General features: G+C 42.3%; 3 protein-coding genes across 4 annotated transcripts in view; 2 read left to right on the plus strand and 1 right to left on the minus strand.

Annotated features, from left to right (window-relative positions):
• Nucleotides 1-3,752: 3,752 nt before the first annotated feature.
• LOC142996924 (protein ELFN1-like) lies at nucleotides 3,753-7,302 on the plus strand. The gene is made up of 4 exons (XM_076148050.1): nucleotides 3,753-3,988; nucleotides 4,071-4,224; nucleotides 4,498-4,664; nucleotides 5,169-7,302. The coding sequence occupies exons 1-4, from the start codon at nucleotides 3,753-3,755 to the stop codon at nucleotides 7,300-7,302; spliced, it is 2,691 nt and encodes an 896-aa protein (XP_076004165.1).
• An 11,737-nt stretch (nucleotides 7,303-19,039) lies between these two features.
• Nucleotides 19,040-58,540, minus strand: mad1l1 (mitotic arrest deficient 1 like 1). Of its 2 annotated transcripts, none has more exons than XM_076147991.1 (18): nucleotides 58,368-58,540; nucleotides 57,696-57,847; nucleotides 57,477-57,617; nucleotides 57,164-57,343; nucleotides 56,958-57,082; nucleotides 56,607-56,688; nucleotides 56,090-56,220; nucleotides 55,415-55,529; nucleotides 54,153-54,214; nucleotides 50,142-50,228; nucleotides 49,281-49,425; nucleotides 47,109-47,249; nucleotides 46,694-46,750; nucleotides 45,443-45,534; nucleotides 44,762-44,852; nucleotides 34,981-35,212; nucleotides 30,727-30,920; nucleotides 19,040-19,569 (listed from the first exon to the last, which is right to left on the minus strand). In XM_076147991.1, exons 2-18 carry the CDS (start codon nucleotides 57,825-57,827, stop codon nucleotides 19,405-19,407), a joined length of 2,172 nt encoding a protein of 723 aa, XP_076004106.1. In that variant the 5' UTR covers nucleotides 57,828-57,847; nucleotides 58,368-58,540; the 3' UTR covers nucleotides 19,040-19,404. The 2 variants fall into 2 exon arrangements, with proteins under 2 accessions (XP_076004106.1, XP_076004108.1); XM_076147993.1 differs by having other exon boundaries at nucleotides 58,363-58,540.
• An 8,508-nt stretch (nucleotides 58,541-67,048) lies between these two features.
• The window catches only part of LOC142996662 (uncharacterized), a 6,221-nt gene continuing 1,180 nt past the window's right edge, over nucleotides 67,049-72,089 (plus strand). Inside the window, exons 1-3 of the mRNA XM_076147662.1 lie at nucleotides 67,049-67,482; nucleotides 67,905-69,277; nucleotides 70,384-72,089. The exon at nucleotides 70,384-72,089 is cut by the window's right edge and continues 1,180 nt beyond it. Of these exons, the coding sequence (XP_076003777.1) occupies nucleotides 68,409-69,277; nucleotides 70,384-71,359 (1,845 nt within the window). The 5' untranslated portion in view covers nucleotides 67,049-67,482; nucleotides 67,905-68,408 and the 3' untranslated portion in view covers nucleotides 71,360-72,089. The remainder of the gene's footprint in view (nucleotides 67,483-67,904; nucleotides 69,278-70,383) is intronic.

Raw genomic sequence — 72,089 nt, forward strand, 5'->3', positions numbered from 1 at the left:
GTGAGTGCGTCACTCTGCTGTGTGCCGCCATCACCTCGCGCTCTCTGTCGCCCCGCATGGCTGCTCGCTCCTCGAGATGACGTCATTTACCTCACTCCGGTGTGAAGAAGAGCTCGGGGCAGAGATCAGCCGTCAGTGTGTGTTAACCAAACCCCTCACTCCCCTCGCTCCCCTCGCTCCCCTCACTCGCTCTGCCTGCTGTCTGCATGTCACGCTTTCTAGTCTCAACAGTTTGTCTCCCCGTGTGTAACCCCGGGTCAGCAAAATGGACAATTAGCCTTCAGTAGTGTGTGTGTGTGTGTGTGTGTATTTGTGTGTCTAGCTGCCAGCCGTTCCTCCTCCTTTCTGCGGAGGCCTAACAGGGTAGTTTGTCTCATGCTATGTGGGAGGAAGTCTTACCATCAATTACAGATTGTGCTGACTGGGTGGAAATGGCTTGTGTTTGGATGCCCCACGATCACACACACACACACACACACACACAGACACACACACGCACACTCACACAAGCAGATTTAGTCACACAGACTCGCATTGTGACATATGTGTGAGAATACAAGATGAAACATGAATGAATATGACATATCGGACAATATGACTGAATATCTGTAGAAATGTGGCTAGTTGCTGCTTTTCTGGGATTCAGATTGGAGAATAAGATTCACATCATTCTTCACTGTGTATGATTTTTGTCTGGACGGAGACGTACACATAGATGGAGATCTGCCTCCACTGCTCCTCCCACCTGAGCACAGGAGACATGATTGACAGTTGAGGCAGAGATCCCCCTTGTGGTAAACAGTGGTATTTTTTCAGCGCTGAAATATTTCTCACAAATCAGATTTTCTTAATTGGAGGCGCTACAGAGATGTTAGATGGAGACGGGGAGCAAACTGATTTTATAAAGTTACGTGCTGCGGATTTGACGGGCTTACAGGAATAACAACACACAGGGAGGAAACACAAGTGAGGAAAGCTCAGGGCGAGTGTAAGACATTGACGTTATCCTGTTAGCCTCGATTTATGCAAGATTTACTGGATTCCAGTATCTGTAAATCTATGTTACTTACATGAAGTGATTGCACCGGAGCGTTCCTGGGCGGAGCAACGCGGAAATTGCTTTGCTAAGATTTCATGTTAAAATCCCTGGAGGAGACGCTCAGATCATGCTGCTCAGGATGAGACGCAAACATGAGGTTCTGATGGCTGAATCATGACATCATCCCCACTGAACCGTATCACACCAGCAGAGCGGCGCCGTCTTTGATGTATGCTTATCAACATTAAAGTTGACATCAAGAAGACGAGCAGCAGACAATATGATTGGTGGTTGTGTTTCCACTGCAACCGCACAGGGAATTATGCTGCATTCGGGTGGTATGGGAAATTGATAAATGAAAAATGTACAAGTTGAAGACCACAAACAAACACCGGAGTCATATTTACAGAGCAAGATGCAACAGGATTTAACCTAACCAGTTGTGACGTTTAAGTTGATTTGTTTTGTTTGAGCAAAGAGAAAAATACCATCTGTGCTGCTCAATGGTAAATAAATCCGGGGGAAAAAAAACAACCTGGAGCGTTTCTCTTCTTCTTCCTACAGAGCCGAAGAAAAAACAAAAGCAGTATTAGGATCTTATGAATGTCCATGTTTATATTCCGGTGTTTCAGTTAGTTTAGAGAAGCATCTGTAACACACTGATGACATAATGGTGCCACTTCATTTATTTACCACCTTCCAATGAGCACCTGAACGCAGCATAACAACTGAAAGTGTATCGTCCTGACGTGAGATATCATCCTGAAGAGGTTTTGGAGATGTAAATGTTTGTATTATCATTGTACTTTTCTATTTTCTTTCTTCTTCTTTTATTATTTTTGTACTAATTTTCAACTTATTTTCTCCTCAGAAATACACAAAAATTATTTGCAATGATCACTTTGAATATGAAAAGTTTAGGTCAGAGGGGAAAACCCAGTAACACAAAAGTCAATGTGGGAATTACGCAACAAAATAAAATGAACCATTGCAGTCGTTTGTGTGGAGGAACTCTGATGCATAACAAGCAGCTTCTTTGCATAATTGTTCCAGTTTCTTCTTCCCTTTCGAATAGTTGAATCTTTTGGTGAGCTCATTAAAACATATGACCATGTTTGTGTCAAACTAAAAAGTAAACAAAGGCAAAAGTGTTTCATCAAAGCAGGAAGCAAAACAATTTACGGGTACTTGAGAAGAAATTAAATCTGCTTAGAAAATAACACTTTTAAAGAATTTGCTTGCTTTTTGATGAAGATTCTCACTGTTTAATTGCTTAATTTCGCTGACGTCTCACAGTTTTGATTCTGGACAAAAACAGGAGGTGATTTCTCTCGTCGTTCTGCGGCGGTTGGAACGTGTACGAACACTTTCAAGCGACTGTTTCCTTCTACGTGCTGTCATTCAGCGGGGCTAAAGTAAACACTGAGATGCTGCTGTGCTGGAGATGACGGCTTTTCATCCTTTCATTTAATTACCAGTGAGAAGGCCTATAAGCACATTTCCCAAAGTGCTGAAGTATTCCTTTAAGTCTAAGAGAAGCTTTGCATCCTGTGATCCCATTCACTCCCCTTCACAGATCAGAGATGACACAGCAGCCTCCCTCTGCTCTGCCTTTCATACGCCGTAAATAAGGGCCTAATGGCAGCCCAAGGAGCTTTGTGAGGAAGGCTGAGCCTCGCTCTCATTCCCACTCCTCCTCACCTCCATGACGCCGGGCTGTTTTTGGAGCCCAGACGAGCTCTCAAAGAGAAAGGGAAGTGACTATTCCGGGGCAAAATCCCGTTCAGCCCCTTTTCTCACAGAAAGTCTCTCCTTCGTCTCATCCACTCATCTACCTCAGTCTCATGCTCTCTGCAGCTCTCTCCCCTCCCCCGACCACCATCATCCATGCACTCGATTATCTTTTTTTCCTCTCCGTGGCTCTTCCCGTCCTCCCCCGTCTCTCCTGCCCCTTCAGTTTTTCCCAGGAATTGCTTAATTTTTATGTGACTGACTAATTAGATTGAGGATTATGGTCACTCTTCGCCCAGGCCCTGAAGATATGCTATTAAGTGTGTGTGTGTGTGTGTGTGTGTGTGTGTGTGTGTGTGTTTTACAGGGTTATGTGCCACACTGTACAATAAGTAACACACATCTTCAAATTGAACAACTTTTTCATTAGCATTACCTCTGACGCCCCATCGCCCCAACCTCTCTCTCTCTCTCTCTCTCTCTCTCTGTCTCTCTTACCAGGGTCCAGTTCACACACCAAGAACAAGAAGTGAGCAATGAGGAAGAAGGAACAAGTGTGTTCGTCCAATCAGAGATGCAGATGGCCACAAACACGCGGACCAGCCAACCTGGCGTGAGGGAGACGTTCACCTGCCAATTCACACTAAACAAATCAAATGCAACTGATGCCGCGTACGGAGACACACACACGCTGCCAATGAAGGAATATATCACTTTCCTATACATGCCTCTGCTTTATTTCACCTTCTATTCCTAAAACAAATCGAGGTTGTAACTCACAGCGAGATTAGAGGTGAAACTATGTGTTGACACCACCTGACGCAGCGCCGCCAGAAGAGATAAGTGACAACGACCCACTGCACGTACTTTATATTAGCATCTGACTCCCTCGCCCCCTTGCTCAATGGCGCTGGCCTGGAAGAATAAATGTTAGATGGCGAGCATCACTCTCTCTCCAATGGATATTGTGACAACGTCCCAGATGGCTCAGGGGAGAGGACAGGGACGGCAGAGACATAAAGCAACTGCAAGTTCTTCATCAGTGGTCCTGTGCACAGCCAGGTCCTTCCTCTGCTGGCTCACTCTGTTTTCGGTAATGAGGTTGCCAATGGTAACAGCTGACTGCTGGCTCATTGAAGGAGAGAAAGGCTTTGTGTGGCTGGCGATCTGCAGCATGAACCAGCCGCCCTATGAGGCCATCCCCTCACACATTAACAGGTAAAGACCATTTTCGTCGCATCAAGGTTTCTCTGGAGATTTTCTTCCCGTGTCCCAAAATTCTGCTGCTTTCTCTCCACAGCACCATTGTGGACTTGAGGCTGAATGAGAACAAGATCCGCTCTGTCCATTACTCTTCACTCAGTCGCTTTGGCAACCTCACTTATCTGAACCTCACCAAGAACGACATCAGCTACGTGGAGGATGGAGCATTCTCCGCACAATTCAACCTGCAGGTTAGTACACGCTGGCTTCCACACGCACACACACACGCACACACACGCACACACACCACTGGCATTGTGCCGGGGTAAAAATCAGACAGTAACCACAAAGATCTGAGTGAATGCGAAGCGGCGTACAGGCTGAGATCGCCCTGTGAATCGCGGCTCATACTGAAGTGTCTGCTGTTTGTGCTGTTTGTTAGCAGTTTGTAGCGAGCGATGATGCCCGGCGCTGGCCAAGCCCCTCGGAGATTAGAATAATCCCACTTGTCTTCCTCTCACCAGGTTCTCCAGATGGGCTTTAACAAGCTGAGGAACCTGACAGAAGGGATGCTGCGAGGCCTGGGCAAGCTGCAGTATCTCTACCTGCAGGCCAACCTCATCGAGACTGTTACACCCAACACCTTCTGGGAATGTCCCAACATCGAGAATATAGACCTGTCCATGAATAGGTAGGTCAGGTGTGTGTGTGTGTGTGAGGGAGCGAGAGAGAGAGAGAGAGAGAGAGAGCAAAGATAGACTATTTTAAATCATTGCAAAATAGTGTAGAATCAAACAAGAAATCAATTGCAGAAGACACAGAGATACTAATTCCTCCACCAGTGGTATCCTCAATCAACCATGATGCAATGCAGCACAAAGACGTGTTCAGAATAAGAGACGTGAATCTCTGCTCTCTACTTTCCCTCTGTGGGAAGAAAAACGCTCCTCTTCTTACTTGCTGTTGTAATTGGTATTGATCTCTGACCTGAATATAAAACTTTCAGCTGGATGGAACAAATTAACTCTCTTCTGTGCTTGTCGAAAGGTATTTGGGGGGAATTATCAAGAGCACGAACTGTATGAGTAGACGAAGCAGACTGAAGAAGAGGGAATACAAAAACATACATTAAATAAGTCTGGTTCACAGCATGTAACGGTGTGGATGTGATGGTTATTCCCTGTCTTGTTTCCAGGATCCAGGCTTTGGATGGTAGTTTGTTTTCCGGACTCACAAAGCTGTCGACCTGCGAACTCTACACCAACCCCTTCAACTGCTCCTGTGAGCTGCTGAGTTTCCTCCGCTGGCTGGCCTTGTTCCCCAACAGGACCAGTGAGAGGATGGTGTGCGACTCACCCCCCGGATTCTCCGGGTACAACCTCCTGAGCCAGAACCCCCGCATGCCCGCCCAACGCAACGCCCTGCACATGCTCAGTATCGTGTGCACAGACGACGGCAGCAGCGCCACGCCGTACTTCGTCATGGGCTCGTCCGACTCCACCACCCCGCCCCCAGAGTTTGCGTCTCCCTGCGGGTTGGACGATTGTGCGTCCGGAGCCTCTCCAGACGAGCCCATCAGCTTGACTCCCATATTCTCTGACGCTAATCCCCTCATCATGCTGAAGCAGTTGTTGCCCTCCAGCGCCATCATTACAGTTCAAATCCCGCTTCCCTACAGGAAAATGTACATATTGGTGCTCTACAACAACAGCTTCTTCACAGATATCCAAAATCTGAAAAATCAAAGAGAAGATATCGAGTTAAAGAACCTAAAACCGAACACAGACTATACTTACTGTGTGGCGTCAATACGAAACTCCCTGCGCTTCAATCACACCTGCTTGACCGTCTCCACCGGACGCCAGGGTGAGGCGGAGCGGATAGCCAATCAGTCATCAGCCACCCACTACATTATGACCATATTGGGCTGCTTGTTTGGGATGTTGCTCTTCCTGGGACTTGTCGTCCATTGTCTGAGGAAGAAGAGGATCATGGAAGCAAAGGAAAGGAAGATGAGCAGGATCCAGAGGACTCTGATAGAACTTAAGTATGGTGGAGAGGGCGATATCGAGGGAGGGAGCGGCGGGTCGGTTTCCCAGAAACTTGCTGCAGCAGACAGTTTGTCAAGAATATCCTACCTGCCTCCAGGAGGTGAGATAGATCCGTACAAGCTGCAGGAAGTCATAGAAACACCAGCACACAAGCCTCCCAAACTCAACTACATGGAGGTCAGAGGGTCGGGTGTGGAAAGAGAGAGGGAAAGGGAGAGAGAGAGAGAGAGAGAGAGAGAGCGGGAGAGGGAGATGTCCCCGCAAGCCAACCCACAGGGCTCAGTAGCTGAGATCTCTACGATTGCTAAAGAAGTTGATAAAGTAAACCAGATCATCAACAACTGCATAGATGCTCTCAAATCTGAGTCTACCTCCTTTCAACAGGGAATGAAATCCCCCTCTGCAGGCGGAGGAGCTGTTTCAACTGCTGAGCCACAGCTGGTTCTTCTCTCTGAGCCGGGGGGAGAGAGAGGAGACAGAGGAGGAGAGTTCCTCTCCCCAGTCTATAAGGGAGGAAGAGGAGGGAGAGCTGAGAGGGGGCGAAGCTACCATCACTCACTGCAGCGCCACCACAGCATGGAGGCTCCTCCAACCTCCAAACGGCCCAGCACCTCCTCTTCCCCCGGCTCAGCCCGCAGCCCCCGCTCATTCCGCTCTGAGGGAGGCTATCACTCCTCTGAGACGCGTTACATCGAGAGGACCTCCCCTGGAGAGAGAGGAGGAGGAGAGAGGGGAGGAGAGAGGGGCGGAGGAGGGGACGCCACCCGCACAGTCACCCCAGCAGCAGCTATCCTACGAGCTGAAGCTCAGAGGATCCGCCAGTACAATGAGCACCGTCACTCCTACCCCGGCTCCCAGCAGCACCTCCAGGAGCTGCAGCACCACCCTCAAATCATGCAGGAGCTCCACCACCATCCAGGAGGCCGCACACCCTCTGTTTTAGACCCCATCACCCTAAGCAGGCAGGCCAAGCAGCGGGAGCTGGCCTACTCACAACTATCCCCACACTACCCCCTCTCACCCCAGTACCACAACCTTAGCTACTGCTCCAGCCCTGAGGAAGATGAAGAGGAGGAGGGTCTCCTCTGCACCCCAACTCTGGGGCTGTGGGAGAAGTTCAAACTGCACCGCAAGAGGCACCGGCAGGCATCCATGGAGGATGAAGGGTACGTGGCAGCTGGACACGCGCTGAGGCGGAAGGTTCAGTTTGCCAAGGATGAAGATCTCCATGACATACTGGACTACTGGAAAGGTGTGTCTGCCCAGCAGAAGGTCTGATTCCACACTGGAGAGCCACGTTTGAAGATGGAAAACAACAACAACACTGCATACATATCCAGACTGATACACAGACTTCTACAAATAAGAACTGTAAATACACACACACACACACAAATGATAGGATTTACCAATTGTACATGTATATCTACACACAACACACACATACACACACACACACACACACACACACACACACACACACACACACACACACATTGGCACACACAACACACAAACCAAGCCTTTGCTGTTGAGAACATGAAGGAGGACCAAACTAATATGGCATTAATTATATTGAACAACGGAAATCACTTATAACTTATAGAGACTGAGGTAATTTTTGTATGTAATGAAAATCATAGCTCAGACTTATGTAGCTATTTGTACTAAGTTTTGAATGAAGAAAAAAAAAAGCATTAAAGACAGAAAACATCAATGTTGCCGGGCAACCCATCCTGAACAGTCTTTCCGCCCTGCTACCCTTTTAATCTGCCTTGAGACTGACATTCATCAGAAATGACCACGGCAGATTAACCTCTGCAAACAGAGTGTTCTCATTACCGCAGGGAATTGATGGCGATGATTTGCCGAGAGCTCATTTTACATCACACGCTGCATTGTTGCCGTGAGAGCAGACAGTTTCAGAGACAACAGCTTCACAGCGATTGAGGGGGGTGAAACATTAAAACCACATATTCTGGATGGGTCGCCAGGCAACGGCCATGTAAAGCTGTTCTGGGACTGAGTAGGTAGTTCTCACCGGAGAGTGAGTATAATGTGCCAAATCAACCAACGGGGGCAGTAGAACCCCACTGTGTACCGACTTCTCCTTGCCACTCTTTTGATATACATAATTTAAAAAAAATATAGAATATGTTGTTATTACTATTAATTATTATTATCATTACTGATCTTCTTCTTATTACTATGATCCTGGTCATTAATCTTCTGTTCTTTGAGTATGGCATGGCCCTGTGGTGTGACCGTGTTTGGACTGTTTTGAGCCTCTCAGCTGAGGCACACACACATACAGAGACACACCATAGACGAGACTTTCTGTTCTCCTTTTCTACCAAGAGGAATTTGCTCTGTGCTGAGCCAAAACATGTCCGACTTTCTTGTGGAGAACCGCCGCTACAGTTGCTCCTCATCCTCCTGATGAGGCGACGCTGTACAGAAGACCGAGAGAAGTTCTATATTTGCAGCAGATGTGACTGTTTTGTTTGTACAACACGGTTTTGAAATCTTTCAGACTTTTCAAAAACCACGATCCCAACTTAGTTACCCACCTGCTCACTCACAATGGTGCGTTTTTGATTTTGAAATTGAACTTAAAATTCTAATCTTCAATGAATGTCTTCAATTCCCACAGGGAAAACATATCTGCACTGTTCAAAATCAAAAAACACTCCTTGGAAAAGACCTGAACCTCTCCGCTTCCCTCCTGATACACTGTAGCTCCACTGTGTTTCTATTGACAGTTCATCCTCTTGCTCCTCCCATCTCCCAGGTTTTTACTTTTTGGGATTCCTCTGGTTCCACTGTGGTGCCACTGTGCCAGACTAACTTGATAAATCACGAAGAAGTATTTGAAATATTTTTAAATACTATTTTCAGACCTCTCCCTTCTTCACATGATACATCGGTTTGCCAAACAAAACAATTTGCACAAAATAATCCACCGCCATTTGTTCACTGCTCCCCATCCAATCATTTCTAAGACCAAAGTACTGTGGTAGTAGATTTACCCTCGTAGCCCCTGACCCAGGCCCAATATCTACACAATCATCGTCTGTACTGATACTGCTCTAGCACATACACACACACACACACATACACATACACATGCAGATGAATGTATTCTTTGCATAAAAATGATCCAGTTTAGCAGCTGAATTTTCTGTTTCGGATATGGAAGCTTCATCTGTTTGACAGAAACCTCAATACTGGCTTATCCCTGCAGATGGCCCCTTGTCCCTCGCAGACTGGGAGACAATTATGGAAAGATTGGCTCTCTAAAAGACTGACTCAATTCTCAGACTGCTTTTCCACACACCAGATTGTGTCACAATTTCAACCAAATGTTTACTGGCAGAGATATAAAATGGCCACTGCAGACATTCTGTATTGACATAATAGCAATGGATTGAAAGGGTAAAGTTGGAACAGAGAGGAAGTGTGTTCAGTACGCCGAGTGCTGTCACAAATGGGACGACGTGTCTATCTGCGGGATCTGGAACCCGGAGGCTGACAAGAGGAGAAAACTGTGACGCTACAAAAACACTGCTGTTCATTCTTTACTGAACTGTGCTAAACATGACTTCTTATAGAAAACAGAAACACAGGAATGGGGTCAAGGCCTTTTCAATTCAATTGATTTTGAATTTAAAAAGCTTCTAGTGTTTATAGTATGGACAAATACTTTCTTATTACAAGTGCTTATACTGACTGAATTGCAGCCACTCTGTGAATTTGTGAATCAAGGCAGGAGTGAAGCCAACCTTGATTTATAATGGGGGGGAAAAAACAAACAAACTGTAAAGCTGGAACACAGTAAAAGGTTTATTGGTGAATGAACACTGTATAAAACATAAGTTCTCTGCTAATGAGTTTAGAATGCTCAAGTCATTAAAGCCAGTTGAAGCCATAATCATGGGTTGGTGAAATCGCCACAGCTGTTTGCAGCGCTGCAAAGGCACATTTATTTGAGTGTTAAACAGGCAGTTTGTCTCCCTCGTACTGCTGCTCCACTCCTGCTACTGCAGCAAACGCTGCAAACTGATGAGCTGTTGTTGTTTCAGATTACATCACCCAGATTGTGGCTTTAACTAAACAACAGCCTTAAAACATTAGATTTTCTTTCATCTTTTTAATGTCGGCATTTCTTTGAATTCAGAAATCTGGTTTCTTAACTTGTTCTTTCTGTCTGCAATTTTATAATTGCTGGATTTTTAAGCCTCAACTTGAGCATTCTTTAATAGTAACATTAATGTAGCGTCGTATTGAAGTACTGTTTTTGTTTTATTGTTTTCCATTCTGTTGATGAATAATGGCCTGTATTTATCATGTGTCTGAGAGTAGCAGAGCTTGTCTAGAATCAAGCGATGACGATGAGATGGCAGTCAGGGGGACCGATCGACAGTGGGCCTAATCAGCACTGCTATTCTCTGAGTCGTGATCAAGAGAAACTGTGTTTTTGAAACGACAATGTCTAGAAAAGTGGAAATAAATAGGTCCTAGTGACAACTGACAATAATGACAATGGAGCAGGCGGCAAGGGAATCCAAAGCCGGAGCTTGTGGCATATTGTGCAGAATGAGTGAGGCGGGGAGAGACAGGGAGAGAGAGAGGGAGAGAGGAGAGAGAGGGAGAGAGGGAGGGAGAGGGGAGAGAGAGAGAGAGAGAGAGAGAGAGAGAGAGAGAGAGAGAGAGAGAGAGAGAGAGAGAGCGGGGGGGAGAGAGAGGAGAGAGAGAGGAGAGAGGAGAGAGAGGGGGAGAGAGAGAGAGAGAGAGAGAGAAAGAGAGAGAGAGGTAGGATCTCTCAGAGGCTTTCTTTATTTATATTATGGTCAAAGAAATTAAAAATGAGCACAATAAACTGGCCTTTCATCACTGTCTCCTTTCCTGGAGAAACAGCCCGAAGAGTTAATCAGCACTTTCAGCACTTTCATTCCAAGCTGCTGCAGCTAACAAACAAATGAGCAGCATCACACACTGACACACACACAATCTGAAACCTGATATGGAGTTGTTGCATGCAGCCTCATGCTTGCGACCATACAGCAAAAACATCATGGATCTTTAATATTCAGAAGTCAGGAAAACAATCATTCAAAAATAATTACTTAATCCGTCATTGCTTAATTCCTGTGAACGTCTTTAGGTTATAATTATGTGAATAAATCGCACATGTAGATAGATTTGGCTAAACTACTCTTGATGTATATCCGCTCAAATCCAAATGTGTAAGGGTGAAGGTAATTATGGACCACACGTCAAACTCCGACTGAGGAAAACTCCAACTTGACAAATTCAAAACATTCCGAGCTGAAATGCAGCTTCAAAATGGAAAAGTGAATAGATGTCATGTTGGATTGGCACTGTGGATGAAAGGCCCTATTGGCAGCGTCTCCACTGTGAAATGCATTGGGACGCTTACTTTGCTGAATTTTAATTTGACGGCGGAAAGTGAACCGACCACGGGAACCACCTAATGAGTCTTTTGAGACAGTATTGCTGCACCAAGCAAGTCAAAACATATTTTTAATATAAACCAAGAAATGCAGCATTTACAGCGGACAGATTTAGGGAAATTGGAGACAATCGTGTTTTGTAAGTAAAGCGTATGTGTTGAGGCTTTGTGACCGCTCAGTTATTTCTTCAGCGCTTTTTTTCGGATGCTTTCTGCTCTTAACGTGGGTGGAGATTGACCTGTCACTCTCTCAAAGCCGGGGCACCTTCACTTTACAAAAAGACTCTTTACTGAGCCCCCTGCTTTGTCCCACACTGCCCTTTCCTGGATGGATGTAAAAGCTGTCCAGGCTCTTAATGAGAAGCTGCAGTGCAGGATGAAGGTAAGTGCAGAGCTCTCAAGAGCCCAAAGTGCCTCTCACACGCTGAAGCTGAAATCCAAAACTGACATTGCTTTGGCATCACAAATTCATGTTAACAGTACAATGGAGAGCTGCTAAGACTTCCAGACGGACACATTTACATCAGTCAAAGAGTTGTTTCTCCTGGTTTATGTGTGTGCTGCATAAACCTTTATACCATCTTAAAAAAGAGGAAACATCAATCTGAGCTAGCAGAGATGCCAAAGGGAAGAGAAAACATGTCTCAAACCAAGACGGATGAGAATGTGGGAAGACTTCGCTTCTTCTGGACAGATATGCAGCAGCGAGTAACATCTGCTTATATATGAGAAAGTCGGTGTGTGCATGTGTGATGGGTGCCAGCAGGTAAGCAGAGCTGAGGGCCAGCGGCGGCTGTGCAGCAGAACAGGAGTGCTGGTGGTGAGGCTGCCAGCTGAGGCTTTCAGCTCAGCATTCAGCCCATCTGCCTCCAAAACCACCACCACATTGTGGGTTCCATGCCAAACTCAGAGCGACAGAGGTGATATGTGGAATGTTAGTGTTCACCTTCATCATCTCACCTTTTCTGGCAGAAAATAGTTACATCGAATGGCAAAACAGGCACTGCAGTCCTTTTTTACACCTTGCATTAAGATCAGTCCCCGCTGTGCAGATACTGACGGTCAGGCTCTGTCACAAGAATCCAGGTGTAAAGGCTGTCATTCATGCATCACACCCACCCAAAGCATTGAAAGTGTCACCTCACCTCACCTCCTCTTCCTCTGTCATTCATACAAAAAGAGTTGAAACTTACCCGTGAGTGGGGATCTGTGACTGAAAGGCGTCACACACAAAATGTGTTGGTTATTTAAAGCAGCTCTATGTCGTTGTTGGAGCCCCCCAGTGTGTGTTATTGATTATTGCGTTCACGTACGCAGGCCCTCATGAGACTGTCAAGCATCCTCTGTATCTGAGTACCTTTGGCCCCCCCTGGGAAGATTGTGGAAGACTTTTTGCAGATGCCATCCACGCTCCTATTCTCACCTCACACGCTGTCAAACACACACACACACGGGGGCAATGACATCGACACGTTGTACAATATGAGCGGATCCAGCGGCTTATCTCTTGGGGTGAAATGACCCTTTACATTAACAGCATGGGAGGAACTCTCGTGCAGGCGATCGCTGTCCTGAACCGACTAAAATTGCCACATCAGTACGACACGAGTGAGGTTCATTACCTCTTATCTTCAGCTGCTCAGGGGACAAGCAGCTCCTAGGCCCCGATGGTGGGAGCCGTCTATCAGGCAGCAGTGTGATATGAACACGTCCTAACAGGACGTCTTTTCTGTCTGTCAGGACGTCTCTTCTGTCTGTCTCTCCTGTGTTATTCTAACCCAGGTTGAGTGAATCTGGTCCTGCACTGCATTTCTCCACAGTAACATCAGCCGTCTCACATCTCTCCTCATCTGACACGTCGGATCTCTCCCCCTCTCCTTCTCTGTCTCTCCCGGGATTAGGAGTGGATGTTTTCCCTTCTGAAAATCCTACTGAAATATTAGAATAATACATTCATTTTTTTATAGAAAACATTAAATACGTGAAGTAGTATGTACAGAAATGCATATAATGGGGTCACAAGCCTGGGGAACATTATTAAAGAGCAATCCTGACCAGCAAAATGACAGATTTCAGTCTTGGACTCGATGGGGAAGCTGAAAAGGGCAACCAAACAACTTCTGGTATTAAGGCTGCTCACAGTGGAGCAGAACCTGCATTAAGTCGAGGTTTGAGGCGTTGCAGTTGAGAGTTGCCCTTTCTGGATGCGGTCTTATCAAAGCAGCCTGACGCACAGAGGAGAGGCAGCCTCCAGCTCGCTCCGGCTTCACAGTTTGGAACACAAGAGGTTGTCTTGACACGTCACAGAAGGAGCTGTACAGAAAGAGAAAGCGGCAACGACTCAAAGGGAAAGAACAAAATCTGCTTTTCTGCATGTATGCCGCCTGTCGTTGTGTCAGCCGTCCACACTGGAGCACAACAAAAGAGAAGCCTCAGACTGGAGCTGCAGCGATGCTTTTTTATCTACAGGGCATTTACAGTGTCGCCAAAGGCAGAAATGCACGGTGAGGAAGAAGCAGTCAGAGCAGGAAACCTATAGGAGATATAAGAAGACATAATTCATTGCTCATTTTGCTCCATTTCAAATGTGATTTCAATAACCTTGCTTTAAAAATGGCAATTAGTCTTGCTGCCTCCCTGAAAGATCACAGTCTAATGTGGGCAGAGGCCAGATAGAGTCACACAATTGGAAACATTCCCACCGCCGTAACAATATGTATTCAAATCAACCTTTTAAAGCGAGGGCTCTAACTTCACACAGCGCTGCACACACACACACACACACACACACACACACACACACTAACACACTCACACACACGCACAGAGGCCAGGCACCATTAATTATGCACAAGGTAAGAGAACAGCGTAAAGGTCGAGGCTGGCAGAGAGGCAAACAGTGCGTCCTGAGGGTTATTAGGTCAGCGCTTAAACTGGGTCTCTGTTAGTTTGACTGGGTGAGAGAATCTGAGCCCTTCCTTGTTGTATGGGCCGTCTTAATCTGGGGAGCAAACTGTTTATATAGTTTATGTCCCCTCTAATAACAAGATGAAATGATGATGATTTTAGAAAAAAAAAGTTTAAAAAAGAAGAAGATAGTGAATAGCTGCATGGGTGGTGTGTGTGTGTGTGTGTGTGTGTGTGTGTGTGTATGTGTGACACACAAGAGCTGAATCTGAGCCATGTGGAAAAGATGCAAAGAAAGATAGCGGACATAGTAAACAGATCTAGCGGCCATCAAAGATTTGAGGAAAGCTAAACAGAATATTTAGTCTATTTGCCTTCTTCTCTTTCTGTCGTGTAATGTGACACTGGACAGCTACAAAAAATACACAATAACAGGTTTCCCATGCACGCACGCACACAGGCACAGACACAGACACAGACACACACACACACACACACACACACACACACACACACACACACACACACACACACACATTCCCAGACTGAGGGGTGCTAACATGACTGATCAAGGCAGTGTAATCCAAAGTGCTCTAATTAGCCAAAGTGTCAGTCTTGCTCTATGGCAGCTCTGGAGTCTGCCTAGAGACATCAAGCACTGCTGTGTGTACTGCTGTATGCACTGCTGTATGCACTGCTGTATGCACTGCTGTGTGTACTGCTGTGTGTACTGCTGCATATACTGCTGTATGTACTGCTGTGTGTACTGCTGTATATACTGCTTTATGTACTGCTGTATGCACTGCTGTGTGTACTGCTGTGTGTTCAGCTGTATGTTCAGCTGTATGTACTGCTGTATGTACTGCTGCTGAGATTCCTAAAAATGTCCTGACAGCTGTAACCTCCTGTTCTGATGAATGGATCTATAAATGAAGATGATGTGTGGAGGTTTATCATCCCAGCCGTGCCTCCTCTCCACATCATCTCTCTCTGGCTGGCACCAGCTCCGGGTGTATTATTGCAGCATTAGCTGAAGCTAATTGTGTTGCCTGAGGAGGATCATGAGGTAGCCACTGATAATGACCAACAATGCCCAAACTTTCAAAGGAGGCAGTATTTTCCTAATCTCTCACTAAGTGCATAATTGAATCATGTCCTCAGTGGATGACTGCAGGAGTCTGTCCAAAGTACACTGTCACCTTCCAGGCAGCCATTACTGTCAGCTCAGAGCAGGACAGCAGGAGAATCAAAGCCAGGTGTTGGTGCTTATACAGTCAAAGTTACATCGTGGTCGGATATTAGCCCTGGCAGCATTCTTTATAATTGAAGAAATGGACAAAAAAGTCTTTTTAACGACTATGTTAGGCATTTGTCTTTTGTATTAGAGTTTCTGACAAATTATGCTCAACAGGGCAACATTTGCTGACTCTTAAAGGAGAAATATTTGGTACTTTTCCCTACTTTCAGAGTACAGTATCTTACCCTCGCTGTTATGGTGCAACTTGCTGTAACAGGGAGTGTGGCTGAATACGGTCAAAGTTATAAAGAACTACAGAACAACTTATGAAGACGACTCATATTACCCCTGATTACAAACCCTCAAAGGGCAAGTGCTTGGCCAGCATCTGTTTCAGAGTGTGTAGATGTTTCCAGAGCAGGCTGGATACAGGTGGCCCATCAGAACGGAGCAAAACATCATCAAATGTCATCAAATCCTTTCTCTTCCTTTGTAAAGGTCTTGACAATACCAGCAATATTTTGTGAATTGGTCCTCTCTTAACTTGTATTTAAATCAAAAATCTTTTGTTTGTCTTCAGCAAATGTACAACTACCAAGTACTGAATTCATTCTCATTCTGTCTCTGTCTCCTCCAGACAGTCAATATCTTTAATTGATCGGTTCATGAGAACATGCACACAGCACAGGAGGGCAGAAAACATCAAAGGAAATATGAGCAGAGCTGGAGCTTAACTGGTCTTCCACTTGTTCGTATTAGCGCATCAACACATGAAGGCTCGCACACAGATTTGGTCCCTTTGGCTCACACACACATTCACAGGGAGTACAGAATCGTGCTGCTCGCCACTGTTGTGAAGTAAAACCGGCCAGCTGCTCCGTCTCTCACGCGGCCTCTCTGCTGGGACGTTGGAGTGAGACAGACTGAGAGACGGAACGCTTCACATGACCGGGCAAATGGAAAGTTTAGCCACAGAGACGAGGACGGGTGAGAAGAAAGGGGGAAGTGACAGGTTTGTCCTCTCACTCTGTCTGTCCCGTAAGCCTTCATGGTCTCCACCTGACAAACTGCACATCTTTTCACAATTTCTCCTTAAAAAAAACACATTAATCATCCATGAGAAATTGCTTTCTAAACACGCCACATCCTTGAAAACACCTCATGGAATCCGATTGTTTACTGCTCCATGAAGATCAGTGCGTGTGTGTGTGTGTCGGGGAGTTTCAGAGCGCAGCCTTGGCATTTTCAACCCCACTCAACCACCTCATTTAAAGTTAATGAGATATCAGGGGGTGTGCTAATTGTTTTCGACTGAAGAATGATGGGCTGATGAAATAAAGATAAAGGAATGAATACAAGAGTGGGAAGAGGCGAGGCAAGTGGAGGGAAATTGGGGTTTTAGGTGGTGAGAGACAAAAAATGGCATTATGAAGGATGAGAGGAGAGGCTGTAAACCAAAGCAAAGCAAACAGACACACTCTGTTAGCTTCTTTGCTCTCTGCGTCCTACTAGCAGTTGAAACCCAGAGCAGGAGAGCACATGGTGAAGATCTACGTCATGTGGGTACAGATCACTGCAGCTGCTGAGCATTATTATCCACATCTGAAATAGGACTGACACCATTTTCTTTTTGCTCCGGGACAGTTCAGTCAGTATTTGAGAACACACCACTGTCTTCTAGAATGAGACACAGGACAGCTAACCCATTCACGGCGGCCCACATCTGAACCAAACCTCATGTGTAACTCAGAACTTTTGCTTCAATCCTGGCATGATGAAGAGGTTTAAATGTGCGTGACCAGGACAGAATATCATAATCATTTTCATATTATCATACAGACTAGATTAGATAAATTCAGTTTAATTTGAAAAGTAACAAATAATTGTGTTTCAGAAATCAACCCGTCTCCTCTGAGAAAGTGCTCCATTGTGCTGCTTTGACTCTTTGTGAATGCATTTATTCAATGACCTATTTCTCTACTTGGTGTTGAGTGAGGGCAAAGTCACTGGCAAATTCTGCTTGAACAAAGCAGAAACACACATTCCAACCGTCTGAAAAGCTAACAGGAGTCATCTCTGGTGAGCAAAACACAAGCACATCTGACCTCCACAGCAGCCAGGGGAGATCTCTGCCTCACACTGTCCACTGTGTTCCAGGAAGCTTGGAGCGCATCCGAAGCCGCAGCCCAAGTCTTCTTTGGGAAGACAGATACCACTGGGGATGTCTAAGACTATCGCAGACACAGGTTGTCCCACATTCGGCAATCAGCAAACTAGCAACCTCGCAAGTGGCTCCATGACACATAGTAACTACCACTTTGAGACCAGACATCCTCCTGGTGCCAGACAGCAAACCGCATCATCCATGGCTGACGTTGCCATGAGGGAGGAGGCCTCTGGAAGGGAAGTTGCAGGGATGCATTGCAGAGGCAGCAAGGAAATCCTCATGGCCCTCGAGTGAAAAGAGCAAGTCTGTGGGGATCTGCAGCACATGCAACCGGAATACAAGTGATGGATTGATCAACCATGCGTGGGTTTGCTTGGGGGAGGATATCTGATGTTCAAAGTCCCGGATCAACCGATGATCCAAGGGCACATCGCTGACGTGTACGTTAAAAGAAATATCAAAGACTCAACTCATCCCGTCATGGCGCACATCTGCCTTTGACTGAGATCTGGACCGTGCAACTGCAGCGGAGGAGAGAGGGCTTTGAAATATTAAGAAATTTAAATGTTTCCAGAACTGAGGAAAACGCCACAATTTGCTTCACACCGCATGCCTGTCAAGAGTCCAAAAGTGACAGGAAACACTAACACAATTTCTGATCCAGTTTTGATGAAAAAATGTGAAATGATTCAAGATATGAAAAGGTTCAATTACAGGGGAGCTGGACCTCTTATATTGTTGCTGTGATAAGTGGCTTTATTCTCACTTCTCCTCCTGTTGTTACTCTTGTTTTTGGATCGTTCCACAGCTTCCTTCCTTCACGCAATTTCTTTTCTTTCTTTTTTTGCAATGTGTGTAATAAAACACACCTCACCCCCTGGCATAGACTTTGGGAAAAACAGCGAGGAACAAACACGAAGATGAGACTCGTGTCCAACTTGGATCAGACCCTTAAAAGCAAACAAACTGGGAAAACTTTGAAATGCTGGAAAATGTAGTTTGCCACAGATGAGCAGCAAAAAAAAACCACTGAGCTACAACAACAAAAAAGATAGACAAGGTTCCTGATCCAAATCAGATAAGCCAGTCATTGCTGTGATTGACAGACGTTGATGACAACACATCCGCTCGGCTGCGTGCAGGAGTAGAACTTATTTATTTTTCAAATCCACAGATACACAAACCATCAGGCTCAGTAGAAACATGTCAACTACCGGCACAGACACACAGACACACAGACACACAGACACACAGTTGCAGAAGATAAACTGAATTTATTTCAAACATCCACAGTAAAAACATGTGCCACACACTGTATGTCAATAACTTTGGCTTTGTGTCTCTGCACGCACGTTGCTTTCAAAGCTGTTAGATGTGACACAAAATGTGAACTGTACCTTTAAAATAAGATGCTTATTCCGCACGATGCTCCAGTGCCCACAAATCACACCGTATGTCAGAGTGTCGGAGGAATGGTGGAATATTTTGATCAATTTGCGAATACAGCAAGTAACAAACAAGGGAATGGAGAGGGACAGAAAGATACAGGAAAAACAAGATAAAACATTTGACATGCGTGTGAGCGAGGGCGTCACATTAAGTCAAGATGGCGGTTTGTGAGGTCTGACGACTGAAGAGGTCGAGGGTCACTGCGGAGAGGAACACTGGGATGCTCTTCTGGTGATGCAGATGAAGGGACACCATCTCTCCCAGGGTCTTGGAGAATTCTGTTTCCATGAGATGCATACTGCCATTGGAGCCCTACACACACACACACACATAAACACATCACATCAAACATCCAGACTAAGGTATTCCACCACACATGTCTCTGGAGAGAACCTTTCCAAGTGAAGCAGGATCACTTAAAAAGTTGTTATTGTCTGCTGGGGATTGTCAGGAGTGTGTGTGTACACACAGCAGGGTGAAGGTGCGTAAATCTGGGTGGATTAATTAAAAGGAACGAGGAGCAGCTCGGGGCGCTGGAGTGAAGGAGCGAGGGATGAGGGAATGCAGGGATAAAGTAATTAAAGCTTTGCAGGGAGGAAAGGAGGCAGAGGGGAGGAGAGAGCCCCACAACAGGATGCACCGATACTGAGACACCGCCTGGAAAAGGTCCCGCCTCAGTGTGTGTGTGTGTGTGTGTGTGTGTGTGTGTGTGTGTGTGTGTGTGTGTGTGTGTGTGTGTGTGTGTGTGTGTGTGTGTGTGTGTGTGTGTGTGTGTGTGTGTGTGTGTGTGTGTGTGTGTCAACCATCATGGAGGGAGATTGTAAAATAGAGGATGGGAAATTAAATACTTAGAGCAAAATGACTGGAAGACAAAAAGACAGCCTTAGCAAAATAAAAGAGTTTGAAGTCCAGGATAAGTAATGCGGCACATTATTTCCCATATGGACGACATTAGGAGAATGTCCAACTAAGCATGATAATGAGATAAATAACTTTGATAACATATGTGACTTTATGAAGTAATTAGTGGTCTTCTTCATGCAGCCCCTAAGCCGCAACTCAGCTGTGTGTGTTTGTGCGAGCAGACAGCCACTAATAGCTGAGAGGAGACAACAACTCCATTAATGATTTGCTGGCAGACAGGAAGACACAGGGAGACAATAAGTTGAGCTCCACGTAGGACTGCAGGACATGAGTTTATAGGCGAAGCTGGTGAGCTGCTGGGCGACGTCGCAGGGTTATTCCAGCTTTATTTAAGCAGGAGCCGCTCACTGAGATGAAACATTTTACGAGGTTGTCCTGACTGAGAGCATGAAAAGTGGAATGTTGAACAACACATCATTATTGATCGACTCAGCTTTAGAAGTAGAAGAACTTTCACTGGCTTTGTCCCTGCAAACAAGTCAGATGCCTTACAGCTCTTGGGTTACATCTATGAATGGGTGGTGAGCTGGGAAACTGTGCCTGCATGAAAGAGTGGAAATCAAAGCTCTTTCTTCAAAGATTCCCAACATTCTAGCATGAATAGGTTTCTCCACCCGTCTCGCATGTCGTCAACCACTTCAATCATCCATAACAGCAGCGCCCATCTCATGCAGCCCTGTGTCATTGAATTCAATCTACCTTTACACACTGAGTTTGATCCACTGACTCCACTAATCACAGCAGCGTGCCTCCTGGTGTAGCCTTTCTATCTGTCCACCCAACTCGCTCGCTCTGCTCCGGCTCATCTTCCCCAGCGTCCCCGGTGTCCTCCGCTGTCTGACAAGCTAAGATCTTAACCTCCTGCACTCACATAGCAGCCACACACACACAAACACCTGTGTGTGTGGACACTGCTCTAGAAACCGCAGGGCCTCTGGGAACATGGAACACATAGTGCACATCAGAGGAAAACACTGCCATTAGTTACCATGGAGATCGCTGTGCCTACAACAACTTTTATGAAGTTCTTCTAAGCAGACTGTGTGTGTGTGTGTGTGTGTGTGTGAGAGGACAAATTGATGGAAGCTTATGGACGGCTGAGGACTCCCAGAACTGGTCAGGTAGAAAAAACTGAATATAGCTTTTTTTTTTCCTATGAAGAAAGATTTGTTCCCCCACATGGCATTTGGTTTTCATGTGGCGCCACACACACACACACACACACACACACACACACACACAGTAAAGGTTAGTCAGATTTACACACATTACAAAAGGTTAAAGACACCAGGAAGAGAGAAGAAGCATGGGAGCGACGTGGAGCCGTGGGAGGAGGAGGAAGAAGAAGAAGAAGGAGAACATTGATGCTAGCTCCTCACTCAGCCAATGATTCAGAAGCATGTAGAGATGCTTCATTATCTGTTGGATAGTCAAAAACAAATATCTAATATAGTGAGGCGCTGGCTCTTTCAAGTGTAGGGACAGGAAATTGGTCCCTAATCTTGTAAAATACAAACACTTTTAATTGGTCTGTGATTATAGAAATCCTTTGTTAAAGAGAAGCCATTGTCCCGGGGGCTCAGCGGACTCTGGTGTCTTTGACAGAATGGAAACACAAGATCAGGAGTGACATGTTTCAATGTCAACACATCCATCTCAGCTTTCACACTTCACCAGAGATTTTCTATACATGGCAATTTTCTTGCAAGTAAATTCCAGTCAAATGAGAAGAGAATGTAGAAACGCATTAATAGAATCTGAATGAAGTCCATCTCTTAAGTGTCATTACATGAGGCCATGGTGACCTTTACAATATTACTTGAGGGACAAAGAAAACCAGTGAAAGAAAATGGCTGTTATCTGTTAAGTTCACTGACAGCACAGGAAGCCTGTTCTGAGGTGGATTCTTACATTAAGTATATGCAAATTGAAGAGGAACTCTACCTTCAGATAATCTCTCAACGTGACTATAAGAGCATTCCAGAAGCGTCGGAGCCTTTAGTTGTGCTTTCCTCTTCTGCTTCAGTCAGTGATCGACACTGACATCTCTCACTGGTTGGTTAGTTAGTTAGTCACAGCAGTTAAGGCCTCTTCAGAGCACATTAACAGTTTGTGGTACAAGAAAGAAGTTATTCATTATCCAGTATGAGGTCTCTTCTCAAAAAATGTAATAATAAAGGAAAAGCTTTGTTCATAGTTTGAAGGAAAAAGGGCTACTGGTTATTCTTTCATTTCTCTTGCTTTGTGTGGGGAAAAATATGCAAGAACTTGAACTGAAAGGTCAGGGGAGGTTTCTGAAAATCAGCGCAATTCAAACCCTGACCTTATCAATGCTTATTTGCATAGTCGCACTTGCCCCCAAAAGTGTTTATGACAATATCTGACCTTTACGAATACAATGGCTTTCTGTTTACATCGAGTGTTTTCTCCCTCGCGCTCAGAGCTGCAGAAAAGGCGAACGCACAGGTGAGGTTCAGGAAACCGGCGCCACAGGTTCTTCTCCCCCTAGAGCGACACTGACACCGACGCAAACAAGAGGAGATGAAAGAGAGCGTCTGCTTGTTTAAGACAAAGAGTTAAGGAGCTAATACAGAAAGCAGGACACGGAATTTAAGAACTGACATCAGCAATATAGTGGATGAGTGCGATCCTATTCATCCCTGCTTTTCATTTGTCACTCCAATTAAAGGAAATCAATGGTTTTTGGCTTGAGATGCAGAGCGGGGCTTTATAGTGACCTCATCCCGCCGAGGAGCTGCGTGCCGCCTGAATGACAATGGTGCTTCTTTCTGAACGCAGCCACGGTCAGCGTGGAGGTGGGCACCTACACATTTAGTCATTTGCTTCTCCTTCCTTTTCTTTAGTGGAATTCTTTTTTTTTGCCCGTGTGTGACAGTGGGGAAGTGACAGATGGCTCTATATTGAGGTGGTGACATGCGGTTCACAGATCAGTTGACCTCCGCCTCTGCGCGCCACTGCTAATGAGGAGACTCTTCTTCTCTCCGTCTCTGTCTCATTCCCTCCGACCCCCGTGCTTTTGGCTAAGAAAGGCCAAAGCAGGGACGCATTGAAATTCAACAGGCTTAATTCACTTCTCAATTATACCTTCGCCCACCTACACACACGCACGCACGCGCGCGCGAAGCATCAACGATACACAACCCCACTGCATGGCATAGCTTGTGATTGGTGAGGGAGGGGGGACCAGAAGGCAAATTAATTGAATAATCAGAAATATGCAGATGAATGGCTTTCAATTTAAATGCAGATTTTGGCATTTTTCTGCAGGCAGCTGGGAGGAAGGGTGTGTGAGGAGAGCCACGTGTAGCAGAACTGCTACCAAAAATCATTTAATCAACGGATATTATGTTGATATTTTTATTCTAATCAGCTTTTTGTTTACCGTTCCGGGAGCTTTGTTTGTATGAAAAACCAATAAATAACTATAATTAGCACATAGATCTGACCCACTGTGATCAACTCCATTCAGAGTGACATTAATACAGAAAAGGAACCAATCAACACAAACAAACCAAAATAAGATGGCGTTATTAGAAACTATTAAGGTTTTATATGGAGAAGTATCACATTCACACACACTTTTTTGTTCCTTTGCATTCTCTTTACCTTTTAGCAGCTTTTATTGCAATTTCCAGTGCAGTTTGTGCTCTGTATCAAGCGCCGCTCTCTTAATGACTTCTGAAGCACTTGGATTTGAGCCATAAACCCCGCCTGTGCGTGGAAATGAGAGTTCGGGTTGGGACATAAAGGCTTTAATTACCAGTTGGGTAACAAAACACAAGATACTCTCAGTGGCCACTCAGATAGATACTCCTTCTTCTGTGGACACTGCGTCAGAGGTGTTGTTAGTGGGGCTGCATTGTATTGAAAAGTGTTCCGACCTCATTCTGTGTATAGTGCATATATGTGAATGGGGCTTGGACAAAATCTAACAGTGTGTATGTGACCTTTTACTGTCACACAGCGGCACTGAGAATGATTACAGCATTAAAGCCTGTGGTTAATGAAATCAAATTAAGTCAGAGTAGGAAGTTAAAATGATGGGGATGTTATGAACCATTAGGAAGAAACGCAGAATTTTAATGAATGATGAGAATAATGAGGTAATGAAGAACTGATAAAGCTCAGCTGATGTTCACCGTCGTTCAAAGGTTTAGAACCGAGAATTGTCCTGGATTTGGAAATAAAATAAAACATTTTCACCTTTACCTGATTGATCAGATATACAGTCTAGACATCTGTAATTGTTTAAATGATTATTATGGCTGGAAACGGCTGATTTTGAATGGAATATCTACGTAAGTGAACAAAGGCCCATTTTAAGCAGCCATCACCCCTGTCTTCTGATAGAACATTGTGTCAGCTAATATTAACGTACCGTGTTTAAAGGCTTATTCATCATTAGAAAACCCAATGTGCAATTATGATAGCACAGCTGAAACCGTTGTGCTGTTTAAGGAAGCAATGAAACTGGCTTTCTTTGGGCTACTTGAGTATCTGGAGCATCAGCATAAGTTGATTCCATTATGGTCTCAAAATGAAGAACTTTTGTCAGAGGCCTGTCAGTCAATGTTTTTTTTTTAAGAAATGAAGGCTATTCCCTGCGAGAAATTGCCAAGAAACTGAAAACGTACACATGTGTGGACTCCTCCCGTCACAGAACAGTGCAAACAGGTTCCAACCAGGAAAGAAAGAAGTGGGAGGCCCCCGGTGCACAACTGTGCAGGAGGATAAAAACATCAGAGTCTGGAGTTTGAGAAAGAGACGCCTCACAGGTCCTCAGCTGGCAGCTTGATTAAATAGTCCCAACAAAACACCAGTCTCATCTACAACAGTGAAGAGGCAACTCTGGGATGCTGGCATTCTCTACACAGCTTCAAACTAAAAGCCATAGAGAGTGGCCAATAAAGCAAAAACATTCCAATGGGCAGAAAAACACAGACAATGGGCGGAGGATGATTGGAAAAAAAGTGTTATGGAGAGATAAATCCAAGCTTGAGGTGTTTGAATCATAGAGAAGAACATTTGCGCGGAACAAATGAAGATGCTAAAGGAGAGCTTGACGCCATCTGTCAAGCCTGGTGGAGGACAAATGTTTGCAGGTAACAAGGAATCTAAAGCACGAAGGCCACCACTGCATTCTGCAAAGCCACGCCAGACCCTGTGGACGGGGCTTGATCAGAGTCGTTTGAATTCTACAACAGGACCCAAAGTAAGGAGGAAAAAGAAGAATTGAGGAGGAAAGAGGAATAATCCTGTAATGGGGTTGATGAAGGTATTTATGGTGACTAAATGAATGTGTAGTCCATCAGTCTGCGAGTCTGTGGCTGAGCCTGAGCACCATCAGGCTTATTCATGAACTCAGGTGAACATGTGTGTGGTTTGTGATTATGTAAGAGGTTACCACGGATACAGCAGACATTCTATAAACATCAACCAAATGAGCAGGTTACGCCAGCACACACACGTACGCGCACACACACACACACACCATGGGTGCATATAGGAGTCAACGGTGTCTCTCTCCTCCTTTTAAAGCAACAATTTCTCTCTTAAGTTAGTATAGTTAAGTATAGAAAGTTACATTCTCTGAAACTCCTCCCAAATGATTCTCTTGGTATTCCCACCAGCCTTTGGTGTTTACTGTTTATTAGGGCCCTGCTCATGTTTATCTTCATTGCCATCAGCGATTCATCGAGGCGTGTTTTGTTTCAGTCCATGAGCAAAGTGAAATTAAGTTCCACCACATTTTTTCTATTGGTAATTTTTTTCTTATCATAGACCCAATCTATCAAACTATATGATCTATTTCATAATTGATATTGTACCGGTGCACAGTATGAGTATTACACACAGAATTCCAGATGAACAGAGGAGTTTGCATGAATCGATTAATGCGGAACAATATCCATCTATAATTCCTGTCATAATTATAATTTTCACTTTAAGAAAGTGACTTCTTTTACTTAAGTTATTACAATGCATTGCAAAAACATATCTGTATTTATTCAATCCATTTTACAGACTAATGGAGCAAATCAGTGATACAAATTTGTTTGTGATTAAGTCTAACCATTTATTCTAATTGACTCTGGTGAGCGTCTCTCCTATTGCTGCAGTTTATGGTTTAACTACTATTGGTTTCTGAAGGTTATAATCACCCCATAAAACAAAACAAGGATTAAGTGTAAATAGCATAACAATTTACAATAGTTTGTTTGAGTGCTGCAGTATATAATGGCAATTACTTTTACAGATAAACGTTTGTTGGCATATTTGTTACTGATTTTACCTTGATGACACTTTTATATTTGTTGTGTTTGTTGATTTGGGATGCAAACACTGCACACACAGCACACTGTTATTAAGTCAATTATAGTGCATTTTGAGAGTTGCAGGGGGTGGAAGAAATTCTACACTCTCACTAAAATTGCAGGTTTGTTGTAATATAAAGCCTGAAATCAATATAATCACAGTGGCTCTTTTCCTACCTCCTTCTGTGTGACATTGTAACAAACAATTGAAGTGGAAAAACAGGAAAAAAAGGAATAACATGCTGCAGTTGTTTTCAGTGTTGAAATCTACGATATACACAGAATCACAGTCATCGGTAACTTTACTTGTATGTATTGGCAGATGTGTACATATAAAATGCACACATCTGCCATCAATGTAAGTTCTTGTGACTGAGGATGGAGTTTGGAAATCCCTGGATCAGGATTAATAAAGTCAACAAATGTATTAATTCTTTAAAAAACCTTGTGACCTCTGTTGGGAACTTTAGTATAAATGGTTTATTATTAGATTTTGATCTATTATTTGTAACTTATTTTAACAAAAAAAGCTGACTTTGTTGGGTGAAATTTCCGATTGAAGGTGAAAAACTAGTTTGTTTTGATTCCAGGCATGAAGCCTTCTAGTGTTTGTGAAACTCTTTAATTCAGTGCGGTTCCTCCGTGGCTCTTTCTCTGCATATGGATGCGTGTAGACAGCCTCCATACAAATAAGATGCATAGAACAACAATTCCCAGTCACTGCAAAGCTCTGCGTCTGTGTAAATCATACAATGAGATGAGGATGGAGTGTACTATCATATAGCTATCTGATACACTCCCGTCTCTTGCATATGTATGGTGCCCCCAGCCCTCCCACCCTGCTGTGACAGGATTAACATGAATGCTGCTTTAGGAGGAAGACAAGAAAAAAGAACTTGAAACTTATTGCTATATGTGCAATCGTACTGGATGCTGTCAGAAGCGCCGTCGTTGTTGTTGTTGTTGTTAGCGTCTTCAAGACAAGCCAGCTCAATACACTTTACCACAAGAAAAAAATCTATAATGTGTAAAAATAATAAATCAGCCCCTTAATGTTGTGTTCACTGTACAGCTGGCTGCATTAAGCAAACTGAGGTGACATCTGGACCTATCTTATTGGTCCCACAAAGCCCAACTGACTGAAGAGAGGCAAAGACAACAAGCTTTTCACCGGGTCGAACATGCAAAACGTATTTAGGCTCTGGCTCAAATCAGCCCGTTACATGGCAACGTCTTACTGGCCCTTCAGATACTCCTAACCTTTACTGTCAAGCTGGGCTTTAAAGTCATTTTAAAATTCATTCAGTTCAACAACTAAACTTTCCCAGCAATGATGGCTTACGACGCATCTTACACACACAGGCAAACACTCGTTCTTGCTGGCTACTGTATTTGTGTGGCATTAATCATTCCCAAGTGGCTGATAAAAGAGAGACAGGTCATTAAGACTTGACAATGTTCATAAACTGAACTTTATTAACTGTCCTCTTCCCTCCATCACTCTCACACAAGGAAACAATTGAGAATACTTTGATTTTTCATAAAGCACCACTTCAGTGCTACTTACAAAACACGGACATTATTAAACATCTGTCGCCAAATCATCCAACATCCACCGTCCCTGCCCACATCCCATCTCTTTCTGTGGCAAAAGGCCTGACAGTTAATTGAGAGTGTGATTAAATGAGCTGGCCTAAGTTTCCACCCTGCCTTCATTAGGGAGGGAAGAGAGGAAGAGGCAGTCAAAGATGTGACGGTAGCCAGAGAGAAATTACAGTAAGAGGGAGTAAAGGATGGATGGAAAGAAAGAAAGAAAGACATAGACAGAGCGAGAGACAGAATGAAAGTTGGTTTGTTCTGCCGAGAATACAGCCCTGTGCCAAGGTCTATGATTATTTGCTAATGAGCTAATCAATAACAGAGGTTCATACACCCAGCAGTGGGTCTGCTTTGGGAGATTTCTTACAGAGACTCAAGGCTGATAGCATTTGTTTGTCTACAACACATCTCTCCCTCTCCCTCTGTTTGTAGTTGGCTTTATTGTACCAAAATAAATGAATTAAACAGCATTAAGCCAATAGTGAAATAAAATAGCTCGGAAATTTCAGTGAAAGCTCAATTAGGTACAAATAACAAAAACCTACCAATCCAGTCATCCATCTTCCTAAACCTAAACCCACCCACACACCCACACACACACGACAAATCAATTCAGAGAAAAGTGAGACCAAACTATTCTGTAATATCAGGATGCTGTGTAGCGTGTCTGTTTGAAAAACAAACAAAAAAACATATTCAGACTTCATGCGGTGTAACTGTTGATGTTTAGAAATGTTAGCAGTGCTTTATTCTCCTTGAAACTTCTAGAAGGAAAATGTTCAAATCACTTAGACAGACACAGCTAAGGTGTTTATCTTGTTGATTAGCAGAGCCTCATAAATACCTAATCACAGATGTTAATCAGCCCTCTCACTGAGGGGTGAGCTAAAAATACAAGATACATGCATGCTGAGGTTAGGCGGAGACAAACATCACTTTCTGCACAATTTCTCTTTCAAAATAAAATTGCCATCACACTCCCGTTAACCCAACATTATGTTAAGCTTCTATTTGTAAAAGACACTGTATTTCTTCCTGTAGACATACTATGAGTATATTATGCATCAAAAAGGAAACTGCAACACAGAACAACCACACAGTCACAGACTTCTTTAAGTTCTACATCAACTGATGAATATAATGCAGTTGAAAGGAAGAAATGCGTTCTGATTCTGTTACCTTCAATGTTTCTTGAAGAAAGATAAGAGCCGATTTTATTAGCACAAGTAGCTAGTAAATAATATGTAAGGTATCTAATTAAAATATTGATTTTTCATCAGCATGATGATTCAGGAATGACTGGTCTCAAGAACTGCAATTTGTTGCTGAATTGATTTTGTTTCAAAAACCTCTTAGTTTGATCTTCATTGTGATAAAGAGATTTACGTATGAAAAGCCTTTAAAGGACCTCTGTCGCCTCTTTCTACCTCCCTATTTGAGATGCGCACAGTAGTTTTAAAGGACTTGCAGAGTGACTGAGTATGATATCATCACATGAAAAATTCAAAACCATGGACACATAGGATTAAAAATAATAAGTATGATTTGCATGTGGTACATAATGAATGTGTGAGAAAGTACCGCGACGGAGAAAGGATGAATATGACAGTGACAGTTTAAAGAGCTTACGGCACAGCAGGGGGATTTGGGTGCCCTGCTTGAAGGGGATATTAGCAGGATTATCAAACCCTGTTGCTGAGGTGAATAACATCAGAATCTTACCTTTATGCTTCCTGTCTAAAATCTCAAGTTTTTACTCCACTTAACTCCGGCCTTATCCTTCAATTATTCTTCTTTTATTATGTTCTTACAGCCCAGATTACACACACACACACACACACACACACACACACACACACACACACACACACACACACACACACACACACACACACACACACACACACACACACACACACACACACACACACACACACACACACACACACACACACACACACACACACACACACAGACACACACAGAGGGCTGTATTCCATCAGTGCTACAGGTTTCTCTGCTACCATAGTAGAGCTGTGCCATTTCATGTCATTAATCATAATGCTGGTATACTCTTTCATTATTAGGTATTGGTGATATTGAGGCGTGGCAATGTGTTGAGGCACTGCCAAGATACAGTATGTGCAAGATGAATGAACACAAGCGCAGAGAAAAGCAGTAGCTCATCTACTGGTGGCAACACAACAAATACATTGGTGTAAGTGTGTGGATGTGTGTATGCGTACGCATTTGTGTGTGTTGTCGGTCTGTAATGAATGAGTGTTCGTTCCGGGGTATACAGAGGAAGACCAGGCGGAGGAAGCTTAGCTAGCAAAAGGAGCTGCTTATATGTTGTTTTACTTTAATTTCTAATACATTTATGCTTTGACTATTGTAATGTATAATTATATTTGTTGACAATAAATTTAAAGTTTTCATCTTAGTCTGTCATATTAATATAGATACAGCCTTTTGAATGTTGACGTTGCATGATGCAGGCCTACTGCCATGCTTAAAGACACACATCCACAGTGGCTCTCTTGTAGTTGATGTCTCATCGAAACCTTCATGCATATCTGATCTCATTGTGTGAGTGTAGATGTATGTGTACCTTTTTGAAGAGGAAGCAGTCGTCCATATGCTCTGCATAAACTGAAGAGAGTCTGTACTGGTTCTCAGTGGTAATATCCATCTGGTAGCCAGTCAGCACATAGCAGACAGTGCGGAACTCCTGGATTTTCTTCTGAAACACCTCCTTCAGCCTCTGGTTCCTCAGCTCAGAGCTCTCAATCTGCTTACGCAGCTCTGAAAAATAGTTTCAGGGGAAGACAGTCAGAAACACTAACAGTGGTCTGGAATGTAATAATGGTTTATAATTAACATCACTCTTCGAATACATGCAATTCCAGACCTTTTGTTCTGCTGAGCTCTGCAAGTGTCATGTTATTAAAGTCATGCAGCATAGATAGACATCCGGTATACTGTACACATCCTTAGCAGTCCATCTGCTCACTCAGGGTCTTTGGAAAACTAAATTAGGGTGGAGGCAAGAATCGCCTCGAGTTAAATGTGCTGAAGATCAATGTGTGAGGATTGTTCTCTGAAGGCTTGAGAGAGTGGAGAAAGCACTTTGTCTGATTCAAATAAGTCATTACCAATGCACTTATTTCACTGCATTAAATGTTTAGAGGGATACACAAGTACTCAAGTCAGCCTGCATGTCTGTGAATGTGATATAATCTCAGTGCACACACAGGGCGTGGGTACACAAAAGACATTTCTAATGAGACTCGGCGCTGACTTGTTTCATAGTGGAGTGGTGTCCCAATTGCTGCTTACCCTTATTTAGAGTTGAGTTACTTGGGACATTTATGGACACAAGAGAGAAACCCACTAATGGAGTTTAGTGTTTCCACAGAAGAGGATTGTCTCGGGAAGCAAAGATTACGGAAACAATACCACGTGATATGCAGAACATTTTCAGTTGTATTTGGCAGTAATCTATCCATTTCATAGGTCCAACAAACTGTGGGCAGACCGCCCTTATTAAACAGCATTGAATGTCAGAGTGCATTCGGGGGCAGCTGCTGTCTTAACCAAACCATACACAATCGTACCCTTACCATATTCATACCGTGGCTGTTTTTCATTCTAGCCAAACAAAATTTTCACCACTGCATACAACTTTCAGTCGGCCCTATATTGCACTAATAATGAACTCCGTAATAACAAAGAATAAATCATTTGACGCTGCATTTACGCTGTGCTTCACAACAACACATGACTTATGATGGGACATTAAAATCAGGGAAGAGGCCTGGAAAAAGAATGAAAAAGATGTTGATTGAGAAGTTAAGCCTTTGTATCTAGCGTGAGAAGAAACACACTGATTGAACTTACTGATCACTGTGCCACGGAAGAAATCAGCAAACTTGTACGTGGAGTCACAAGTTTAAAATGTGTACCAGACCACTTCTACAGCTCTCTATGAAGTTTTGAGAAAGTTAGTGGCTTATGACTTTTGCCCTTAATAGATCCCTACAGATCGGAGCGCACTGTCTCATCCCCGTGCTGAGGGAATTGCTTTTCCAAAACATCTTTGCCAACTCATTTTTCAATCTGACCCCCCTCCAAAAGCTGTCGTTTGTTAAGACACTGTCTCAGGACAAACGATGCAATGAGAAACAGTGTTTGTTATTTTGACTACACAGAAAAGTAGAGGCTTAAAACCCTTGACCCTCCAACCCAGGATACCCAGCACAAGTATCACTATCCTGAATTTGTTTTGTGATAGCTGTAGGTGTTTTCTACAAGTCAGAAAAGACAAAATGTGAAAGGTCATTGTTTTTTGAGTATGAAAATTATGGACATATTCTATTTGAAGGCAATACTAAACTACACATAAACATGAGTGCATTGCTTCACCAATGTGCAAGAGTCCTCTACTACGGCTTCATCTCTGAGTGACGACAATTTCTATCATACACTCCACCAATGCATCATTATATGAGCCCTGTCAACGACTACACTGGCTCCCCATTCAGGCACGCATCAACTACAAACTCCTCATTCTTACAAAGTTCTTCATGGCAATGCTCCAATATACTTCTGTGACCTCATCAAACCCCCATAGCCTGATCCGTTCTTTCTGCTCGGCTAACTCACCTGCTCTCCATCAGTCTTCCGTCAAATTAAAATCTATCGGACACAGAGATTTTTCTTATGCAGCCCCATGACTTTGGAATGTCCTCCACATACTCTAGGAAAAGGCCTGGACTGTTTTAAGACACACCTTTTTACACCGGCCTTCACTGAGACTAGAGTCACATTGTTATTATCTCCCCTCAATTTAAATCTAATTTTTATTGTCTTACTGTTCTTGTTTATTTTGAGTTGTCCTCTGGGTGTGAGGAAACCTGATAATAGACATAATATATTATTATTTGATCTCTATGATTTACTGCATATTATTTTCCTAGTCCAAGGCCATGATCAGCCCCGTCCTCCTGCTGACAATTCAGCAAACTGAACAACGGATCCCAAAGACAAATTCCTGATTCTGAATATGTACCTTAGTTATAATTGTGAATTAAGGAGAAAAATCTCAATTTGACCGCATACTTTGGATGTGGCATAAAGATCACTCATGTATGAAGGACATAATCTTTGTCGAGTAGAAGAGATGTCAAAATCACTTGGACCTTACGGAACAAACACAGTGGCAGTCCCTCCATGTTTGCTTCTTCAGTGATTTTATGTACAAACCCCGTTTGAAAACATATTTCAGGCCACCAGATCCAGATCCCTCTCCCAATCTTCCAATTAGATGGGTTCTGCTTGGATCATGTCAAACATTCCTGCATTATTTAATGAAAATTGGCTAAATACGTTTTGAGTTATCCTGCAGACAAAGGAACCAATGTGGGTGAAAATCCTTGGCACACCAATCAATCAGTGAAACGAGAAGCACAATTAGCAAAGCTATAATACACAAATGTGAGCGGTGTTGAATGGCCTGGACACATTACTGTGTATGTCATGTAGTTGAGTTTGTGAGAAGACACAATATAAAATTTTAATTATACAACTATAAAACCTACATCATTATTATTGTTCCTGCCTAAAAATGCAGAGGAACATTCCACATCATTTTTTCCTTCTCTATTTAAATCTTCTCATGAATCAGTTTAAAATGACTCATTTTGAAAGAGAAAACTGTGTCTGCCTCTATTCTCTTTACAAAAAATAAGTAGGGAGTCCAAAACATACAACTCGTATTCTTATTGTGCATAAAATATGGAACCAACTCCTTTAACACCAACTATTGCTACACAAACTACACATTTAGGTCCCGTCATGTCATAATAACAAAGGCTCTACATCATACACTGGCTTGTGGGGGAACTGTGGAATTGCATTTGCAAATTTTTTATTTCTGCATGGCTGCCTTGCATTTCTTCGTGGGGTTTCAACGTTTCCCAAAACTCACTCATAAAAACCATCCAGTTCTTTACTTCATCTACTCCACTTTGTACCGCTTTGCTACTTTACCACACCTTGTCTACCATATGAACAGACGTGACACATTAGTTTCAGTTTAAGTATCTGCTAGACTTAAAACGCAGATATAAATCACAATTACCATTTAACACAAAGAAGTACACAGACTGGTGAGGGATTGTGAAACAGAGAGGAAAGACGCCAAACGAGCGATGAGAAAAAAACATATTAGCAGGAGAGAGAAAGTGAAGCACCAAGGTCCACCAACGATAAATTAGCCAGCAGACGTCTTGATCTGAACTGCTCTGAACTCCAATATCCCGTTCCACCCTGTCTGACCGACCTGCGCCGTAGGTTGTTGTGAACACATTGACATAAGTGGAACTAGCAAGGAAAAGTGTTTCAGCCACTGAGCTGAGACACAAGCAAATACATCACTCAAAGCTTACACTCAAAGCACTCAGATCACTCCACCTTTTCAGTACTAGTCAAAATCGCTCAATACCACTCATGACGGCTGACACATTAGCTCACTTCTGTTCTCGTTGTTTCAGGCCACACTGTGGCTCGATGATTGGCAGTTACTTTTGATCTGTCAGTTGGATAAGTCAAACACGTCAGTCCAGCGTGAAAAATCTCAACAGCTATAGCTGCATGAAGGGTCTATCAAATAAAGTCCCAAACATTTCATGGCTCTAGCAGCTGTATAAAAATCAATCATCATGGAGAAGTGATGAACAATAGATAAGTCAAAGCAATTCCCAAGCCTGTTGCATTTATTATGAGGCTAGTACGAGGTAATGAGCCAATTAGTGTGATCAAGTGAGTCTGACCCTGTAAATGTGCGTGTGTGTGAGGATCCTACCCAGCATCTCCTGTGACGGTGGCAAGCTGAAGCTGAGGCTGGACGTGTGCACACTGGCATCATCCTGTGCATGGGCCAGAGCGCCTCCAACCTGAAGTGAGCGCAGCCGTTCCCTGAGACGTGTCACTTCCTCCCGCAGATCCTCCACTTCCTGCAGTCGTTGTTGCTTGGCAACACTTGTGGGGTTCATTTTGAAGTGGAGAACTCGGGTTGTGACTGGATCATAGTCTCCCTGAGACAGAAAGAGACAAATGCAAACAGCAATAAAATTCATTTCTATGATCCAAACTGAATAGTATTCAAGTGAATACAATTCCAAACACAGTATTAGTAATATTGTACACTAATCTAAGTCCAACAGCTGAAATGAAGCACCATTTAAGTCAAATGATATTAAGTAACAAAGTGTATTGGTATTTTCTCAATGGCGAAGATCATTTCTCTAGAATTATAGATTTCATATTATACCAGCACCTTTTAAACATACCCCTTCATTACATGTACAAAAGGATTTTTCCTGGAACGTCATAACCATGCAGAACTGCTGAATCTGTGTGCTACTTTCATTCTCTTTTCAACTCCTCTGCATGCAATGGATATGGCATGACTCTGCTGTACACAGTGGTGCTGTATGTGTGTTTAGTCCAGTGTCAGATGTCATCACACCTGAATATTTCCATCCCTGCATTTGCCTGAAGGTGTTGCGCACCATTGCGTTAGAATATCATGCAGTCATCTCTTCCCATAAGGTTCAAACACTCATTTATGTGTAAAGAGGAATTTATTCTACTTAACTATTTCTTTTTTTATAACCCATAAAAAAAAAAACACTTTTTTTTTGTACAATGTTGATGTCTGCAATCATCTTGTAATAATTGAATTAGTGCCTGCTTTTCTTTTCCATCTTGGATGCAGATGTGCTATCAAACAATGGAAAGTGTTAATAACAGTCAAAAAAGTAATTTGACTCAAAATGATTCTTCTCAATTTGGCAACAACCAAAATTGTCCACTCATTAAATAACAAGTGAGCAATAATGTGGGACCATCCTTCTTCTCCTTTAAAATATTATAATATATATAATATAATATAATTAAGCAGTAGCAAAAGATCTCGGCTCTAGATTGTAAAATGGCTCCGGGAGGAAGAGCGGTTGTCTGAGGATAGGAAGGTGTTGCAGTGTTCCTCAGCAAGACACTGAAACCTTAACTGCTCCTCATGTGCAGGTTGGAGCCCTGCCTGGCATGCCCCTGCCATCGGTGTATGAACGGGTGACTGTGAGGTCATCGTAAAGTGCTTTATAAGCGCTATACAAGTGCAGCTCATTTCAAAAGTCATGTACATACATGACAGTCAAGTTCACACATTCACAAAATAGCACAGATCTATTTTCTAGTAACTGTAGCTGACCTTTTAGCTAATGCTGCTTTAACCCTTATATTATGCCAACAGTACTGCACACTGGCAGCAATAGCTGTGAAAGTAACAATTCCATTTATTCATATCTTTGCAGAGTAGGTAGTAATATGATCCAATATCACTTGTGCAGTTTAATGTATTTTACAATGACTGAAGCCAGAGGAAAACAATTGAGTCCTGTCTTTTCACAGATCTTAACATTGAATAGTATTGAATCTGAAGATGCATTTAGCAATTGTACCTGAAGTCTATAATAAGAGTGTTGTTGCTTGTAGCTTGTGGTCTTTAGTTTGGATGAAAATGTTGAGTTTTGTAAAATCTCTACTCTGTGCTATAGTCTGCCTTCGACATGGGAGCAAAGAACTACAAAGTGCTGGTATTCAAGAGGGACCATCTTTCCCTCTCCAATCCCACATGCATTTTTAATCAAGTGAGCATTATTTAAACTCTCATACTATCACTCACATGCTTTTAGACAAACAGTGTGATGTAGAGAGAGTACATACTTTAAGAGATATGAGGTAAAGACATCAGCTACCAAACCTTTTTTTTTATTACAAACAAGACCAGGAAGAGGTTTAGAATAAAACTGTGTATGACCAATGTGTACTCGGAGGAATAACTGGGGAAGATGAGTGGAGATGTTTCGCACTACAGTGCTTTCCATGCTTTTCCAATGAATTTAAATGTGTGTTGCAATTCACCATATAACAGCCAACTTCTTTTAAGCATTTTGTCCAAACAAGCACTTTTGACACAAAGCCTTCAGCAATAATTAATAACATCCCACTTGAATCTTTTGTTTTTAGACTAACATTCATTTGATTGTGTTGTTTTTGCCCAATAAAAGGGTTGATTCATTCATTCATTTGCCGTGGAAGCCAACATTAGCTGTAACATTGTAGGACATTGGTTTGAAATTGATCTGGATCCAGGAGGAAGCATGCAAAGCAAAGAGACATTCTCAGGCCAGATGGGATATATGATCTAGGTCTGCCCAGTGGTCTCCTCCCAATTGGAGATGGATGGAACACCTCCATAAGGAGATGTCCAAGAGTCCATTCTAATTGGATGCACCAACAACCTTGACAATTAATGTCAACGCAAGGCATGAACCATGGCCAGCCAGCGTCCAAATTATACCGCATTTGCACACAGCGTTGATTTTCATTATTAACATTTCAATAATTAAATTCCAATAGTAGGGGACACACTGTATCGTTGATTTTATGACTTGGTGAACTAGGTCCAATCCATTTTCCAGCTGGACAAAATGTTGTACTTTATTGTATTCTACTGAATAACTTTGCATCTTACATCCATCTTTCTTTGGTGAAAATGAAATGGTGATACAAATGTTGCTGAAGTTTAACAAAGGAATATAAGCACCTCCCTTAATTCTAAACTTTATTTACCCTGTGCTTAACCTCAAACTGCTTCTCTAAACCCTTTCCCTCTACAGGGGCATACAATAAAGTTATGAGCATCTGTTCAAATAATCTGCTACAATTCACAGTTTTTCCCACTTTGCTCTTAGCACAAAGCAGACTTGTGAACAAGAACATTCCTGTATATGTAATATACGTGTATGTGTGTGAACAAATTAGAAGGATCAAATATCTAATCAGTTAGACCTCTCTGTTAGCTGACATAACTATTCAAGTCATTATTTAAATACTTATTAAAATTATAGTCAGTAATGCAATGCTAATGTTTATTAATGCAAATAAATTTGGGTCATAGCTTGTTACGACATACTTTAAACCTAACCTGGCTACAGCAACACTGAATGTTTGACAGCATACGGCATCGCTTAATATATAAATGTGTTATTCTAAAGTAGCTGATGTCGCAGAAATTGTGATGCCTAGTGAGGAAAATGAAGATTGTTCTACGCATGTTGTTTGTGTTTGTCATGTCCAATACAACTATTTAAACCACACACACACACACACACACACACACACACACACACACACACACACACACACACACACACACACACACACACACACACACACACACACACACACACACACACACACACACACACACACACACACACACACACACACACGCTAAATTACATTCCAAATGCCTCCAAGCAGCGTTACCAAATAAACTACATACAGTTGTGGGGGAGAGAAAGAGACCCAGAAGAAAAAAGGGTATATGAAGAAGGGAAATGGTGAAGAACTACGTAAGAAATGGTAAACAGAGTGAAAATAATGGGTGGATGCAATATCATTGCCTTCAGCACACAGAAAAAGTAACATAGATGGAAGGAAAAAGGCCTCACACACTTATAAAGCTTTGTATAATTTAGGAGGAGGAGGAAGACTAAGGGCCAGATGTGCTTAGCCTTTTATGCTGGTGTGCAGTACAGATTTGACGCATTCGGCCCTTACAAAAAACTGTTCATGTAATGGCTCAAGCAGACACACGGGCATAGAGGCGCAGTTTGCACGTTAGCAACACAAGTGATTGCAAGGTGTGCTTCTCCCCTTAATGCATATGTATTTAAGGGAGGAATGTGCAAATAGTGGGCGAGGATATTATAAATGCGGTTAATTACGTATATCGTTGAATTTAGACTTAGCAATCAGCGGGGATAGATTGTGTGAAATTTCTCAGCCTCTAAAGAGCAGGTGCAAATTAGCGAGGGAATATTAAATCCGCTGGGCTTATCACAGCCTGCATTTGGTCACAAACTGTACCTGGAGCTCAATACACTCATCTGGCTGTAATTTTGTGCTGCGTATTTCTTTTGGCCATTCATACATCTGGCCAAGCAAAGTTACGTGGTGGAATTCAAATTTCAATTCTACAATACCTGTTCAGAGCTCAGGGGCAACAAATTCATCGACTCAAACAAAGGGATTAAATTCTATTTGCCACTAAATGACACTGCTGTCAGTTTGACAAGAAATAGGAGAATCAGTTTTTGTAATTGGTTGAGTTCTACCACATATAGGGAGGAAATGGGAAAAGGATGTCCTCATCTGTTTTACCTTTAAACAGGCAAAGAAACAAAGGCAGGGTAAACCAGACATCCAAATAACTAAATAATTACATAAATAATCCAATGAAATAAATAACAAGACACCTTCAGATACTTGCATACAGGAGAGACACACACGCACACATCTCCACACACTTGCAAGACAAGACAGAGTGGTACACTACGCGTTAAATTATAATTGTGTTTATTGCTGTGAAAAAGACAAACACCTTTTCACCCGAGTATAACAGTGAATGGGGAAAAACTGCTTGATATCACAGTATTTCCAGTTGGCCTATTTTGAGTGTGTGTTCATGTGTGTTTACATGCATATTTACAGCCGATTCTTCCACATAGCATTTACGAAGCACTAGGGTGGAGTGCAATTCGATGTGCCCAAGGCTGCATATTTCTTATTCATAGAACAACAATAACACCTCTAATTCAGCTAACAGCAAGCAGGCGGGGAGAAAGAGGGAGCGTTGAAGTTTAAAGAACAAGGCCTGTTGTTGGGGGAAAAAAAGAGGATGAGATATGTGACACTAATGGTGAATGAGTGTATACATGACTGAGTGCTGGGGTGCTTTAAAAGCTTTACAAAGGTCGTTGTCTGTCTGAAATTTGGAAGTATGGATTCAACATAACAGTCTGAGGATCTCAGAAACCTTTTCACAGTCTAAAATAATGAAAACCTATATGAAAAGTCTAATTCAAATAATTTAGACATTCTCCAAATTCAGTCATGTGACGAATACAGGGTTCACAATAATGCCCTCATAAAAGCCCTCAAAGAGATGCATCAAATATAACATCAAGGAGATGGACTTGATGCAAGAAGAATGTGCAATTTATATTGATGGTATGCAGCGGAGACTTCTACTGCATAATCTTCAGTATAATCCCAGGCATTAGAAGTGAGCTAAAACTCAATAGCAAAGATCCTGATCTAAAACCCAACCAACCTTGCAATGTTTGTGATATATGTGTGACAGTCAAGAACTAGTTTTATAAATGGAAGCACAGATAGGGTGCAACCTTCCACTCCTACTTTCACTGCTGTTTTTGTAGGTCAAGACAAACTGCCCACTGTCTGGAAAAGAGACAGAATCTTACAGACCAGACAAGTGGTCTGGTGGACATGTTTTTGTAGATTAACTAACTAACAGTATAGAGTTAGTCTAGCATCCCTGATAAAAGGGAAAGATCCAGCAAATTGTCATGTCAATGCCAAGTCAATTTATTTATAAGCACGTTTAAAACCAACAGATGTTGACCAAAGTACTGCACAACTAAACAATAAAAAATAAAGAGAAATACAATAACAGCAAGGCTGACAACAATAAGTAAATAAATAAAAAACAACACATAATAATTGTTTCCTTCAGAAATTACAGTAACAGTGTGTATTTCACAAAAAAGGGTAAAATATGCCAGGCCCATCATCTGCCAGCCTGTACCCTGCCAGCATGCTTTGTGCTTGGCAGTAGCATGAGAGTGCTAAGTATTCTGATGTTTCAAATTGAAAGAAACTCTGAGCTCTACTGGGAATGAGTTGAGGCAGTTAAGAAGCACTTCGTTAAAGGCTAAGAGGTATTTCTTTATTTTGACTCTGGGTGTGGACTACAGCAGGCTGTGAAAGGTCCATACCACAAAGCCTTGTGAAAGCCTTGTGCCTCAAAGCCTTGAAGTGTGAGACACTACAATAACATTGCTATTTCCATGGGCTTACGGAAAGATTACTACTATCTTTTAGGAGATAATTGGGATGGACTCGTTACCCTCCCAGACTTAACTTTTGCTTTCCTCAATCTCAGATACTTGAAAATGACTGCAAGTTAGGTTTTCAGAAGGTGCCTAAATAAAGAAATGCTGCATATGATACGACTTTGTCTGGCTGTGTCCTATGTTGAATCTTCGCTGTAAACACAATGCCATAACCACCTTTACAGATGTGGTTAAAACTTTTGGTACTGTTCCAATATGAAAAATGAAACAAAAAGCAAACTGAAAAAACAGACAAAATTATTGACAGCACTTAGAAGTTGGTATTAATAACTGGATTGTGGTGATATTAAAAATAAGACATTTTGTCATTAGTATTACAGACGTGTTTAATCTTATAATCTGTCACTCAGCTATTTAAATGGGTGAAGGTTCTCCCTGTTGTTTGGTAACATTATGTGTGGGACCCTTCACCTAATAGTTTGTAGCTCACCCTTTGGAGGCAAACACTGCTATCTACTGTTTTCACCTATCAGTTGGCATGTCATCATTATCTGATTTAATTTAACCCTACGCAGATTCACCCTAAAGAGACCCCGTGCGAATTGCAGCAAAGCAACCCCATAACATAAGCTGAGCTCCCTACATCAGTAGAGACGGCGCCCTTTTCTGATGTTGCTCAACCAAAAGCTCTAATTTAGTTTCATCTGACATTCTCCCAGGAGCATTTTTATCTCTTTAAAGCTGGACTTTCTGGGTCTTCTTCCATTGAGCCCACTTTAAACCCAGAAACCGACTGATGGTGCAACTCTGTTGTACCTTGAAATTAGCGATGAACTTGTATATGCTTTGAAGTTCTCCTTGGTTCTTACCACACCAGTCAAACTCCTTCTGTTCAAAGACTGTTCCTGGGTCGTTTTTCCTCCTGCAGTCTTTTATATAATCGAATAATATTGGCAAACGTGGTCACAGGAACATCAAGCTGCTCTTGTAGCAGTGATTCCCATCCTTATCTTCTCAGAAAACTCTCCTGTTTTCTTGTCCATGATCAGTGTGGTGCACAGGGAGTATTTTTCTCCTTTTAAATTGGCTGAATGACTGATTATAAGATTGAAGGCACCAGTGACAGTAATTAAAGAAAATGGTCTGTTTGAAATATCACTACACTTCAATTATTTATCATCACTTCTCAATCAATAAATTTGTCCAGGCAATTTTCATTTGTTTAATAATTTAAAGTAATATATTACATCAAAAATTAAAAGCAATGTGTCTGAGTTTGATTAAATGTGGAATAAAGAATGGTGGATGTCAATTGTGTGTCAGTTTGTCAGTTTTAACTAAAATGTTTTTTATTGGAATGGTAATAACCATAAGTCAACAATTCCGAAACATTTCCGTTTTGATTTTGCTGTGTAAGGAAACACAATTAGAGGCCCAATTATTGTCTTAACATTAACAACCAAGGAGGATGAGGGACTATAAATGGATCAAATGTGGGTAGAATAAAAGATCAATGCCACAAGCCCAAATTACATAAACCCAAAACCAATATGTTTGGTATCAGAAGAGACATCAGATCATTCTACAAAGTTGTCAGTCTGGCATTTCTCTACCAATTTGCATCTTACACTGAAAATGTTAAATGTTGATGAGATACTCTCTTAAAGCTTTTCACCACATTACCTGATAACATCTGTGTGGCACTGCCATCACCGTCTCTTCTGCTCAAAAGGAGAGAAGGCTGGGACAAATTGTGGTGGCTTTTTCATCCAACCAATGCATTCTGCTGTCTCCATGAGACCTTAAGCTTAATGTAGTGTAACCGAATCTTAGCCTGCAACAAGGGATTGCTAAGGTTTAGCAAAATATACAACCAATGATGTCAAACACTAATCGAGACCAAGGAGTGATGCAACCACTATTAACTGTAGTGATTGCATCTTGCCAGTTGCCTTCGTAGACATGTTCAATTTGGCTCTGTGTTTCATGAATTACACTTAGTCAATTCATTTTAGTGCTGACACTGATCTCAAAATTAACAGTCTTTAAAGTTCAAGCAGCATATGGCATGATTATACCATTAAGACATGAAATGGCTGTGAGGACCAGCAACTGAGTATTGTACAAGCTACATAACCACATGCACAACAGACAGAAACCGTTGATGCAATCTCTTGCAACGGCAACAATTATTTCCGTCTAGACACCGTCGTGTCAGTAAGCCAGTACAACAGCGTTAAATTCACCATTAGGGATGCAACGCGAGAAAAGAAAAAAACTACAGGGTGTTTGTGAGGTCTGAGTTCATACATGACTTTTCACCTTTACTTGTAATAAGCTCAATAAAAATACCAGATTCGATACTGTAGTTGTACACATTAAGATATAAAAATGATTTCTATACGCTCATCAACACAATTTCTAAACAAAATAGAACCTTAACCAATGAGGAGAACAGCAACACAACAGAGAAAGCCCAAAACTGAAAGTCTGCATGCAAATTATTCTGTACAATATGACTGGAATCAAAATGCTGGCACCTCTTTGTTACTACAATCTGTCAAGGCTGTATCAGACAGATCTAAAGGGAATACAAGTACAGATTTAAGAATACCACACCACACCATTACTGTGTTAACCTGTGAATCAAGACGCTTATATGACGTTTATATAGGAGCATGTTTTTATATTTATCAGCTGGTACCCCAGGCACGTATTTCCGACTCCTGATATACAAAGTAGAATGACTGAGACATTGAAAAATATTATTTTTAAAAGCCCATTCTGGATTCCAGTTCCTCGTGCCAAGTCATTCAGCCATTCATTCCTCTTTTCAAACTCCTCCATTCAGTCACTCACTGGTCCACTCAGTCTGATGTTGAAGTCTCTTGTTGTGCATTAGACCACGGAGGAGTCATAAAAATTAATTTCTTTGAACTGACCTGATCCATTGACCATGGAACTTTGAAACCTGCACCCACGCACACCCAGTTGTCAATTACTTCAAAAGTGGTGGTCATGCTTGAGAACACATTGATTTCTACAGCCAAAGGCTAAATGGAACCAACATGCTTGCCCACACACATTTCATTAAAATCCTGTGGGAAGTTCAGTGTCACACACACGCGCGCACACGCGCGCGCGCACACGCGCACACACGCACACACGCACACGCGCACACACACACACACACACACACACACACACACACACACACACACACACACACACACACACACACACACAGTATCTAGATCAGATGGGTGTGTGTGCATGTGTGTGTATAGTCTTGACAGGGGTATCAAACCAAGTGGGATTCAGTTCATTTTACCAAGTTGTATTCCCAGGTGAGACAACGGAAGGTCTAGATTTGACTTGCTTTTCTAATGCCTAAAGCCAATAAGCATGACTTTAAATCACCCACAGGTTCGGAAACTTTTCCATTGATGCTGCCGGAATCACACCTGGGTCCAATTGTGTTTGAAAAACTGTCAGTTATGGGAAACGGTTTGTGTGAATCAATCTGTGGTGTCATATGGGCTGGGCTGCTGCCTTTGGGGTTATTAAATTGGTTTCTTTGTGACAGACAGGTACATCCATTACAGAAAACAGTTGGAGGGAAGTCTCTGTACCGACCTGTAGGTTGTGTCTCTCCAGTCTCATCTCCAGAATGTTGTTCTGCTCCTCCAAACGCTGACGCTCCCCCTCCAAATCTTCAATCTTCTGTCTGAAGAATTAATGCATACAGATTAATGTGCTGTGTAATTAATGTTCGTTGTGTGGAAAGCAGACTATGTACTTTGTTAATATGTTAATTCTACAGGCATAGCTTTGCTAACCGGCAAGGCGTAGAAGGAGTGGGAGCTTAATTAAGCAAAGACTTGAATCTAAGTCTGTCACTAGCAATCATGTTGAAGGGAGAAAAACGTTAATGCAGAGCATTTTGATTATTAAATGAGTAGTCGGTAATCAGAGTCTGTTTCTTACTGTAAGGATAGAAAAAATCAAATTCTACATCCCAACTAATAAACAAATCATAGTAATTCAGCCAATTGGATATGAATGTGATATTGCTTAATCTTTGGTGTTTCTGACTAGTTGTGTTCCGGCGCCATAAAGGACAAATCAGAAGGGAGCTTAGTTAGGTAAGTGCTGAGGTCAGGTGCCATGTCACTTTAAATCGATTAGTTTTTAGAAACAGTAGTTCATTCTAGTCGATTAATCGTGAGAGCCCTGTGAATCTATCGTATCCAAGCCACCATATGTGGTTGTTTGTTACAGGCTATGAGCATTCATGCATATGTGTCTTCCAATTACCTGAGTGTGCTGACCTCTTCTTTGGACACTAAAGAGCTGCTGTCAGCAACAGAGGCCTGCTGTTTCCTCATAGAATCCAGCTCCAACTCCACCTGGGACAGATGTAGAGGAAATTAGACCTCACACCCAACTGCTGTTGGCCAGGTGCCTGGTATAAACCTTTTGGATGGAGATAAATCCTGACAACTCTTTTCTAGTGTTCTGCTATCTTCTCAGAACAGACACCCAGAAAACAGATACATCTTTCATCCACCATTAATCCACCGACTCATATTTTCCTTCCCATAATAACGCACTCTGCTATCCCTATTTGTTTTTTTCAGTTTCCATGTGACTTTCTCTCCAATCTCTCACTCCATCCCTTTGCAATTATCCATCATTTCCATTTGCACACCATTTTCCTTATTTTTGACAGCGTCTGTCTTTCAGCTCATCCATGTCTTCCCAAGACGGATAAGTAATTACTGCTATACCAGACAGGTGGATTTCACGCGTCAATACTCATTGCCGTGCGTATTCTGATGTCTCCTCGGTAACAAGGAGCCATGCAAGGAAGGGAGGTCATGGAAAATGAGCCAGTGAAACACACTCAGTGCTTGAGATAATACACAGTAGGTCATACCTGCCAACTCTCCATAGTTTTTAGTGGGTTTCAGCAGTATTTGAAGTCCATCTACTTACATATTATACATATTTCCCTGACAAAAAAATCCATATTAAGAGTTCAGGCAGTTCATTTGGTCTCCCTGTTTGACAGATAAGCAACGCTGCCAGATTACATTGAGGAATGACACCTTCTACAAACCGAAATCACATCCAAACCATTGGTCACCTCAAGGGAAAAAAGGTTACAGCAGCTTTGGGAATGCCGTCAGCTGTCAATTACTGTAAATGTGCTACTTTTCCTTATCTCAACATCTGTGTAATTGGTAGAAGTAAATTTTATTGTTGTGTTTAGTCCTGGGATCATTTCAAGAAATATATATTCAGTTTTTTGAATAAATAATTTTCTATGATGCTTATTTAGATCATTTATTAATTGTTCCACATTTTTAGTTAGACATTTCAAAAATGAAATATGCATGGCAGGGTCAAATGTGCTGACCAAAGCACAAACAAAATAAATGATATCAAGTAAGCAGATATGGTGAATGTAGGTTAATAATTAGGATGGTTGATTATGTGTGTCAAGCATGGGATCAACATACATGGTGGTATGGTGTGTGAGTGTGGGTGCATATGGATACTCACTGTTTGTAAATGCAATTTGAGAGCCCCAGTCTCTTCCTGCGCTTTGCTCAGCTGGGCCTAATTAGAAGAACACAGGACCAAGGAAGGAAAAAAAGTTATAGACGTAAACTATTAAAGTCCATCATCTATCTTTACCCAAATACTTGAAGAGAAACACAGTATATGCCTGGAGCAAGAGATGAGAGGCCATATATCAGCTAGAACCTGTTACATTTTGCTCCAAGGTTATTCACAACATCCCTAAGTATAAGTGAGTGTATTTTAGTTTTTCAGGCTAGTATGTCATCTAACTGTCCTCTAAGCAACAGTAAAGTGAAGTGAATGTGTAGACAAGGAGCAGCTAAGTGACATGCATTTACAAAGACATGAGCTCTAAGCAAAACGTTTTTTTAATATTACAAATCTGCACACCTACCTCCATCTCTGCATGGTGGCTCTGTGTCTTCTGCAGTATGTCCTCTGCTTCTTTTAGACGTTTGCTTAGCTGGGGGGAGTACTCAGTCGCTGCCAGCTCACTGTCATATGATTCCAGGATGGCACGCATTCCATCACGTTCCTGGAAAACACACATGCACATTACCATAATATTAAATGATCAATTTTCATGTTGTCGATCACATCACATTTGTGCATGAATATGGTTCAAATATTAACAATGCTCTTTGAGGTTTTCATGATGTGTCTGTTTCTTTTGCATGTCTGTTTGTTGTGTTAATGTGATAGGCAAATGTCTTTGTAAATGAAGCATCAGGGAGCCACAGTGTTTTCAATCTAAGCTGTGAAAAAGAAGCTTAGGGTTATGATTGTGCTCAACTGCATTTCTCCTCTGGTAATATTCAAATCAAAGACAAATGCCTTTGTAGACAAAGAATAAAGAATGCATCAGACTAAATCGAAGAGCCTTGGTAGACAAATGTCTGTGCAAATAAAGCACAAAACTTTACACTGCATCATCTCTCTTATCTGAGATTTGAAGCAATGAGCTGAAAATTCAAACGATTTTCTATAATAGCGTAATGAAAGATGTACTCAGCATTGTGTTCTGTACAGAAAATCAACATAGCAAACTGCTTCATTCAGAGCAGCAGAGGCTAAGCACCACCTCACTTTAAGCCTTTAGTGTGACATCCAAATAGCTCATGATTCTCTGTCCATGTCTGCATGCATGTAAATAATGTACAGTAAGTGTACAAGAGCATGTCAACATCTTACATGAAACACTAGTTACAAAAATTGTGATAAAAACCTTTGAAAGGTGAAGTCTGGCATAGTCCCCAGCATTAAGAATCAAAACTAAATGTGAGACACGCATTCAATACACACCACAGCAAGCAGGGCCCTGTAATACTGTAGCTTCCATGCCATATTTCTTTCCATCACTGATCCATTACAGTCATTCAACCTTAAGTCCGCATTTACTGTAGGCATATGCACTAATAACCTTCAACAGCTTCAGTCTACTTCTTCATTTATACCCAATTGACCCAAGCATGCTTGGACACAAAACCTGAGTACATGAAGGCATAGTCAGCTAAAATATCATACAATAACTTTTCATCTTCTTAATATGTGAAGTACCGTAAATCTCTACAGGGTGCTAGGCAACCAGATGACCAAGAACTATCTCATGTTATGTCCACGTGAAGGAAAGTGAAAACCATATACCGGAAATCATTCCACTTGGTTTTTGCAGAGTAATTTCTGCAACATTACATAGTTCTCCGATACATCGTCTGAGAACCTCAAAAAGGAGAAAAGAGGGAGACAAAAATGAACAGCACCAACATAAATCCCCATAAAAGGTGCAAATGCCTTTAGAGACAAGTGAGTGTTTGCTGCCAGTGCTAAACAGCAAGCCCTTTGGCCATTCACTAGTCTATTAAGGTCTAAATCAAAAATCTGTGAGCTTGTCTGATAACAACTCTAATTTTTTAAAACACACTGGGTATGAGGGAGGGGGGGAGATAAAACTAAATCATTACCACTTTCATCATCTTTTTTTCCTGATGCATGGACATTGATTGTGTCTCTGCTAGGTTTGCAAGGCAGTACTACATAAGCATGACAGACACAAAAGGGTGGATCCATTTCACTGTGAATGCTGGTGGAGGAGGTGGGGGGTAAACATATTTGCTCTTCACTTCCGTTAAAACTGCTGGGTAGGTAGAGATGGTTCTTCATATTCAGGGATAGCCGAGTCGGTATGTAGTTAGCTATATAGTGTTCCTCGCCAGTACAAGCACTTTAGTTGTACTGTGCTAGCTGTGTGTGCGCATTTGTACATGTTATCTTTGTACTAAAAGAGTGAGCATGTTGACCTGGTGAATTACACAGGGAAAAATCAATATCACAGGGAGGCCTACTCAGGAGCCACGGTGACAGACAAAGCAAGCCCATCAAGTCCCCTGACATCCTTCAGCCAATCAGAACGAGAGAGACAGGAGAGATGACGACTAAAAGGTCCGTTGTGCAGTGTGATTCTAGCATACAATGCTGGTATTGTGTGGTACTGGTAAGAGTGGTGCGGTCATTTAGATGTAAGCACTTCCTGGTGTGCGTTTGTGGGTGTATGTTGCCTGTCAAGCACCTTGGTTAACAACAACACCCTCTTCTGGAGTCGTCGAACGAGAGCCTCCTGATTCTCTCGGCTCTTCTGCTCCTCCAGAGTTCTGCTGCGCTGCTGGGAGAGCTCTGCCCGCAGCTCGGATTGTGAATGCTCCACACTCCTCACACTGACAGACAAGGATAAATGGAAAGGCGGTAAGCAAGCAAGTGTGTAGGTTAATGACAGAGGAGACAAGGGGCGAGGAAAAATGCTAAATATAATGATTAGTGGTGAAAGTTAATCGTCAGTTTAGTGTATTACTCCATTAGAGCAAACTTATCTACCTGACACCAACAGAATTGTCTTGAAATTATTAGCTGCAAGGACTGTGCCAGTCCAGATCAATAGGACAATAATTATACCAGAGCACAATAATTACATCACAGCTTCCAGCACGCTCCCTTCACTGCCCCACCCCCCCTCCCCCTCCCATACATCCCTCAGCCATTCTGCCGTTTCTAATATTTCATAATGAGCTCAATACTCTCCACAGCAGCGAGAAGCTTGTTAGCTAATGAAAACTTTCTTGGCTGGACTGTGCTTTAGTGTGCCAGAGCATACACACTGTCCTCCCAAAAGACATCACCTCTGCCTAAACAGGACAGGTCTAATTAATGAATTCCACTTGCTCACTCTCAACGTCTCATTCATGCAGATACACCAACACACCAGCGGTAACTGTGGAGTTCTATCAGAATCAGGACCACTTTAATTAACTTTCTGACAATTAAGGATCTCAGAGATTCGCAAGACTAGATAAATGGGGGACAGAGGCATGCAGGCAGACAGAATGAGAGGAAAAGGGCTGAAATAACGACTTTTGTGCGAGTGTGTGGGTATTACCAACTCTTGAGTGTGTAGTTCTGCTCTTTTAAAGCAATTTCTCTCTGCTGGATCTGAATCACCTCCCTGGACAGATCCTCTGGTTTCCTGAGGAGACACAGCACAGAGCGTTTAGCATACACATGTGTAAATATAGCACACTCGCACACAAAGACACGCACAAAATGAAAAATCAATATGACTGAGCGAGCAGAAAGGACAGAGCAGATAAAACTGGCTTTTCCATATTCCTTTGTTAGCTAGCCAGTGGGGAAGGGGGAAATAAAATGACGTGAACAGCAGAGAGATGAGAGGACGACAGTGGGCTAAATACTCATCACAGTTCAACAACACAAACTCACTCTAAGGGAGAGATTGACAGATAAGGGCCACAGACACACACAAAGGGAAGCACACAACGCAGAAGGTCAAATACTTGAAGCCAGACAGGCCGAGAGACAGGAGCACACAACCTCTAAATTGTAAATGTGGATCTCTCCCAACATTCAATCTAGGCAAGAAACCATCATTATCTTGTGAAATGAGCACCAGGAAAGTCAGGGCAGCTACAGATTCAGCAGGGCTGGCACACATAATAAAGTGCCTTTAAAGAATGATGAAACATAGCAAGGAAATCCAGTTTGAGGCGCCATCTAGCAATGGATATTGACACACAAATAAGATTTTGCATTCAACTGCTGTGCAATGCAAAATGGTGATGTCGGACGAAATTGCAATTGAAACTAAAATGTCCGAATTCCAAAAGTCAGGGCAACGTTGCTTTCCTTACAAGAAGGATTCAGTTAGCCGTAGTTTGAGACCTGACCTGCTGTCGTTCTCCAACGCCAGGCAGTCCACAGAAGTGTAGGATACATGAGTGAGTCGAAGATGGACAAATAAGGCTAGAACCCCAGACTGCACCATGAGGAGGCTTGATGGCACGGCTTTACTGCCATATCCACTTAGCCAGGTGGGGCCTTAGGTCTGGAAACCTCATGATTTAAATATGAGTTCATGAATCACATTATGAAATAACTGTGGTAGCAAAAGTAAGTAATTCCACGTTGCCCTCAGCAGATTCCTAAAAGAAGGATTAGTCATGTTCTTAGCTTGTGCCTTTTGACAGCAGTTGTTTTCCTGTATTCTGCAGATTTCGTTGCTGTTCGCGGTCAGGCGCTCTCCGTCAATGACAGTATGGCGCAATTTCATTGGGTGAAATGTTATCACCTTGTACTCCAGATGTAACCTTGTCAGAAAAAAAAATACTGTCAACGCAAGTCTCCTGCAAGTGTAGCGCTAAGCAAGTCTGAGACATGTACAGGCAAATGGTTAGAGGACACCACTCCAGACTCTCCTAAAGGTGTGAGATTACAACAAAGGTGTGAAGATAAACAATCTCTCGTCTTTGTCAATGTATTTTAGAGGAAGTAGAAGTACAGAATGATCATTTCTACTTTATAACTGAGATCTGTTCTTTCCTACTCTGAGATGTGTTCGTTATTCTAAATTTAAATCATCCACGTCTATAAAAATCCAACACTGCACTTAACTGTTAAATACACAGCACAACAAATTGAGTATATAACCTCAAGGGAAACAACACAAAACAAAAGACTTGGAAAAAATGTGGAAAAAGGGAAAAGTCAGCACCAGCTCATCCATACAGCATGCTGTGATCAAGCCAATTACATATTCAGCACGCACACACATACACACCTTCAAAAGGGCCCGTATTACATCACGTTTTTTTCTTTGCCCCTTTTGCACATTAGTCAGCCACCCTCATCTCAAACAACCCAGAAAATGCCTAATGATTACATCTTTTAGATACTGTAGGATACCCTTGCCGTCGTGAAAATGTCAATTCATTCCAATAAGTGGTTTTGGATGCTGTTGTGTCCAATCACCCATTAAATGACTCGTCTACAACTGTTTATGCTTTTTAAATGTCTTCCTCCAGCAGCCTGCTTAGTGCAGCCAATGAGGAATGAGGAAAAGTGTGCCACTATAGCCTATTACTCGCTTGGACACCACATTTATGAGAGTGTAATTTTCAGGCAATCTTTTGCAGAAAGCAGCAATTTAGAGACAACCAATCAGAGCTGTATTTGCATACGGTCAATACCCACCCAGAGGGGCTCATTCTCAAACATGACAGAATGAGGGACTGGAAACATGGAAGAAAAACTCTGCATTTGTTTTTGTAAACAATCTTAAGCAAAAAATTACTAATACACAAAAAAATATTGGTCTTCACAGATTATTTGTAGATACCATAGCATTGAGCTATTCCAGTTAGCTTTATTATTGATTATTGTTTTTCGAAACCATTCCTCCATCCAAAAACACACACACACACACACACACACACACACACACACACACACACACACACACACACACACACACACACACACACACACACACACACACACACACACACACACACACACACACACACACACACACACACACACACACACACACACACACACACACACACACACACACACACACACACACACACACATTGAGCGTTGTCTGGTGATGGTGCTTATGCTTATATTCATCTGGCACAACAGCTCAAGTGGGTGGCAACAACAAGTATCCCACTAGATAGTCTTCCTCAAAGTCGGACAAGTTAACACATAGTGACATTTTGCTTTTCACAGTAAAACAGGGTTTACAATGTGGTGTTAGTTCTTTGCTATAATCATATCTTCACACAACCGAAAAATGAACAAATCAATACTACGACTCCACACAAGTGTTCAAAAATGCTGCTGCCATTACAGAATGTTCCGGATTCAATAACAGATGAGGAGTCGGCCTAAACATGTGCTGTGACGGGAAGCTTTGTTTCAATATCAATACATCTTCTGACACTGTGATATTACTGATGTCAACATAATTTATGACACTGATATTATCATAGCGTCAGTGCAATTTCATCTATTCTACTGCTGACAAATGCTGATCATTCTGAATTTCTAAAAGATACAGGAAACAGATGGAAATCCAGATTCAGTGCTATTCAAATTGTCATAATTTAAATGCTTTAGAAAGACTTATCATAGAATTTGGAACTCTACAACTGAAATGATATCTGGACAACAGCTGATCAGGCAATTATAATATAACAGACATCCCAGTTCACACGGCATTGATGTACTGAGTGCAATTGCAGGTGAATGGATTGCTTATCAATACATTCTTGCCTTCTGTTTACTATTTTCAGGAAAAAATCAGTAGGAACTTCTTGCACATATTTGCCTTTTACAGCAAATATGTTAAATGCTATGAGGCAGCCGGAATATTGCAGTTAAATTACATTTCAGTGCAACTTATTTTACCGCAGTAACTTTGTCTAACTTTAGTTTTCAGAATGAGTGAAATGATCGACAGGACTACATAATTATCATGTGTCAAAATGAATTTGATAATACATTCCCCTGATCATTGATCTTTGACAGACTGTGAATCTAACAACTGCTGTGATGTTACATATCTCAGACACTTTGATCCATCTGTCACCGTGTCTCCACATTTCTGTCTTGACTTGCAGGAATATGTACCACACATTACAGAAACACTGTGTAAGACAAACAGGCTATGTTGGCTGGATGTGTTCGATTGAACGTTCAGTTTACATCACAGCCAGAGTTAATCATAGAGAAAATGCTGTGCCTGTGCACGTTTGTGTGTGCATGTGCAAGTATGCAAAGGACAAGGGTGCAATGCTGATAATCTGTCAGATCTGCTCCAGTAATCACAAGGAAACACGCAATCATCCTCTCATTACAATTTTAACTGGAGACATGGACACACACTTGACACAGACACAATCACACATGCATACTCTAACACCAAATGAGAAACCAGGATAACACAACCACACACACAGTATACAAACAAATGGGATCAAACCACAGTGATGATGCATGTTTATCTGGAATAACCACAGCTCCCCCTAGTGGTCTTTGTTTCTAGCAAATTTAAAAACATGAACTTAAGACTTATCAAGTGTCTGACCTTATGTTGAGTCCTGTTGACTGTCCAAGGTTCTCCCAGGTCTGGAGCTTCTCACTCAGTCTCTAAAATTCAAGCAGCAATATATATCATGTTTGACCTTTAGTGCCCTGCATTATGTCAGCAGCAGAGTCCATACTTGATCTCTTCATGTTTGTGTACACCAGGGGTACCCACGCTTTTCCGGCTTGCAAGCTCCTTTTAAAATGACCAAGTCAAAAATGATCTACCTGCATTAAAAAATGCTAAATATATATATATATATATATATATATATATATATATACACACACACACCGGGTATACTTTATATGTACAAAATATGTTGGTGTACATTGCATCACTGCATGAACTCTTATGGCACAATACAATTCAATACATTTATGGTCAATATCTTACTCTGATGACTTGCACTGAATGCAGTCAGTCAGGGTTGCATAGTTCGGACAGTAGCTGCTGGAAGCCTCAAGCAGGCTTCCAAATGATCGTCAGTCATGGTGGAACGGTATTTGGACTTAATAATCTTTATGTGGAAAAAGGCTGACTTGCATAAATAAGTGGTGGTAGCACATATCCTCATACTTGGGAACTTTTCCCCTGTGAGTAAGTTCCCAAACTGTCCGTGAGCCCTGGACTTGTCAAACTCACATCCTCCACTGCAGACGAGTTCAGGTGAAACAGTGCCGCAATTTTCGACGCGAGTAAATCAACTTCAATAGCTCCCCTAAATGGGTAGCACATAAATGTAGCGATTGGCTCGAGTAAAGCAAAGTCTTGAAACTGTTTGTGAAAGTCTGACCGACAATTTTCAATCTGCTCTGTGTAGTCACGCTGTCAAGTTGTGCACACGCCTCCCGTTGCATCTACAGCTCATACGCGAGGTTCCACATGGAAGTGGTAAGTTGGTCCGGCTCCCCCACTCATTTTTTATATCCCTCCTTTAGTAGATATAAATTGGAAGGTCACTTAGCCAACTGGAGTTTTGCAGTGGCTTGCATGTTTCATGCGTGCTGACTGATGTGTTAGAAGAGAAGACATCTCAGACTGGCCTCCCTGTACATCAATCATGTGGCAAATGCCATAGAGAGGATAGATGATAGACTAACATCTAAAATAAGGTTTTATTCTAATGGCACATGGTCTACCCACACTACTGATGCACTGACAGACGCATTGGGCACCCCTGGTGTATACAGCAGTAGAATGAGGGATAAAATGCGACACAATGAAAATGTTATTCTAACACCAGCACACACACGGCGTACCTCCTTCTCGAGTTCCACATTGACCAGCTCCTCCTTGGTTTTCTCCATGCGGTCCAATTTCCTCCTCAGCCCCTCAACTTCTTCCTTCAGGAGGCTGCAATTCTCTCTGTTCTCCCTGGACGGAGCAATGAGAGAGTGAAGAGACAGTAAAAAAACAGAATGAATAAACAAAGCTTGGATATCATTAGTATACAACATCAGAAAAACACCTTTGATCGCCAACTACGTTTATTTAAGAAATTTAACATCAGAACATTATAAAAAGTGAGAAATACAAATTAGACAATAGACAAATTAGATGGCCAAAGCACATCTATAATCACTGCATGCTGTAAAAATATACTACATGAATATACTACATGGTTGCAACGCGTCTCACATTGCACTACTTCTCTCCCTTTTCCATCCTTCACAGTTTCCATGGCTCAATAGAATGCAGAGAACCACATACAGAGAAGCCCGACCACTTCATGTTTAGTTCTGACAATCCCGTAGCCATAAGAGCCGAATCAAATTTCACCTGATGTGCACCACTTCTCTGATCAGATGACAAATGTACCAGGCGGTTGAAGTTAAACTGGAGTGGAGTTGGACTAGGCTGTAGGCATGAATAATGAAAGCCTGTCTATTGAAAGGCCCCAGCCACAGAGTGAAAGCTTAAAAAATGGATTTGACCTGAGAAAGGCATTATCGTCTCGGAGGCGCTTCAGTTCCTTTTCCAGATCGGGAATCCGGGCCATCTCTGACTTAACAGTTTTCACAATAGCAATGTCCTGCTCCTGGAGGGCGAGACGCCTCTCCAACTCCTGCAAAAAAAAGAGAGAAAGAAAATCAATCAAAAAGGAAAAATGATGGTGTCTGTGGACACAGTGGATTGCAAAACATCTGTCTTCATAAACAGTATCTTTTGACAATAATCGCATAAAAGGTAAATGACAATTCTATATTTTGTGAAGTTACAAACCTGATGAACACAACCACATGAGTTATCACTTGTGTAAATGTTATTGTTATTGTAGTGTTTGATTATTCATAAACAGTATCATGTCTTTGCCTTTTTATCACTTTTTATCAACCTGAATAGTCATGTGTGACTGTGGGTATTATATTTCTTTAGCTGTATTTGGCAGTGTGCACATAAAATACAAAATCGTAGGGAAATGACACTAACTTGTGAGGATCTGTAGCATACCTTAATCTTGAGGACATGTTCAGAGCAGGAGGACTGGGCAGACTGGAGATTTTGGCATAGCTGAGACACTTCCTGGTACTTTCTAGTAATCACACCAGACAGAAAAACATTAATAACATATAGTGAGATAAGTGTGATTCACCTGCACATTTTATACAGAAACATACAAAGAGCTCCCTATCAGGAAACTGAACGAGATTACTGAAAGGTGAAATGAAAGCCTGTCTATTTAAAAGGCCCCAGCCACACAGTGAAAGCTTGTGTGTGTGTTCGGTGTGTGTGTGTGTGTGTGTGTGTGTGTGTGTGTGTGTGTGTGTGTGTGTGTGTGTGTGTGTGTGTGTGTGTGTGTACCTGCGTTGCAAATCTAGCTGCTCTTGGAGTGCTTGTTTTTCCAGGGTTTGAGTGGAAATGGTCGAGTCCTGGTTCTGAATCTTCTGCTTCAGCTCTCTGATCTCATCCTTCAAAGTGCTGATGGTCTGTGAACAAATGACATATCCATTATCACACGAGACACGTGGACAGACTAAAACTATGAACATGTGCTTGTATGTCTGTACCTGGCTAGCAGTGTTTTGTCGTGTATCTCGCTCCTCCAGTTTCTTGTTCAGGCTCTCCATATTCCTTCGAAGAACAAGATTTGCCTCCATCTGTTCCGATCGGCTTTTCCTTGTTTCTGCCTCTTTCTCCTCCAATTTTTTTATCCGCCCATAAAGGTCCTGGTTCCGGTCCACTTCACGCTGCAACATAGAAAACATTTGTTTTAAAGTGGATAAATGTGAAAGCAAAAAACTACAGCTGTGCAATGACAAACATCATGTTTTACAAAAATTGTGTCACCATGAAATACTGATGATTACAGATGAACTGTACCTCTAAGTCTCGTGCATTGTCAGAAGCAGCTTTTTCTAATTCAAAACGAGCTCGCTTATGACTCAACTCCATCTGCTTCTTCTCCTGGTCCAACTGCTGATAGTGATTCTTAGCACGGGCCTTCTCTGCTGCTTCCAGCAACTAGCAAAGAAAACACACAGCCGAGTCAGTACGATGGTGTGTGATTTCTATACAACTCACACACAAGTTGGGGTCTACCTCCATGCTGCGTTTATAATTTTTCTGCAGGCTTCCTCCTACAGCAGGTGTTTGAGGAGCTTCTGGCCGACTGACGAAGGAACTGAAGGACTTCAGGGTGCTCAACACCGTGGTGTCATCTTCTATATCCATTGTGAGAGTCAATAAGGATGCTGTTGGAAAATGAGAGATTTTCAATAAAGACAAGACAGCATGCTCGTCGTCAGCATTGGATCAGCACATCCGATGCTGTAGTGACAGACAAAACAAGTCGATAACAAACGTCCCTACCTCTAAATTCGCTTGCTCAGAGAGATACTGGACAAGGGACGAGGTTACATGATGTGCATTACGCTGCACGATAGCGTTAGAGATGTGAAAAGCCGCGAGGTTTAACACAGTTAGGGTATGTGATGCTACAATAGCGGCATTAGCTTAGCATGTTGGGTGGCCAACGACAGCAATTACAGGCAACCGCTACATGAGGTAGCTTAGCAAGCTAAAAACAAAGTTCAACTCAACGTTACTTAACACAAAAATGACACAATAAACTCCTGCCTGTGTGTGTCGCTGTTGTTAGGACACGGCTGCCTCGGAATATGTAACGAATTATGTTTATTTTCCTATTTTCTAGCGCTGAGCAGGATTTGAATGAAGTTGGCGTATAAAACAGCGGGCTAATGTTTACGTTACCGGAGTCTCGTCTGAAAGCTTTGGCGTGTCTTCGCCCTGTACTACTGATTTGATGTGGTAGAAGAGCAAGTTAGCGGTAGTTTGCAGATAAGTTGGCTCTCCAAAATAAAAAATTAAACAGCGCAACAACAAATCCCTCCAATTTACGTCGAACGAGACGCTTCACGCTTGTGGTATCGCGAGATTTCAGCAAGACAGCCCCACAACTGTCTGTAACTCAGCGTGTACACATTTCTGACGTCTGACATAAAAAAGGAACAGAAGGATACAACTTCGGTATACATATATTATTATCATTATTATTACTGTTGTTATCATAGTGTGATTTTTGTTTTCTGTAGTGTTTATTCTAGCCAGACAGCTTTGTGTCCCTGGGTGGTCAACAAGCTGTAGCACAAATCACAAAATGTATTTGCACAGTTTGTCCCGCAGAGTGCAGCACTGCTATATGACAGGTGAGACGGGCCGGGCTCGGGACACACGTCATCTCTTCTAAGACTAAGTAAAATGTCCTTAGTGTGAGTATTCTGTATTTGTATTCGTAAGCATTCAGTATTTGCGGTGGCAGGCTTACTGGAAACAGCAAGCTCTGTTTTGTAATGTTGTCACATCAGTCATTAGAAAAGGTCATACCGTTATTAAGGGGATGTAGATTCTGCAGTTTTTCATGGTTTGCATATTATGACAAGACATATTATGATGGCTTAGATCTGCATTTTGATGAAACTACAAGCAGCCACATTTTCCATATTTCTGAACACTTCCACATTGATTCACAACAATCTACAGCATACTGATCTCTCAGGATCGGAGTCAGTGCATATTCAGGAGCAGTCGGGACCCACCAGCACAGATGTCCTAGTACAGCTCAGGTGTGTAGACAGAGTCTTTGTCTAATCTTGATGGCAGAGGTGTTATTCCATGCAGTAATGTCTGCAGATTTGAGACAAAGTTGGATGCTTCAGAGCAAACACACATGGAGGGAGTGCAAAACACATAAACAGAGGAACACACACAGAAAACACCAGACATACACATACAAATCGCCAATCTATACTGCAATATAATTCACGATGTCATTAACAATCACATAATTTGTTATTCCATTCATGTCTCCCAACTCCCACTGCTGTAATCTGGCTGATGGATATGAAAAAATAAAGTAAATTAAATGAAAAGCAAAGTGCAAGTGCTGGACCTCTGAACAATGCTTCTGGCAGGTTGGAAGGGGATTGAAGGAATGATGCTCGTTGTAATGTCGTACATACATGTACACACAATCATGGACACACACACTTTCCAATTATAGTAGGTCTATGAAATAATACGATATGACGTTATCCACAAAGACCTTTTTTTATCACCACACCTTCACTGTCTTGAGCGCGCCGCCTCTCTGCAGACGTCACCGGCCAGTGTAGCCTAAGTGTTTGTGACAAGAGAAGGAGCAAAACTGTCACATCAGAGGCATTAAGCTTTCTGTTTTAGTCAGAGCAATTTAGCGCAAGAGAAGAAGAAGCTTGAAGTACAAAAACATAAGCTCCCAGTGCCCAGTATAAAGGATCGGAAGGTGTCATTTAGGTGAAAGAAGAGGCTGGAATCATAAAATAAGTGTAGGGAGAAACAGATGTCTTTTTTTTTAGTTGGTTAAGGCCGAGGAGAGAGATGGTGGAGGGGTGTGAATTTGTCTGGAAAGGTCAGACAGAACACATCACTCTCTCTTCCTCTCACTCCCCCAGAGTATTTTAATATGCCAGTCGGCCACCTCCTTCTCTCTCTCTGTCTCTCTCTCTCTCGCTCTCTCTCTTTTGTGCCTTTATTGGACGCCCCTATCTCTGTCACTTAGTGGAGATTAACACTTTTTCCTCTTGTCCTTCTTTATCTGTCTTGGTGTGACTCTACCCCGTCTCGAGTGTTTTGTCGCCCTCCTCCCTGCAGCCGCCTGCCCTCACCTTCCTCTCTGAGGTCAGGTTATCCCGAATGCTACAGAGTGCATAAAATGACGCACGCAAACTCAAACTCACATTTACACAAGGCACACACACACACACACAAAATGGGCCAAATTAGCAGAAGTGCCTGCAGATGTGCCCTCCATTGCCATCTGTTGTGTAAGGGTAAATGCATCACACACACACACACACACACACGCTCAGTGGCACCCACACAAATAAAACCACAGACTTGCAAGTAACCAAAACCATGTATACTACATTTTTATTCTTATCAAACCTTAAAATCTGAAGTTTTACCATGCAGATATGAATGTTGTAATCCAGTCAGTTAACTCCAAATTGTGAAAATGTACCACTGTGTGTTGCAGAGATCCATTTAAACGACTTTTAACAACACCAGTGACGCCATGGTTTAGTAAACACATAATTAATACAGAATGTGAAGCTTTATTTCCATTTTTTGATATTGCTTCAGTGTAATCAAATAAGGCCTGTTTTCTAATTACACTCGCATTCATGCCATATAACAATGAACTATAATGAGTTTGCATGCAAAAATACTACTCTGCTTTTGTGAATCACAATGATGACCGTCCTTCATGGGAACTTGGGGACCTGCTCTGCGGGTTTGAGCTGTGAGTCACTGTGTACTTCATTCACAGTGAGGGGAGTGGAGGGGCTAAGGTACATTGCAAGGTCTCCCAATGGTGTGCATCATTACAACAGAGGCAAAAATAGAGCCAATTAGGAGACAAATGCCATAGATAAAAGGGAACAAAGCGGAGAGATCAGAATGTACAGAACTGAGGGGTACTTAAGGTAGAAGAACAGAAGGGAGGAATAAAAAAGGCAAGAAACGTTGAGTAACAAAGAGAAAGAAAAGCAGGGAAAACAATGTCACAAATCAAATGAAGCAAAGGTTAGAGACAGAAATCAATGAAGTGGTGATTTTATACTCTTCAAATGAAAGAAGACAGAGTCAATAGCTGATTCGAGCTTCCTGTTTGCTCGAGCCCCAGGGAATCCCTTAATAACGTTAGTTTATGGGTGACGGGCACGCGCAAGCACGCCTGCAGTCATACAAAAGACACACACGCACACACAGCCAGAGGAAAGCAATGGCGCCCCATGATGCAGACACAAATTCACTCTGAGAATGAATTGAAAATAAAACCCCATTTCCAAACAAGCAACCTCAGTCGCGCTATTAAGATGGAGAATAAATGCGCAACATGGGATTTTCTCACATTTTCACACTGGGATTTTTCAACATTTATAATACATTTTATAGTTCAGCCACCAGAAGCCCTGAGGAGCAGCACCATTTCATTATGAAACACATAAAATATAGAGTACGTTTTTAACTGCAAAACACATTATTATACAATAATTATGATTATAAGTAACACAAAAGGAATGAATGAACTTACTTTGTGTGCCTGTGATAATGTGACTGTTATGTGTGTGTGTGTGTTCCATGAATTCCTGTCACTTAGCTGCTTTTTGATCAATGTACGGTTCATACATTCCAGCATTCCAAGGGGAATCGCTTGCTGCATTATTTACAAACTGTGTGTGTGTGTGTGTGTGTGTGTGTCTCCAGCAGGCAAACAACCAATCTGCCTGATTGGATGTTATCTGATGGGTATGTTGAGTGACACACACAAAATAAGAAACATCGTTTGCTGCAGGTGAGTCAGAGGAATGTAAGCGAAGAAGAGAGAGAGAGAGAGAAAAGAAGTAGAGAGATAATGGAAGGAGCAGGTGTGAAGAGATACAGTGAAGTGGGATGAAGCGGAGGAGAGGGAATTATGTATATGGACACAGAGGAGTGGAGGTTGGAGTCTGGAGGTGTTTTGAGATGAGGAGAAAGATAGCATGCCCTGTGAATAACATGCTATGGAGTCATATAGAATGCAACTCCAGGGATTTTTAAGGAGGATATCAGTGCCAGTATGTTGGTATGAGTGACACGTATATGTTTTTGATGAAAGTTCAGTATAGTGTAAAAAAAAACATACATCCCAGCACTTCATGACAATCTAAAACCCAGAAAATTCTATTCATTGATAACATTTTACAACATCTATCAACTATTCAACATGCCAGTATCTTATATTCAGAATTCCAAATGGATAAATGTAAATAAGTATTAGCGGAGATGAGTTTCACCTTCATCTGACAACCTTTTCTTTCAGATGAAGGTGAAGACGGAAAGGAAGAAAAGAACAAAGGGGGGAAAAAACAAACATCTATTGATATTCTATTATGGGTTAAGTATGCCTGATGTTTTTCATTTACATTTGGATATTACGCTTGAGCAAATTGACCACGAATATTGAATGCTGACCTGCCCCCAATGTTGAGAAATCGATGAAATGATATGTGGATCCTCCCCATTAATAATGAATGGATTTATTTTCCACTTGCACAGTATATCACCACATTTCATCAAATATCGGCTAAGAATGTCATCTTTTCTGCTAACAAACAAACAATCACACAGATATGGATGACAACGATAACCATAATTACATGTTACCAAATGTATTTCACAGTAAATTGTTTTGTAATAAGACAGAAGAGAGATAACAGAAATAAATCAAGGTTTGATCTCACCCAATAGGATAACAAAAGAACATCACATTGTGCAGTCCATCACAGGAGTGGTGTTATGATCCATTTAATCACGCTGAGAGCATAAAGATCCCTGGAGGTGTTTTTGCTTGCCTGTGGTATTCAGGAACACTCCCTCGCTGTGAAGCGCTAATCGATCCTGTATCCTAAGACATAAAAGAGTGCACATGTGGACAATGTGATATTAACCTTTGTATCACCACATGTGTGTATTTGTGTATTATTATTACATCCTATTTTTTTGAGCGACTGGGACCCCTGATGTTTCAACCGTAACGCTTTCAAATTCCGCTCTCTGTTGCCTCAGATTGACGGTGTGAAGTAAAGGCTTAAGTTTGTTTGCCATGCACAGAGATCTCTGTGTGATATCTCTTCTCTGTTTTTTTTATCTGCACTAGGGAAAATAATGTCAACAGGCTCAGTGTGGGCATGTTTATGGGCACACAGGACGTGGCGTGGCGTGAACAGGCTTTTGTAACCCTGTTCACTTCCTCCAGCTAAAAATCACTGTCCAGTCGCCGATGTTTAGTTTGCTTTATTTTGTATCAGTTGAGCGGAGGAGTGACTGAATAGAGTAAAGACACACATTCATTTACTTTCTGCCCGATAGATAAAATCAGGAACCATTTCCCATACGTCTTCGTGGTTCCAAGCATTCGAGTTGGTTCCTGATTCTGTAGACTACAGAATAGAGTTTTGGTGTGCAGCAGCCAACACGGATATTTCCAGCCATCGAGATAACCTCTACGTGGTTTAGAGATTATGTATGTATGTGCGCACACAAGTATGAACACACACACTCAGGTATAAGTGAATCGTTTTGTGTTTTGGAGATGGTGATGTACTGACCCTAATAGTATCACATTGACCACATGAAAGAGTTCTTTAGTCTTTTTCCCTATATGGAAGGGCACACACACCCACACAGAAATCCCAGCCACTCTTTTTAGACTTAAAGTGGCCTCTGCGGAGAAGAGCCCACTTAGAATGAAAATGTGCCACTTAAAGGATGCCAGTGAATAAAGTGAGAGGAAATCACTCTGTAAAGCTGTCAGTTCTGACGCAAACCATATTATTTGTGCCCTTTGCTGCGACTCATATTACACAACTTGCTGCTGGAGCGAGTTATTGACTGAAGCAATCAGCGGAGCTTGTCTGGGTTGTGCGGAGAATGAACTCTGCTGAATCCCAAATGATGGATTATGCTCTCAGTGTGATCAGGAAGCCAACCAGCAGGATTTTGAACTCCAGTCTGTGTGAGGTTCTGAGTCTGACATTTATCTGTCTTTTAAATTGTGTTAAAGTGTGTTCCCAGTAGGAGATACTGTTTGTGAATATCACATATCTGTGGCTCAGAGGTGATGGAGTTCGTACATTTTGCCCTCTGACGTAACCGCTAACAGCATTTATTGAAATTGCATCAGCCCATTTTTTTGCTTTCACCATAATTTAGAACTTGTGCAGCATTTAAATAAACTGAGTGACTTGATTGATAGAAATGGATCATGAATGCCTTGAATACTATTGAAGAATGTTCTACATGTTGTAGAGCTAAAGGTCAAGGGTGAAAAATATTAGAACCACATGTGGCTTTCTTTCCTCGAGACCCACATAACTATTACTGTCTGAATAAGCCTTTTGTTGCTAACTAATAAAGAAAAGCTTGAGAAAAGTGGATTTTGGATAATGTATCAATTTATTCAAATGCTTCAGGCGACAATTTGAGGTAAATCACTGAATTTAATTTGTTCTGCTTTCTATTTCTTCTCCACTGATTTCGGTGAATCAAGGTCCTTTGGTTTGTTTACTTTCTGCAGCAATAAAGTACTTACTGGATTCAGAGGCTCTTAGATAAACATTATTTTACCAACCTGTGTTGGAGCAAACCTGGAGGATCAAGAAGGTTGCTTACACTTACCAAGGTTTATAACAGAATGTTTATCTGAGACCCTCTGACTCGTCTAAATACTTAATTTCTGAACGATGCCATATTAATTTGCCTACCAGGTTTGCAGCAAATACGACTTGAATATGACTTAAAGCAGAATTTTTAGTGATCATTTCCTTATAAGTATTCTTTTATTGGGGCCTTATAACTTTTCCCTCTGCTGGCTTTCACATTGACAAAATTAAGTTATACAGTAGTTAAGTGGTGAGACAAATCCTATCATATCTTTTTTTTTTTTAGTCTGTCTTTAACCTTTGCTTCATTTGATTTGTGACATTGTTTTCCTTGTTTTATTTCAGTTTAAAATGACAAAGGCAAGTATAACCTGTGATCTTGACCATCCATCCATCCATTTTCTAACTCTTACCCAGGTCAGGAGGAAACAGGCTTAACAGAGTGGTTACATTCTTCTCCCTAGCCACATGTTGCAGTTCCACCCAGGGGATACTGAGGTGCTCTCAGGTTATTATGCCTCCATTTATATTCTGGGTCTGTTATGTGAGCGGATGGGCAACCGCCTGATGCAGGCTTCTTTCACCACGAAGGCTGATGTGCAATCTCTTCATTTTGAGGATAACTCATGACATCATGTAGAGGAAACTAATTTTGCTAGTTTGTATCTGTGATCATGCTTTTACTGCGAAGCCAATGTAAATTAGTGGGACTACATTATGAGCAAACTCGACATCCTCGACAATGGGTCAGAGCCTTGTGTTTACATCCTGTGTGATATTGTGTCATTACAAATGTTAAACCTCCATCTGGGCATAATGGGGTAAATGCCCCTGCCCATTTATTTCCAGTGCCCTTTTCAGGCTGAAACAGGTAGAGCAGCGAGTATTGCTGTCATTCATCACCAGAAGAGCTACAAGCTATAAAAAAAAAACATTTTATTAGTCAATACAGGTGCACTGCAGCTACTCTTGTACAGAGACCTTGTCTTTCTACTGCAACTTACAATTGTCTGCAAGAGAGGATTTAAGGTTGAAGGATTATTTTCATTCTCTAAACACAGCCAGACCATTATGTCGCAAAAAACATTTGCTGCTTAGTCATGTGGAAGGGAACTGCCAAAATCCAAAAAGAGCTGAGCATCAACCTGTACTGCTGCTGCTGAGAAAACAGAAAAAGTTAGGCAGAATAAGATTGAAATTGCCCAAATTTACATAAAGGCGGCCAAAGGAATAAGTAGGAAGTGCCAATACAAGAAACAAAGGTTGATCTCCAAAATTCAAAATGTTACATACATGCTGTATTTCATATCACACATTTTACACAATATGCAAAAAAGTACAGTTTAACCAAACATAATCACGCCCCAACATGCTATATATACAGTAGAATCTCAATATTGTGAGAGTACAGATTAGCATAGTCTCTGAGTCCCAGCCTATTACTGTAATAAATGATTAAACACATTTGGCTCATGGCATTTGAATTGACCCCAAATCTCTGTCAACACTGATAACCAGCTACGCCCAGGGAGAGCTTATGTCACATGATCCCTGCACTCTGCACGGGCGCTGAAGAAGTGGTGGGAATTTTGCCAGTTAAATGTGACACTGATTACATTAAGGAGACACATTTCTTTTCAATTAACTTAGAAGGTTAAACTGAAAAGTCACAGCGCGGCACAGTCCTTGGGCCTCTTCTTTCATCCCTACTAAATTAATCATTCACTGTCATATAATGTCTTGATCAAATCTGATGAATCCAAATGTATTCGCAGCTTGCTCTTTTGCTTCATAACCACGTATAATTTCCCTCGTCTCTGTGTATAGAATAGGGTCGCCGCTGGCCTTGTAATATCCTGTTTACTGTACATAACATTATGTATCATGGAATTTGTGTTGCATATTTGATAAGGATACACATTTTAATATTCCAATCTCCCATGTGTCCCAGAATATTATGAAAATGCATATGACAAGTATTCAATATTCTAAAATATTACACGTCTGCATTTCATATATAGATAGATAGATAGATAGATAGATAGATAGATAGATAGATAGATAGATAGATAGATAGATAGATAGATAGATAGATAGATAGATAGATAGATAGATAGATACTTTTATAAGTTTATTAATGGATGTGATAATTTGTTTGTTTGTTCACTTGCATCGATCCAAACGGTGGTGTGTGTGTGTGTGTGTGTGTGTGTGTGTGTGTGTGTGTGTGTGTGTGTGTGTGTGTGTGTGTGTGTGTGTGTGTGTGTGTGTGTGTGTGTGTGTGAGTGAGTGAGTGAGCGAGTGAGCAGCTGCTCCTTGCCTGACTTGGTGACATCCACTCCTGCAGCGTCCGACGGGCTGGATGCGCCGCCGGCAGGAGCGCAGGATGAGGAGTGCGTCTCTCCTGGAAACACGCGAGAGCAGCGGCACGGAGCGACTCTGCCGTCACTGAGTCCCCGCACTCGACACGGGACCGACACTGGAGAGCCCGGCACCGCGTCTCAGGGATCCGTGCGTAACTTTGCCCACTGGCTCCGGGTTTGGCGCGTATCGGTCCGCCTCTGGAGCATCTTTCCCCGTCAGCTCAGTACCAGGACCCGCAGCGTTTGGCCAAGCACACGGTCAGTAGGTAGAACTATCTGCACGCAGCACAGTGTTCTGCTACATTCTGCCGTTCATTCAGACAGTTTTGAAAATTTATTGTCGTGATTGTGTTGAAGCAATAATTTGTAAGTTTTGCATTTTAATGTAGTGGTAAATGCTGGCAGGCTCGAATCATGCTGAATGAATTGAGTGTTGCTGATATTATCACATATGGTTAGAACATGTTTCCCTTCTTAAAATCCAAATGTAAAGCCAACTAATCTGAGTAGAAAGCTTCTTGGCTTTGTTGTACGTCGGGGAGCTGAAAACTGTTATTAATTATTAAGAAATATTCAGAGATTAAGGAATATTTTAGAGCTTTCATATACTGTAGGTTGTTTTGCATCTGAACAGCTTGCAGGAAAACAACCACTGATATTTCTGATTTTTGTCTTAACAGATCGGATTGCACCCTGCTGAGAGAGAGAGAGAGAGAGAGAGAGAGAGAGAGAGAGAGAGAGAGAGAGAGAGGGAGGGAGAGAGAGAGAGAGAGAAAGAGAGAGAGAGAGAGGGAGTCTATGTAGATTACCTTTCTCTGAGGTGAGACAGTCTGTTAGAGGTCCAGGATTATCCAGACTCAGACTGCCACTCCCTTGAGGACTCTGACTGCACTGACAGTCTATCAGCTGACTTTTATGACAGACGAAGGGACCATGGTTTTCTAGAAAGATTCACAGTGTGACTGCACCATGGCATCATGGAGAGAAGGACACACACAACACAGGACTGCAGACCGTATTGATTTTGGAATGTGGGACATGTTCAGGATATGATTTTTGAGGGTAGGAATACCTGCCTAGTTGGACTTGCTGAGTCTGTATCCCTATGACTGGATTTCAATGAGTTCTATTTATCAATTTCTCTCCTGGCTGGCCTGGCTGTGGTTGTGAGACTCAGCACCAGCATGGATCTGTCCCAGCCTTTGGTCCAGCCCAGCTTCTCTCCTCTGCTGCAGTATGATGGCCCTCAATCCAGACTCAACCAAACCATCAGCACCCACATGTCTCTGATGTTCACCCCCACTGCTACTCTCCATAAGCCTTTGCCCTCACTGCTGCCCTCCTCCCTCCTTCCATATCCCTCCCTCATCCCCGGCCCACTCATCTCCACCACAGCATCTTCAACCTTTCTCCAAACATCCACATTCATCTACCAGCCATTCTCCCGCTCTTCGTTTCCTCTGTTCCCGTCCACCTTCTCCTCCTCCAATGATCTGGCCGACCTGGAGAGCATGCTGCTCTGGACTCTCCACGAGCCCAGCACCATCGCTTTGACCGTCATGTACTGTCTGTCCTTCATTTTGGGATTTGTCGGGAACCTAATGTCTCTTCGCGTGCTCACAAACCGTCGCAGCAGGCGACTAGCCGGTGTCAGTGCGACACGCATCCTTCTCGTGAACCTGGCGGTGTGTGACCTGGCTGTGGTGTGTGTGTGCATGCCTGTCACCTTGGGAAGCCAAATCTACACACCATGGGTCTATGGTGACCTTCTATGTCGAGCTGTGCCTTTCACACAGGCAGTATCGGTCTCAGCAAGTGTGTTAACACTCACGGTGATCAGTGTGAACCGCTACTACAGTGTTCGATCCCCACTGCGGGCTCGCTCCATGTTTACCCGACACCGGATCCTGGGGACTGTTGCTGTGGTGTGGACTGTATCCTCCGTCATGTGTGCTCCTCTTGCGGTGATGAACCGGCGGCGTGAGATCAACTTTGGATCCTTTGCCTTTCTGGTCTGTCAGGAGGAGTGGCCTCAGCCTCGCCTCAAGCAGGGGTATGTACTCCAGCTGTATGTATCAATTAATGGATCAATTAATCAATTTGTCAGTTTATCACTGAAACAATTTTTCTTAATGTATGCAATTGGTAATCCATTTTCACTTATTTTAATGTTCTCAGTGTCATATTGTAGTTTGAGTATATTTGGCTTTCATGAGAGTTGGTCAAACAGGAAAGATGTTTGATTGCATCTCCTGATGCTCCACCCAGAGTATAAACAGACAGTATAACAGGGGCATATTGTGGGTCTGATCTCTAACATTGCTGATCTATGGTGATTCTCTACTCTCCAGCTAGGTTTCATTTATACATACATATGCCCCTCATGAGCAGCATTGAAACTGAAAGTTTCTAAAATGTAATAAATGAACTTAAAGCTCATTTGTATCTGAAAGGTTGTCCTTGACAGCACCGACTGTCTAGCTTAGTTTTATTTTTCCTCTGTTGTGTTTTGCTTTTCTCAAAATGTCACATTACTTACAAGTGCTCAGACTCTTTAAGTTAACCTTTTCTTTAGTTTCCTTTACTGTATGTGGCATTTGTCATTTTACTTTCCATCTACAAGAATAAAAAGCTAAAAAGCTTTCTATGTTGGCAATGTTGATTATCTACACACACCTTAAGGCACGCTGCAATCCTGCTGATTGTGATATTGATCTTACGAGTGACAATATAACGAGTAGCTAATAATGAGCACAATGTGGTACTCCTGTACTCCTGGGGAGTAAAGGATCCAACTACAAATCAACAGAAGGATGCAAGAATTACAAATATACAATTAAACAATTAGAATAAAATAGATTGCTTGTGTGTACAAGAGCAGCCCCTTGTGTCCCAGGGGTCTTTATTAAAGCTGTAATCAATAACCTTCTGTGAGAAACTAAAGCAAAGGGCATCTAGTGTCACAGAAGTGATGACGTTTTTTCTGTCATGTTGTTGCTTTCAAAGGTAATGTGATCAGATATGTGCTACATTTGTCATTTTAATGTTTCACTGCACTTCGGTGTATAGATGGATATACTAACATTTAAACAAAAAAACATTGTATATTTCAGTTTTAATTGTCTAATTTTTCTTCATTTCACTTTCCTCGTTCCACAGATACAATGTCCTGCTGTTTGTGATTCTCTACTGTCTGCCGGTGACCTTTAACCTCACCATAGGCTTCCTGACAGGCCGGCGGCTCTGGGGAGGGAAGAAGTCGGCCTTCTCTGATCTCGACCCTCGGAGCCATGCTTTGCATGTGTCCCGCCTCAAGACCCGTCAGAAGATTGCCAAGATGGTGGTGTGTCTGGTGCTTCTGTTTGCGGTGTCCTGGCTGCCTCTGTATTTGGCTGATCTTTGGATTGACTGGGAGCATAGGCCGCCATCTTGGCTTCTGCATACACGGCCATTTGCCCAGTGGCTGGGCCTGACAAACTCCAGCCTGAACCCCATTTGTTACTGTTTCATAGGAGATCTGTACCGATCAGCCAAGGTGATACGAACAAGATACTGCCAGAAAGTGGCCTCTCTCTTTGGGTCGACCTCATTCACCAGCTCAGCTACCATGGCGGCTCCTGCTATAACCATAACAGACACTAAGTTGGGTCCCACTGAACGCCACAGCATTGCTGCTGCTACACTGGCAGCTTCTGCTTCCATGGTAACCATCCCCAAGCTCTTTAGCTTGGCCAGGGGTCAGGGACTGGGCCGTAAGGTGGGAGACAGTACGGACAGCACAGGAGGATCAGTCCACAGTATCTCAGACTGGTACCGGTCCAGTCCTAGCGTGTGTGACAGTTCATTGTTCTCTAGCCAATTCCACACATTTCAGTACTCTATACAAAGAGCAGAGTTTCTGCCTATGAGAAGACACTCTGTGAATGCCAACCCTTTGAACATAGAGTCTGTGGAAGTCGACGTTCTGCCTTTGAGGAGGCATTCAGGGGACAGACTATACGGTGTGTCTGCTGATAAGAGAAACATTACCGTAGCCAGAGATTCTTCCGCCGGGCAGTATAGGAATACAACGTCACACACCTACTCTGTGCTGGGAGACAGTGATGAGGAAACAACTGATGTGACCAGCTTGTGAAGACTGGAGATTATTTAATGTGTGATTATTTAATCCTGCAGGGAGTGACTGTATGGTACATGATTTTGAAGTTAACAATGCATGTTGATGCCTTGCAGAAGCCTTTTTTTGTCCTGAGGATTAACTAGTTTGGCCATATTTCTGTGTCATCTACTGCACAGGGACTCAGTAGTAGTGTACTGTGCGCCTGTGCTCAGGTTGTGGGAGGCAGGTGGGACAGTGATGGAGTGATTGTGCAAGGGAAGAGGTGGAGGGTTGTTTAGCCCGGGGCTGTTGGGTCTGTTATCAAAGCAGGATGGATTGCAGCAGTGTGTCATTGTGTCAACATGTGAGTCATGTGATTAGACTGCAAGTCACATTTCTTAACATCTGCTTAAAACAACTGGTCTGTCTTAAATCTTGTGATGCATTTTTGTTTATCGTCTTTCTCTCTTATATTTTGCTAATGGTTTAGAATATGTGTTTGTTAAAGGACAAGGTCAAACCACATGTTACAATGTGATAAGACAACATATATCCAACATTCAGAGATATCTGTGTGAAGCATTTTCTGACAGGATATTAACACCATTTGTAATATCGAGATGATCAGTTTTTCATGTGTACAGCCTGCTATACATGTGAGGGTGTATGAGATATGTATATAACAAGCAGAAAATAGAAACCAGGAGAATATGATGCATTGTTTTGATGTTGACATAACTCCATGATAACATTTCAGATGAGTATG

Source organism: Genypterus blacodes, unplaced genomic scaffold (assembly GCF_046128005.1).
Source record: "Genypterus blacodes isolate CSIRO-AG114 ecotype Tasmania unplaced genomic scaffold, CSIRO-AGI_Gbla_v1 ptg000039l_1, whole genome shotgun sequence".
In the NCBI taxonomy this organism is placed as follows: Eukaryota; Metazoa; Chordata; class Actinopteri; order Ophidiiformes; family Ophidiidae; genus Genypterus; species Genypterus blacodes.

Bases quoted from the DNA above. Each gene is read 5' to 3' on its own strand.
- LOC142996924 (XM_076148050.1), top strand. From the start codon at position 3,753: ATGGCTCAGGGGAGAGGACAGGGACGGCAGAGACATAAAGCAACTGCA. The intron at 4,225-4,497 runs GTTAGTACACGC...TCCTCTCACCAG, and splicing joins CCGCACAATTCAACCTGCAG to GTTCTCCAGATGGGCTTTAA. The intron at 4,665-5,168 runs GTAGGTCAGGTG...TCTTGTTTCCAG, and splicing joins ATAGACCTGTCCATGAATAG to GATCCAGGCTTTGGATGGTA.
- mad1l1 (XM_076147991.1), bottom strand. From the start codon at position 57,827: ATGGATATAGAAGATGACACCACGGTGTTGAGCACCCTGAAGTCCTTC. The intron at 47,250-49,280 runs GTGCTTGACAGG...TGTGTTTTCCAG, and splicing joins GGGTGTTGTTGTTAACCAAG to GAACGTGATGGAATGCGTGC. The intron at 45,535-46,693 runs GTGAGTATCCAT...CATCTGTCCCAG, and splicing joins TCAAATTGCATTTACAAACA to GTGGAGTTGGAGCTGGATTC.